The 72,089-nt window shown below is 36.4% G+C and overlaps 1 long non-coding RNA gene across 1 annotated transcript; it reads right to left on the reverse strand.

Annotated features, from left to right (window-relative positions):
- Window positions 1–17,962: 17,962 nt before the first annotated feature.
- LOC111768632 (uncharacterized) lies at window positions 17,963–27,144 on the reverse strand. Its single transcript, XR_011427891.1, has 3 exons — window positions 26,945–27,144; window positions 22,021–22,081; window positions 17,963–19,666 (listed from the first exon to the last, which is right to left on the reverse strand). It is a non-coding gene; the product is annotated as an uncharacterized lncRNA (long non-coding RNA).
- Window positions 27,145–72,089: the final 44,945 nt, after the last annotated feature.

Genomic DNA, 72,089 nt, shown 5'->3' on the forward strand with positions numbered 1-72,089 from the left:
CTCATTCTCCAAGAGGCTTGTGGGCCTGTGATTACTTGTACAAGGTGGCCAGCCCTCAGCATTGCCACCGGCTTGTCCAGAGAGATAAATAGAAGCTGGAATCAAGAAGCATCTTCTTTAACTTTCTGTGAGGTCCAAGATTATAACTGAAAGATACATAACAAATAAGAAAGAAGGCTGGCATCTCAGAAATCTCAATAAGAGAAAGAAATATCAGGTGAGATAGAGGAATGTAAAGTAAAACAGAATCATAAAGGGGTAAAGGAGAGAAGTAGGAAACCTGGGATTTGGGTCCACAATATCCCCCTTGATCGTGCTACTGAAAAGAAAGTAATAGTTTTGCATTCTGAAAGCAAGATTAAGTGAAATGAAATTAAAATGATAAATGATTACTGGGGGAAGACTCCTTACATGCATAAGTGGGATCCGAATGCCTCAATCCTCCCCACATTCTTCTGAATTGCTGAGAGGAATCCTGAGACTGATGTAATTCACTGCAATGAATGAAAAAAGTTTTGATTATCAGAGTAGAGAATGTAAGGGAATATGTTTTAGAAACATCCCCAGTTAGTTGTGATCATAAGAGGTAGCTGGAGACAATCACAGAGACATGTTGACGATCTTCTCAGGAAAGATGCCTCGTAAGACGCTTCATAACAGATGTCTCCAGTTAGGCTTAGAGAGGAGATGCAAAGGTAACAGTCACCTCCTGCCAGCTGCAGAAGTGTACTGAAAGTGTGCATGGTAAATATGAATGATAACAGTAAATAGGGAACAACAATACAGGGAGAAAAAAGCTTTGAGGTATAGGAATCAGGCCAACTTTCAGGAAATGAATCCTTCTTTTTCTTTGAACCTTCTGGACATCTCTCACTCCTGCTTTCTTCTCAATATGTCTGCACACTTGTTGATACTCAGCAAATCTAAGAGAATACCTATGGATGTGTAAAGTTCAGCCTCAGTAACCTATTATTACACTATCACTGAAATACAGCCCTGACGGAAGGGGCACCTGAGGATTTCTCTCAGCCCTCAGTTACCTCTGGGTCTCACGTGGACTGGCATTTTTGCCATTTCTTGGAAGTATGCTAACTCCTCTTAAGAATGAGGGAAAAACACCTGTTGAAAGAAACTCTTCACCCGCCACGGGTGCAACATGACTGAGAGTACAAGTCTGAGTAACGAATCACGGCCTCCTCGGCACAACTGAAAGACCCGGCAGGCGTGTAACTCAGGATTTCTTTGGGCATATGAAGTGGGTGAATCACTATTGATCTGTTAAGAATACCAAGAAGGACCTGACCCCAGGAGGACTTCAGAATTGTAGTCGGTGACAAATTTGAGGGAAACTCCATTTGTAGAAACCATGGTTCTCTATAGGTCAGTTTCTGTGTGTAAAACAAGACAGAACATTAGGACAAGCTACTCCGAACATGTTTATGCATGCATGTGAGCATCTGCATGCTCAATAAGAACAACAGAGGGAAATATGTCAAGAGATAATTGTGCTTTTTTGAACAAAATATCTAAAGGCTATTAAGTATTTATAAAACTTCACTATGAAAGTTAAACTTTTGACTGGTAGATTGGACAGTATAAAAAGATATTTTACAAAAAAGTACAAAACAAACACTGTAAATAACTTTAGAAAATAAAAAGAAAAGAATGCACCACTTGTCAGAATAATGTTGTTGGAATTCAATTTTTAATGATGAAAGAGGAATATGATAAAGTTATTTAAGTTATAAAAGGAAATCATTTCTCAAGCACGTGAAACTATTCCTCAAAGATAATATTGTCCTCATGAATGTTAGTCAGAAGATTAGTAACAACTAATGGTCAGTTTTATTCTCATTGTTCATTCAAAGTTGGTACAGATAATTGAAAATCAAATGCAGCAGCTTTGTGCTGTTGTGTTTAGGTAGGTAGAAACGGCAATTGTCCTCAATGGACACATCCTAATCACAAACTGGAGTTTACTTAGGTCTTCTGGACTTACACGACTCAGCTTTATAAATCTTTCCTCCATTTAACAATAAAATGCTGTGTGCACATCCAATTTTGTGGTTTGATGGATCATATAACACCAGCTCATAGTGGACAGTTAAGTTTCATAGTCATTTGGTTATATGTGCTATGGGGTCAGATGCTTAGCCTTAGGAACTACTTTTGAAATGGAGAATAGTTATCCACAGAAGAGGGCCAGTACAGTGATTCTCCTTCGGGGACTTTTCAGAGGCTCTAGAGAGCTTCCCTATCTGCCATTGACGCTTCTGGGTCATAAGACCCAAGAGGCAGGGCACTTTGTACCACATCCTGAAACTGCTGGAATGTTTTACTTGGTCCAGGCCCTCATATGCCAGCCAAACAGGTTTTGGTCAATGGGTCAGATCAGCATACCAAACATGCGTCTTTCTTTATAGTAGGAAATTCAAGGTACAGAAAATTCTCTCTCACAATTTTCTTAAATTTCCCGGATCATTGGACTTGTGGGAACCTCTCCAATTGGTCATGACTCTAGACTTACGTGGGATTTACATCTTCTGTCATACATTCTTGCTAAGCTTTGCTGCTTCCTACTCACCAGATCCAATTAGCACAGTATCATCAGTGTATGGAGAGTATGATGTTCTATGTGCTATTAAGATGATTGCTGTACTCAAAATCTACATTATTACAGAAAGTGACATTATCCTCATGTAAGAAAGGGTATTTAGATTGCTGTCAATGGCTCATGAGGCAAAATGATATGACTGCTTTTGCTGAAAGGACTTTAAAAGAAAGCATGGTGCTAGGTGAAAAGTTTCATGCCAGATGCCAGAGGCTGTCTTTATTTGATTCATAGAGATAACACACCTGCAATCAGAGCTGGAATTGGTATCACCACCCAATTAAATTTTTAATTATCCCTAGTCATTCTACAAGGCCCACAGGCACATCATGTTAGGAAATCCTCTGCACCCCTCACAGCTTTGATGACAGCACTAAGATTTTTTTGTGGTCTCAGTGGTGCAGTAATGCTTTCCATTTGCTATCCTGGGGGATGAGATATGAAATGAGACAGGTTCAGGGCTTCCGCCTGACCCTTCCTAACATAGCAACTCTACACAGATGTGGTAACCAATGGGGAGGTTATACATGTTACTAAGTATATCTGCCCTCACTATCCATTCTAAAATTGGGGCAATAACCACAGGATGGGTGTGTAGTTCAATTGGACCCCTATGAGACAGACTTGGACTAAGACACCATTTGCCACTTGACTTCCATAGGTTTCTACTCTGAGCAGTGCATCCTGGTGGAATCTCAGCAGATTAGTGTAAGAACAGAGACCGTATAAACTTGTAGACTCTGGATACTGACCTTTACTATTACAATCATTCAGGTAAATGGCTATGAGTATCTTTAGGGAAAGACTTGGAGGAAGATTCTCAGATACAGAAGTGGGCTGTGATGTGGATTTTCCTTCAAGTAACATTTCTTCCTATCAATCAACGGGCACCAGGTTTGTGCACTGACTTAGATTGGGAACTAAGCAAGACACCATCAATCTCCACTAATACAACTCAAGTTAATTTCAACCCAACACACTTTGAATTATCCAATTATCTATGTCAAACAAGACCTAAAGGGGCTACCTCTCCATGTCACTCCTAGGGATTTGTGATGAGTCAGTCACAACCACAGACACCTGAAGCTGAGGATGGTAACCAGGCATACCTTATCTGGTAGTGAACTGTTGCCATCTGGCCTCTACCACTGTGGAATCACTGCTATAAGAAGAAGTCTTATGCAGCCAAACAAAACTAACCTGAACTATAGGCAAACTAAACTAAAAACAACCTAGCCTCTCCCAACAAGAAAAAAAATGTATTAAAGAATTGATCACGAAGTTAATTAATTTTTTTAAAGTTATTTTCTTAGATTTTGTGATGTTAGTTTTATTTGACAACTTTTAAAGCATTCTATTTGCTGTGGTTGTTTTTATCATCCTAAATAAATATCACTTTTGCACTTTTTTGCATTCATAATATTGCACTTTTTACTTAAAGAAGGAATTCAAAATTATGTAAGCCACAAAATCCACAAAGCTTTGTTCAATCTCTGAGTCTAGTTTAACTGCAGCATCACAGAATGCCACTTATGTTCCTTAGAGGAGAGGCATTATTTCATTTGTTCAGGTCCTAGTGAAGGAAGCGTTGTCCAGTCTTGCCAGGGATGTGGCGGGGGAACGGGAAGGGTGGCTGAGCAGGTTATACTGTAATGCACCAGATAGCAAATGTTGTGGGTTTTTTGGACCATATGGTCTCTGATTCAACTATATAACTTTGTCATTTTTGTGCAAAAGCATCCACAGACCATGCATAATGTGGGCGTGGCTGTGTTCAAATAAAACTTGATTTATAGAAACAAGCTGTCTGGTCCAACCTGGCCCATGGGCTGACCTGAGATACAGAGAGGGCCCAGAAGCTCCAGCAATTAAACTCCTTTGATTGAGATGACTCAGACTTAATTAACTAACCTAGTAATCCATCAATGCCACTCCTAGCTGCTTAAGCTAATATATTAAATCCTTGCTTCCAGATGAGTGCATCTACATATCTTTTATCCTTCTTAGTCTATTGCCCTCAGAATCCATTCCAACGCATTCCCCAGTTTCCTGTTAATTCAGATTGAAGATCTTCTGCAAGCCTTCTGGTGTACAGAGTCTTTCTTCTAGAGGAGCCCCTCTCTGGTGCTTCTCTCTCTGGGCTTTGTTGGGATGTGACTTTCATTGTGGGCCTGGGAACCACGAGTGTGGTAGGAAGAGACACTCTGGTTGGACAGCTGCTCCAGGTGTGATCATTGTAAGAATTTCAGGATGTGGAAGGCTGGCCAGTCCCTTCATTCAATGGGGAGTAGTTGCTTTAGCAGAAAAGGTCCTTTTGGAGAGATTTAGCAGTGCAAAGCTCTTAGCTTTGATTCTGTCTGCTTGCATGTCCCATCCCACGTCCAGCAGTATGCCTCCTCCTCTAAGTTCTCCTGCTTTAGTAGAAGAATCCTGGAGGGTCACATCCATCAATGCTGCAGCTCTGTGACAATTGCACTTGGGGCCTGGGCTTAATTTTCAGCTTTATTTTCCATGTAGCTACAGAAGATGAAGGTCATCTTTATAGTTGTCTTGGTGAGCCTCTGAGCTTCCACATGTGCCCTGGGTTGGGCATACATTCGAGACGTTCAGTTGGTCCATTTCTCTGTGTATACTCTCTAAGGCTGTTAGAAACAGCCAGCCTATGCCTTGATGCCTTGTGTATAACACTTGTCACTATAGCTATAGTGACTCAGTCATAGCCGTTTGCTCTCAGAACAGCTTGCCCTCTACCTGCCCTCATGATGCCACCATATGCCATAGATCATCATGCCTCATTTCCCCGGCAGAGAAATGATCAGTGCACTCATCAAGTATGTGAGTAATCCAACACCAGAATTCCACTCTCATGTTCTGTTTCTTAAGGCCAATCAAAGTCCTAGAAGAAACTGCTGCACTGTCAGGATGGGAATTGAAGAGATCTAATAGAATTTAATGAAATGGCTAATTTATCACAGTGTTAGCCAGCTTGTGTTAGCAAACCATGTATAGTAAGAGCCCCAGTGTCAGTAAGCAGAAAAAGCATTACCAACCCAGGCTGAAAGAGCAAGGAGGGGAGCATTTTCTGGAACACAGAAACCAATAGTTGCAGGTACCAGTAGAAGGTTGACCAGCATAAGTTGTGCTTTTGGAAGAGGATTGCAGCCACAGCCAAAATGCAGACTAATGGAAGGAGTCAGGAGAATACACACGCTGGGCTCTCTCTCTTCCTGCCATCCATGACTGTGGCTGCCATCTGTTCATTGACACCACCCAGAAAAGAGAGGACAACAGAGCTGGGTTGATACCACCCACAGAGGTGGCTTCCTGGGGCAGAGTGCAGGCAGAGAAAGAGTGGAGAGTGGAACTGGTGGGGTGGAATTTGAATTCCAGCACAGAGGTCTTCATTACCTCGGCCAAGCTGCTTGTCTTCTAACAGTCTCGGTTTATTTATATGTAAAATAACTTCTGTTCTTTGCTCAAATAAGCAACCATAGATGAAGTTTGTGGTTCATATTAGTTATTTACTAATTTATAGTTGCTCAGATTATTACTTCAAGCTCCACAAAAATATTCAGAAAAATTGGATATTCCAGAAGTAATGTTATTTAATGCCTAAAATACTTTGAAGGCATGTGCAATATGTTTTACATATTATCTGAAAAACAAGTACAAGAAAATCTTTTTATCTGTATTAAAGAGCAACACTAGTTAAGGACTGGTAACAGAATAACGCTCAGTAAATGGTAGTTTCTCTTTTTATTACCTGGAACTCTACACAAAAGTTTTCAGATATCTCAATGCCAGGGGTAGTATTTTCTGAAAACTGAAATGCTTGTTTCACATATGCAACATATTATCAGTGGAGAATCATTGTTATTTATGAACAGTAGAACTTACCACATTAAGTAATTTGTAGAAGCTTACATAACTACCTAGTGCCAGAGAAGTCCCAAAAAAGGACATTTAGTTGTTAACCTTTGTATCAGATACTCTTGTCGCAAGGGAAACAATGTTTTAAACAGCCATGTGAAGATGAGTTAATAGTGATTAATGATATCAAGGAAATTCTACAAGGACTGTCTGAACTAAATGTTAAAAATTAGAATACAGGGACTATTACCTTAGAATTAACTGGTAGCTTTCCTATTGAAACTGCAACAGTTAGGACATGCCAGATTTCTGTTATCAGCTTTCTTTCCTTTTTGTTTCCTCTTACGTATATCACGGGCTATGTATTAGCAAAGTAGGACATCTGCCGATGCTCAGTCTCCCACATCTACTCTGGGATGTGTCTAGATATTCAATAGGTTTTAGGCATAGATATTCCTAGAGGGAAGGGAAAATCCTTTATAAGAAGAACAAAGTTTTACCCAATTATTAACTCTGCTACACAAGTGCTTCACACGATGGGTTTCTGGTTATCAGAGGCTGGTTACAGCTTCGGAAAATTAACCCAGTGGGAGGAAAATGTTATCAATTGATCTGAGTTGCTGTAGTTAATCCAAAGGAACATGCAAGACCTGCGCTACACTTTCAGCAGAGGTGGGAGAATTTAACATCAACTTAGAGCTGCTAAGCTACTCCTTTACTCTCGACAGAGGGTGGCTTATTGCCCAACAGAAGTTCCCAAAAGTGGAAGTACAGGAGGTCTTGATACCTCACCGATGTGGCTGAATTCATAAGCTGCCCTGTCACAATTGCTATTTTGGGTCTTGATCTATAAAGGATCAGGAGTTCTAAGTTCTGTTCTGCTCTTTGTAACCTGGTGTTCAATAAGCTAATGCTTGATGAGTATGTGCAGAGCAGTGCTCTCACTCCCCCGAGGAATCACGTGGTGCCCTCACATCCTTATGACCAGAAAAGGGCAGATCATTTCCTTTCCCCGGATAGGGCACACGGGGATGTGTCGAAACAGTGTAATCTGCTCCATCTAGTTTCAAACATGTCCATTTCTTTTTCTTTGCTTACTCAGGCTGTAGCTATTCACAAGGAAGGCATAGCTAAACTGAAATGCCATGGGTAAGTCATGGATGGAAAGGACCAGGGACCACATATAAGGCAAACTACAAGCCATCAGTGCCTTTCTCAGCAAAGAGGAAGTCAGGACAGCAGTGAGAAGAAGAGAGTGATTCAGGAAGTAAAACAACGTGATTCAGAGTGATATAAAGATGCTTCAGCTCAAGCCAGGAAGATGCAGGGAGCAAGTGGTTTTGAAATGAACTTAGGTCCTGAAAGATTGCCTTCTCTAGTTCTAGGTCCTGAAAATAACTTGGCAGGGGCTCTTTGTGGTTTTGCTTTGTCTTCTTTTAACCAAAACAGCTTGGAGGAATCAGAAACCTTCCACAGTCTTGATTCTAGCTGTGCCAGAGCTGGATGAACCCCCTGGTTTGTATTCTTGAAGGGCTGATAAGTGGGGTAGGGTGAGCAGAGAGGGACAAAGAAGCAAAGAGAAAAGGAAATAAATGAAAGGATAATGAATATTGGCTTAGTGAGAGTGATGAGGAGAATGATGCTTTCTATGTGGCAGGGGTTTACATGTAACAAAACTGACTATGACTTGATGATCGTGGAAGCTGAGAAATTGGAATATATTGCTTCATTTACTAGTCTATGTAGTTTGTATATAGTTGAAAGACTTCATAATATAAACTTTTTTAAAAAGCTGAGGTTATTGGTAGAAATGGAGTGGTGAGAATTTGTGTATATGTGTGTATGTGCTTGTGTATGCATGTGTGTGTGTATGCAAACACGTGCTTCTGTGGTTGGGAGACAGGGAACTGAGAGCATGAGCAAAAAGAAAAAAGAGATTAAAGATAATATCGGGCCACACTGAAGAGCTCTTATGAATGTGTTGATAGATGCGATGGCAGGAAACAAGTTAGAAATTCGTCCGAGTGGGCAGGCAAGAAAGTAGTATCTACATCATAGGGCAGGTCAGGGGATTGAGATACCGGCACAGACATGAGAAACACGGCAGAGATACATGCCACACAGCTAAGAAACCACATGTAAAAGAAAAGTGGGGAAGAAGGGAACAAAGACATTTTCAGGGGCCAGCTCCGCATCAGTGGCCCAGGGTTTTGCCAGTTCAGATCCTGGGTGCAGACATAGCACCGCTCATCAGGCCATGCTGAGGTGGTGTCCCACATGACACAAGGAGAGGCACTCACAGCTAGAATATACAACTACGTACTGCGGGCTTTGGGAAGGAAAAGAAAAAAAAGAAGATTGACAAGAGTTGAAAAAATACATAAAAAGAAATTTTCAAAATTTTGGAACTAGTGATGGGGGAAATTTTGCACCACTGCTACCACTAAGTGAGTCTAGGGAAGAAGCCTATTGTGATGCATGGGAGATGCGAGGAAAGGGAAAATTCTCATCACCATTCCCAGCTAATAACAAACTCCTCTCACGTGTTCCTTCTAATTATCTCCTATGCCCTTCCCTTCCTCTTTATTGCTACTGCCAGTTAACTACGAGGAACTCAATGTTCCTACTATTCCTTGTCCAAAATTCTAAACCTTTCCTTTGAGCAAATCAATCTCTCCCTTATTCAAAATTCTGTGATATTTCCCCACTGACTAGAAAATAAAGGTAAGGATTTTTAATGCTATATCTTTATTCTCTAACTCCTAGCTTCTTTTGTAGAGCTTTTTCCTATTAAACTCAACATGATATTAAATTGAAGTCAACCTAGTCTCCTAACTGAAGTGACTTCATTCATGATTCTCTCAATATTCTCTTTTTCATCCTTAAACATATTGTCTGTCCTAAAAGGCATGACTCTGCTCCCGCTTTCTCTATGTTTTCCCTGAAAACTAGACCATAATCCACTCCCTCCTTTTCTAAACAGCTCCAGTGTCACACTGAGACTACTGTGTAGCTCTGTCTTACACATGGCATATTTGCTTGGCGCATAGGCCATGTAATTAGACGGACCTGCATTTGCCTTATCTGGCTTTGTGGCCTTGGGAAAATATCTCAGCTTCTCGGAGTTTCAGTTTCTACATTCCCAGTGGCCTCCCATCTCACTTCTCATTAAATCTCATCAGCGTCTACAAGACCCTACGTGACTTAACTTCCCTCCAAATCTCCAACTTCTCCTCCTCCTAGCCCCTTGCTTGCTCAATTGGTTCCTTCCACAATGGCCTCCTTGCTGTTCCTTGACCACACTGAGCCTAATCCACCTCAGGGCAACCTTTTGTCTGCCTGCTGACTCTCCCACCAGTTGGCCACATGGCCCACTTTCGCCCTTCCATCAGTCTGCTCAATTGCCTCCTTATCAAAGAGGACTTCCCTCATCATTCTAATTAGTATATCTCTACCATCCCAACCTTTACACTCCCTGTTTCCTCCCCTTATTTTACTTTGTTTATTTTTTCCATAACATTCACACTACTTTCCATCTTATATGTATGTGATCACCTGGCTTCCCTCTCTGGAAACTGAGCTTTGGTAGGGAAGCTATATTGCTTTGCTGATTGATTTCTCCACCGTGTTAGAACAGATAGATAATGTCGGGCATTAGCTCGTATTAGGCTCTTTATAAATATTTTTAAAAATAAATACCGAACTCATGGTTGTGTGGAAATAAAGTGGGATAGCCCAATCACAGCTTTCAATAAATGGAAATTTTTAACATTATTTAGTTTAGATATTTTATTTGCAAAAGTATTATATACCCAGTGAACATGGATTATGTGTCAATAACTGCCTTCTTTACTAATGATTTGAACACAGATATGAGCTTTTAACATTTACTGTTTCTGAAATTTAGAAGGGAAAGAAGTGATGCCTACTTGCAAGCTTTGAATTGATAAGATCGAGGAGAAGAATAGAATATAATTTTTATTATTTATTCACTTTCCCTGTTTTAAGAATGGGATAACTCTATAAAACTCGTCTATCTTTCTTTCCTGTTTCAGTTTTTGGACAAACTTAAGAAGAAAAGGATTTTTTTTGTGGGTACAGTAAAAGGATTGTGAAAATTAAGAGAAAGAGTTCATCTGAAGAGAAAGGAGGGAATTTGGGTTATCAGACTTGTGATGCATCACCTTCTGGCCCCTGTACGTATGAGAGAACCTATTCAAAGAGGAAACAGGTGAACTCCATTTTTGGACCCCGAGTACATCTTAGAAAATACTTATTATACATTCTCAGCTTCAGTAAACAGTTCAATTTTTCTATAACTGTAATTATTCTCTTGTTGTTTTGACATAAAAAGTTTACAGATGTAGTATTGAAAAGTCATTTGGGGAAATATTTTTCCATAATTTAATATAGTGTTTCTCTATAATGTGATTTCAAAGCTAAGCCATTTGTTTAGCAAGACTGTCCCCATCTAATTTGGTGAGTAATTGTACTTAACTTATTTTCTAGGTGAGAGGAGGAGAGAGAAGGACTTTAAGGAAATAATGGTTTAAGGAAACAATAGTTAGTGACTGACTAAGTAGAGAACAGTAGCAAACTCAATCGGGTAGCTCTATCAGGTACACCTGCATAGAGGGAGTATATGAACAGGGGGCCACATACAATGACATTTTGTTTCCATTCTCGAAATTCTAGCAATATAATTTACAATGCTTCTTATTCTGCTATTTTACTCAGCTACAGATTACTCTCAGGATAGTTTCTCACATCATAGTTGTGTGATAACCCATTTTTTGGCATTTCGTTTCATTTTTTTAACCACTAAATCCTCCTTGCCTGTAGACATAATGTAAGTGAAAAATGATAAAATGTAAAAGATAGGAAACATAAAATTTGCTGGCTTTCAGCGCTTTGAAGAAGCAAATGATTAACTGGATGTTGATCTTAGCCAACGTAAATTTTAACTATCCTTGATTTAAAAATGTCTACACTGGAAATTGAAATAAACTACAAACTATTTTTATTTAAAAAACTTCCTTAAACAAATGACCTCTACAAATCCATACTGTCCTCCATTTATCTCGAACACTGTCTAGAGAGGAATCAGCTTCTCTCCTAAAATAGCTGTGTGGTTCATCCTGAAAATGCTATGCAAGGTCACTTTTTACTCTGAAAATTATAATCAGAGATATGCAAGAATACTTTGGTTATAAAATAGAAAAAAATTAGCATTAATGTCAACATGAGAAAATTATGTGAATGCTGATTCGAGTAATAAGTCTTGAAAGAATCTCCGTTCTCAGCTAAATACCTCCGAGTTTTGATATGTGTATGCTTTTGGTCCGTGTCTGTTTATCATACTACACTTTGGACTAAACTGTTATATTGTATTTAAGGATCAAAAATTCTTTCATTAAAAAAACTAAAATAGAATTAGTTTTAAATGTTTATTTTGTTACTTATTAGCTGTAAGACTATGAGCAATTCATTTTAACTTTGAGCTTATTTTTCCCTATTTCAAAAAATTGCTATGGTCAGTGAGGCCCATGTCAGGGACAGTCAGAAATACTCTGGTCAGGGATGGTCAGCAATGGCCATTGGTTGTGTCAATGATTGGTCAACAATCCACACTGATTTGTCATCTGAAACTTACTTTGAGGGAAGGAAATCTTCTAGACACTGGGTAAATTATCCCAAATTTCCTCTCCATGCAGGATGCACAAATAAACTCTGGATTCCCAAAGGCCTTTTTGCACAAAGCTTGCTCCAGTTTTGTTAACAGAAAGCCATTCCTGGGTCATCAGCCATCAAGATGACACCAAGTAAAAAAACAAAATCACATTTATGGTATGATGTAACAACTTCCGCCAAATGTGAAATAATCAGAAGTAGGTGCAAATGATAAATACAATAATACAGGCTATAAAATGCAATGCTATTTATTTTAAGTCATCACTTGCATTCATTGTTAAATAAAATCAATAAATTTTTTTAAAAAGAGCATCGTTTATTTTGACTGGTTCTCACTTTTTTAGCAGCCCTTTCTACCTCTCATATACCATTTTTTAAATAAAAGAAGGATAACATGTGCTTAAAAAAAGCATGTTGCTTTCTTTGCTTGATAATTTCAAGTTTTTGATTATTCAGAGAAGTAAAATTATAACAATAAAATATACTGATGTTCTTTAGGAAATAATATTGCATGGAGAGCTTTATATACAGTGTGGTTTGTCCTTAGAAATTATTTACTCACACTACAGATTTGAAACATAAAATTAATTAAGTATAATTGCTACAATATTAATAACACAGCCATACATTAATCATTTAATCACATAAAGAAGAAACTAATTTTCTTTGCTATATTAGCAGAAAAATGTCTCAATAATTTTCATTAATCCCCACAAAGGATGCTTTTTCTCAATTTTGGAATCTAGCATCCAGCGACATGAAGATGATTTCCCATATATATTTTTTGCTCCTTTTAGGCTATTAAACATTGTAATCTTCTTTTTAGGCTTGCTTCATTAAATATGTATGCTTTAAGCCATCTGATGCTCAATATGTATCACTACCGTTGTGCAGTAACGCACTTCTCTTCCCTCTAATGGGTCTGTAACAGTAATGCTACCAAGGAAAGGCTGGAACGAAGCACAGAATGCTAAAAATAGCCATGCACCAGACTCTGTGAAATGATAGTGCAATAATTTATATGTGGAAAAGCTACTAAGACTCTGGAATGTGACACCAGATTATGCAAGCAAGTGAAATATTGAAATTTATCTTCATTTGAACAACAGAAAAAGCAGCAAACCACAGCAAAGCAAGCTATTGGGTCACTGCAATGTCATAGCAAATGCAGCTAACACTCGTGTCCCACTGTCTAGCACTGTTAGATCTTGATGAGAAATCTTCCTCTGTGATCATATTATTCCTGAAGAGTCATAGCACCAGGTGCTCGCAGATTATGATATATATGTGTCTGTAAATATATATGAAACATATATTTTATATATTTGCATAAATTTATATTATATATAAATGCATGATGCATTTATAATACATATATATTAATAAATGTTTTCTTCTGACAGATCAACACCCTGTGGACTGGCAGAAAAGAAATATCTCCATTGTCCTGAATATATTTTCCCTGCATTTGATGAATCTATGTTGACAAGGATAATTATGTGCTACATACTGTTTTTGGTACCAAAATGTGTTGGTCAGGGAAAAACAAGTACCAGTTTTAGGGGGTTTTGTTGACTTTTTTCTCCTGTCTTTGTACTTAAATCATTGAACTTTTCCAAAGTGTCATGAGCTGCTAGCAGCTACCTGACATGTCAAGACTGATTTTGACAAAGCGCCTGCATCATCGCTCTAAGCACTGCTTGGTACACAACGAAGGCCTGCGTCATCAGAAAATGAAAACAAGTACATTTCTCTAGGATCATAGCAATTACCCACAATGCTGTGCAGTAGCTCATTGTGTCCAATAGAGACCAGCTAGAGTTACTTAAAAGTAATTTTTTTCTTTAAAAAAAACATAAGCATTGTTCAATAGATTATAGGCTAGAATTTCTCTTTTTTAAGAAGGGCATAGTTGATTTGTTGAAATGTATCCTTTACGTCCTTCCTCTGAAATCACCCCTCGCATTATAGAAAGTCTGGTTATTTCAGCCATTTTATTGCAAACCTCCTAACTTGTTAGTCATGAAATATTGTGAAAAGGGAACAAAATGCCAATCTTAGTTCTCCCATCAATAACACATGTGACTTTATAAAGACCATATAACTTTTCAGAACTTTAGATTCTTTTGTACAAAATGAGTGATTTTCAATTTACTCTCATTGTTAAATTGCATAATAAAGTTGCTTAAAAGGCTGTTACGGACATTCCAAACAATCCACGTTGTTTTGTACAAAGAAAGGGAAGAGAGATTCTTTATCAGGTTACATAATCTGTACTCCGAGTCCCTCTCTTGTGGGTTATGTGTGTTCAGATGGAGAACTGGATACTGCACTATATGAGCTTCAAGAGTTTTTGTCAGCTCTCCAATTTTGATTCTCAAATTTTTGCAAATATCCTTGGGCCTTTGTCAAAATGCAGAGCTGGTTAAAACATCTTCTGACAGAGTGATCTGGTACATGTAGGCCCAATTTATAAACTTTGATTATTCCTAAAATAAAGATTGAGTTAGCCCAAAATATCTGCAATATATAGAATAATTTCTTTTCAAAAGGAGCCCGTTTTCCCCAAATTTTTAAATAATTTACCATAGTGATCCATTTGAGGTGATGAATTATAAAATTGTCTGGATAATTTGATTAGATCAACCCAGGAAAATATGACCTGAAATTCTTTTTGTTTTTTTAGGGAATTTTTAATTATTGCTTCATATATTCTTAGATATTTGCATATATTATAAAGAGAGGACAAAATTAGTTAGGCTAGCATAAACCTCACATACTTCATTAGCCAAGATATAATTTCAGCAACAAGGGAATAGGGCGATTTTTTTTACCCCAAGTAAGACATCCAGTATGCATTACTTGTTTTATATTAATTGTCTCTGTTAAAAATGATAATAATCCTATCCATGAAAGCATTTTGGACTTTTTGCCATCATTTCCAACCTTAAACCTCATTTTTTGACTCTCCAAAAGTGGTATGATTCTCAAAATCGTAACGAGAGGGCTAGAATATATTTATTCAGATAATCATGGGCTATCTACCACATTCTGATGTTAGTTTTTTGGATCTGTAAAAAGAACTCACATTCACAAGTTTTGAAAGGTAAACACACTGCTTTATAGAAAAGTAAGTGGATAATAGCACATACAAAAGTAATAGCTGGAATAGATATTTCTTTTATCTTGGCCTTTCCTTACTCCCAAAAGCTTAATGTCATCTGCAGGCAAGGAAATTTCACTACGTGCCTTCCTTCTGGATCATTTATCAACCCATAAATAGTACCAGCCTTCACCATGGCCTCTGGACCACCAAATTGTTTGCAGTTTACACCAGATGAGTCTCCTATTGTCCCTCCTTGTAATTTAAAATCAAAAATTTACTCTATGAAAAATCGACACTCCATTAAGAAAGACCAAGATTTCTTTTGTTAATCAGAGGAATTGTGTTTATTGCTGAGAAGATATATGCTTTCATTGAGAGTATTCTTGCTCATTTTATTCATAGTTGAAGAGCAAGCAACTTGCTAAAAGAATTTTAAAAATAAAGCGAAACAAACACAGAAACAATTAAACTTTCTCAATAGAATTAAACTGACACATGTTTCACCTGGAAAGATTGACTCTTCAAAACAGAGCTGGTCCCTAGGTGAAACTAAAAAGCTGGCTGTTTTGGGGATTTAATTTTCCTAGATTCAGTCCACTTTTGTCAATTTTGGCCTTTCAAATAAATACAAAAGTGACGGATGTGTTTATGTTCTCACTCTTAGCTGCCACTTCTCCCTATTCCCACCCTCTTCACCTCAGTGGGTGGCTCCACATAGAGGATTTCACATATAGAACTCAAGCTAGTCTCGCACAATCTTAAAATCTTGTTATGTTAAATTAAAACCTCTCTGTGAATTCTCTTCTGAAGGATTCCATCCTTAAAGAACCAACTCTAAAGAAGCTAATTTTGACTTATCCTCTGAATGGTAATGATTTCTATCTGTTCCTATTGATTCATTTGTTATTCCATAGCATTCGCTGAGCATTCTCTGTATTCAACCACTGAGAGCAGTGATAATGCTGGGCCGGCGGACATACTTTGTCCTGTCCTTTCAGCTCCTGACATTGCCTTCCTATCTGTGCCTATTTTCTCTAACATCTCATCTATGTTCTTCTCTGGCTGCCTGTTTTTTGATCTGGCTACCCTGTCTCGCTCTTGACAAGTGGTAAATGAATTCATTCCGAACCGCCCATGGTCTGTTCCACGACCTTGTTGTGGGCTTGAGTAAATGAACGCATGTCTACAAAGAAGCACTTCCAGTTCCACAACTCCAACTTTTCTCAGAACTTGATGTTTCTCAAGGCTGGAGCCATCCCATAAATATCCTTCATCCAATAAATACCCTTTCCCTTGCCTCGTCTGAATGCTCAGAGCTCTACCTCTTTGCTCCAAAAGTAATGCACAAAGAAGCCTATCATCCAAATGCTGATAGCTTTAACGTGATTAATTAGGCAGGAATGCATTTAGAAAAATACGCAATATGTTTTAATGCAGTCATTAATGAGCATGTATTTATAGCTATTTGCCAGGCACTGTGCTATGTACTGGAAATAGGCATGTTGTGTAGAAGAGAAACAACTCTGTTTACACTGTTTCTCATATTTTACAGTTATGTGTGATTGGTCACGAGCAATGCTTGTCTAACATACACATTTTAAATGTTTTAAAGCCTGATAGCTTCAGCAGAATGCAGAGAATTAGATTTTGTCATCATCTGGTATCTGAGCTTTATGAAAATAGATCCAATGGATGAATAAATATTACATATTTTCTGTTGATTCTGCATCTCACTGGTAGAAAGGGAATGGTGGATAGAAAGATTCCATCTCTCCACTTGGCATCAGTCACTCTCATTTGGAGAGACTAACAGGGCATGCTGAAGAACCTATTTCAGCCAGGCGCATGATGAGCCAAAGGCTATGACAATTAGTAATAGTACCGTGCAAATAAGTAGTTTGGGGATCTTCTAATATTCTGTAACATAGATTAGCACATTTTTCCTAAAAATAATTCTGTGATATATGCAGAAACTTTCCTCTCCCCATTTCAAAACAAGGAAATTAAAGAATCAATTATCCTAATTTAAGAGACATTGTTGATATAAATTTTGTGCCTCTTGTGTCAAGGCAGAAAATCTAGTAGGTGGTAATAATGATTGGAGAAGAATTGGAGATAAAGCCAGACGGGGAGTAGGAGACTGGTCTTAAAATCTATCTGAATTGGAACTTTATTTGGTGAAAAATGAAAATCATCAAAGATTTTGAACACAGAAACGTTGTGATGAAACTTTCATTAAATGTAACCACTGTGAAGGATTTGCATTATCTCTTCTTTACAGGTGAGAACATGGAAGTTTAAGATTACATTATATAACTACAGTGGCACGGACAGGAACTAGCAGAGCCCGATTTCACACCTAGGTCTGTCTGACACATCTATTCCCCCTTGGCCAAAGCTGAAGATAAGGGAAACATAAAAGGCAAGGGATGGAGGGGGTCAGTGGATGGGAGAGACATTTTAAGGATAGAAATGAATAGATTTAGTCATTATTAACATACGGGCTCATAAGAAAAGAGGGAGAAACTAAAAGATAATTCCATATTTTGAAACCAGGAAAATATATTGTTGACATAGATTGGGAGGTAAATTAGAATTGCAGAAACAAAATCTGGCACGACAAACCAATCTTGTACAATGCTATTTTAAATTATTAAAAAGAACGATCCAAGGCATCATGTTGACTGAACATGTTTACTCTATTAAAAGTAACTAACATTTATTTATGGCATCTCTTTTTAATTTACAAAGTCCTTCAGATGAATTATTGTATTTCATTTCTCACAACTTTATGAAATATCTTCTGCTAGTACAAATGAAGAAATTAAGGCTTAGAGAGGATACGTAACTTGCTGGATGTCATACAGTGAATGCATGATGAAGTTGAGGCATGAATTTATGTTTTCTGATTCCAAATTCCAGATACCAGGAGGTTCTTAGGATGTGATAAATAGTCATAAGCACTTTTAACTTCCTTGAATCAAATGGAATACACATAAATCCCAAACTAAATAGAACTAGTTATCAATCTATTGAAGTGCAGCAAGGGAGATTTACATAGGCTCGAGGCATGATTTCTAGTTCTGCAAGGATATAAATACCTCACTAAAGTAGAGGTGAAATAGCCTTATCTTCCAAAATATGAATAAGGCAGATAACCCTCAGCCCTGGCAAAATTACCTGTGGCCTTTTTAAAGACGGTGAAGGTGGTCTGATGAACTTGGAGTTCTCATTTAATATTCTAAACATGTTACATAAAAAAGGAAATTTAATTACAGTTTTCAAATCATGCTTTCTTCATTTTTTAAACATTCTCTGATTCTGAATCACAAATAGACAAAATCTGAATCCAAAATAGACAAGAGGCTCTTTCCTGTGGTTTTTCACTTGATGTGGAATTTAGAGCTTTCCCTGACTCTATAGCTCCTTACTCTCATTTTGTTTCCTGTGCTTTTTCTTTAATTTTGAGAATCCCTAAACCCTTGTAAAGACTTTTCCTGTAGCACACCTGTAATAATTGGCTTCTATCACACATAGAAACACACGCATGTGTGTGCACATTCTTGTTATATCAGAAAGGACATGTCTTTAGAACAATGACCACTACTCCTATGAGAAAGACAGTTTCCTTGAGATCCCTGTAATTTGGTCTTCTGGCATAATAGCCGATAAATTAAAATCATTTAAGAAAGCAACAATAAAAACAGCAAACTTTTGCTTATCAATTATTATGTATAATAATTAGTAGTTATATATTAGGTGCTTTATTATTTTTTCATTTCCAATAAAATAGAGAAAACAAGTAATATATTTTGGTAGCCAAATTGATCAATCTTAATGGGAAAATAAATCTTTTCAATTCACTCTATACTTCACTGAGACGAATGGGATGAAAGAGGAGAAACACTAAAATTCCAAAGTCTTTATCAGTTCTTCCGGTTGCTAACTGTTGGAACAGATGACCACTTAGGACAGCAAATTACTGCACCACTACTCCAGCGCTACTCCAGCACGGCAGTCCCCCCCACCCTCGGTTTCGCTTTACACGGTTTCAGTTGCCTTCTGTCAACTGCAGGCTGAAAATATTTAAACAAAAAATTTCAGAAATAAACAATTCCTTAAGTTTGAACTTGCGAGCTGTTCTGAGTATCGTGATGAAATCTCGTGCCACCCAGCCCCAGATGAGATTTGGCCAGTGCATCCACACTGTGTATGTCACCGGCTGGTTAGTCACTTTGTAGCCGCCTCAGTTATCAGATGGACTGTCACGTATGCAGTGCTTGTGTTCAAGTCACCCTTATTTTACTTAATAATGGCCCCAAAGTTCAAGAGTGGTGATGCCCGCAATTCAGGTATGCCAAAGAGAGGCCACAAAGTCCTTCGATTAACTGAAAAGGAGAAAGTTCTCAACTCAATATGCAAAGAAACAAAATTGTAAGCTGAGGTTGCAAAGATCTACAGTAACTTCTATTGAAGTATATTGTTCTATTTTATTATTAATTATTGTTAATCTCTTATTGTGCCTAATTTACAAATTAAACTTTATCGTAAGTATGTTATGTATAGGAAAAAACAGAGTATATATAGGGTTTAGTACTCCGTGGTTTTAGGCATCCACTGGGGGGTCTTGAAACATAGCCCCTCTGGATAGGACATAATTTAAACATTCTTATTTGATGAAACAAATGCATTTTTTAAAAAAGAAAATAAAAAAATAAACCTCACCAGCTAGTTAATATATAAATATACACATAGTATTTTGTTATTAGACTATATGATATTTTTTTAACTTCATGTACACCTTTAATGCATACTTAATACCTAAGTAGTAATTTTTTAACATGGTTTTAAATAATAACCTGCAGAATCATTGGAAAAGGGTATAGAGCATCCCTTTTTATGTGCTATAACTTACTTAGTCAAAATTTCATAATTTAAAATGTAAATTGTTTTCAATACTTAAATATTTCAAACAATATATTGCATCTAAATTTTCCTTATAATAGACTACCAAAAATGGAATTTGGCATCAAGTTTAAACATTTTTAAAGCTTTTGGTACATGTTTCCAAGTTGCTCACCATTAAGAACCAACCTAAAGCCTAATGTAATAAATGAGAGAGTATTATTTACCCCCAACCTTGTCAATACTGAATAAAACATTTTAATTCTCCATTTTGTAGATAAAATGGCATTTGATCATAGCTTTAACTTTCACTTGATACTTACTTATTTCTCATATGCACATTGGCCATTTCCTTCCTACTTCTTCTCAGCACCAGTTAGATCCTTTGCCTATTTTTCTACTGATATAATCAATTAGTTAATATTAGAAGATACTTATATATTAACTATTAATATTTAGGTCATACACTGCAAATTATTTCTGTTGCCTGCCATTTTGCTTCTTTACCACACAGGAAATTCATACTGTGCAGCAAATCCGCTGCTCTTTTCCTCGCCTTCTCTGGCTGGCACGTGTGCTCCCACAGGCCTCCTTTATGCCAATAGCATATATCCACCTATGTTTCATTTCAGTACTTTTGTGGTTCTATTTTTTACATTTAAATGTTTAATTCATCTGGATTTTATTAGGGTACGTGTTGTGAGGTAGGGGTTTAACTTTATTTTCCTTTTCCACATGCTTAGCCAGTTGGCCCAATACCATATGTTAACTAATTTATCCTTTTCTCCCCTGAGGGAAAATGTCATCTTCTTCATGCTACCTTCAAGTACATGTATAACATATATTTGGCCTGCTTTTGGGCTCCTTTTCCGTGTCATTTATCTGTCTGTGGTGTCCTGCAAACAGGTCTGACATCTTAACCACGGGGCAGGTCGGAAGACATATGACACAGGAAGTTTCCTAGGAGTGGGGGCGCGGGCAGAGGAGGGGGGGACTGAAAATTGATGATGGGAAGTACTGCAGGGGGTTTGTCTGAAGAGTGATAAGAAGTGAAAATCTCAGAGTAAACCGAAAGCTCTCCTTTCCCTTGACACAAACGCCAACAGAAAAAAATCCACAGGAGGAAAGCCACATTGGAAAGAGAAAAAAAATGACGACAAGAACAAGAAATAAAGTTTATAGTTTCTGCTCTCTCTTCTCTTCCCACGCTCTCCCTAGCTGAGGAAGTATGCAGTGTCATTTTGAGCTTCAGAATAAGTGACTGAAGTCAGAACATAGCGAAGAGACTGCCAGGCTCTCCAGAGAGGCACAAAGAATAGTATCCAAAAACGGTCTCACAGATTTGGAGTAGCGTGTTCTTCAAAGTCAGGAGCAAGTTGTAGTAAATAGGAAATCTCTTCAATTCTTCAGTCATCCTGATGGCATGGGAAAAGATTTTCCTAATTCCCCATCATAGCCACTGAAAATGTGGCAGTATTTTTGCATGAACATGTCATGCACACATACACATTTTTAATTTAATATCAATATAAATTTTTGCCAAGAATGCTTGATGATATATGAAATGTGGAAGAAGCGAAGAAGTAGGGAGAGAATACTTTTCTTCTTTATAATAGAGATTCACATTTGCACCCTATATTAAATTACAGTGGACATAAAAATATTACCTGGGCCCTTTACGGCTGTGCTAGCAAGCACAAATGTTTCATGTGGATTTAAATGGACCTTTCCCCAGGTATGCAATGTATTCTGCATATCAAGAGCCTCACAAGACTTGGTTACCACAATGTTGATGTCTGTCCAGCTCCTGACATGCATTCCTTCAACAAATACTTACCCTAAAAGAAGACTTCTGTGGCTGGGTTTCTTGATGGGTTGGTGCCTTGGAACAATGCTGCCTGTGCAAACATAGAAACTCTAAGCGTAAGGAAGAAAGTGTAAATAATATACATTTTTAAATGAGTAGAATCAGGGTTAATGTCTGTCTGTATCATCTGTTGAGGTAAATTAAGAACAAATATTTCAACACCAGAAGGCCATGTCAACGAGCACAGCTCAGCAAGAAACCAAGTCGAATGCAGAGAGAATTCATAAAAATGCATGGAGGCCTCACAAAGCTCTCAAATCATCTTCACAAGCAGAGGGTGTTTTCTCTTGTGTGGTTTTCACCTGGGATGCAAAATGTCTGGCTTGGTGCCAAAGCCTTTTCGCAGTTACGCAGATAACAAGAGGGAAGAAGCCAGGCCACCGGGAGCAGGTGGCATGTTTAGCACCCTGGAAACTTACACCAGGTTTGTATAAGACTGGTCCCAGAGCTCCTTGCAGAGCACATCGTGAGGAGGAGCTCATCGCTGTGGAGTAATTACGTCTCCTCTCCAAGGGTGTACAGGCTTATCGCTGTCTCAGTGCTATTAGCCACGCCTTTGGAATCATTAAGGATTGATTTCCCTTTTCTTTCACTTAATCTCAAGCCATATTTTTAATTGTTTAAATAGGACTGGTTGCTCCTTTAGAAACCTTTTCTTTCTGTAATCAAAAAGATTTGCCTTTTCTTATCCTTTTCAGTTTTATTGAAGTTTAATTGATAAACAAAGTTGTAAGATATTTAAAGTGTACAATGTAATGATTTGATATACCTATACATTGTGAAAGGATTACCCCATCGAATCAATTAACACATCCATCACCTCACATATTTACCCTTTTTTGGTAGGAACATTTAAGTTCTACCCTCTTAGTAAATTTCAATTACACAATAAAGTGTTGTCAACTATTGTCACCATGTTATACATTAGATCCTCAGAACTTATTCATCTTATAACTGAAAGTTTGTACCCTTTTACCACTCCCTATTTCCCCAACCACAGCCCCTGGCAGCCACTTTTCTACTTTCTGTTCCTATGAGTTCAACTTGCTTTTTTTTTTACATTCTACAGATAACTGACACCAAACAGCATTTGTCTCTCTGTCTGACTTATTTCACTTAGCATAATGACCTCCATGTTCATCCATGTTGTTGTGAATGACAGAATTTCCTTCTTTTAAAAGGCTGAATAATAGTCGTTATGTATATATATCACATTTTCTTGATCCATGTATCCATTGACTTAGGCTGTTCCCATACCTTGGCTATTGTGCATAATGCTGCTATGAACACAAGAGTAGAGTACAGATACATCTTCCAGATAATGATTTCATTTTCCTTGGATATTCACACAAAGGTGGAATTGCTGGATCATATGGTAGTACTATTTTTAATTTCTTGAGGAAATTCCATACTATTTTCCATAGTGTTTGTACCAACACCCCCACCAACAGTGCACAAGGGTTCCCTTTTCTCCTCATCCTCACCAGCATTTGTTTTCTCTCGTTTTTCTGAGAACTGATATCCCAACAGGTGTGACATGATATCTCATTGTGGTTTTGATTTGCATTTCCCTGGTGATTAGTGATGTTGAGCATCTTTTCATGTACTTGTTGGCTATTTGTATGTCTTCTTTGGAAAATGTCCATTCAGAACCTTTGCCCATTTTTTAATTGTTATTTATTTTTTTGCTATTGAGTTGTATAAATTCCTTGTATATTTTCTATATATATTATGAAATTATAGTCATATATTTATGAATATTCTTATCCAAAATATTATAAAATATTCTTTGATTTAATATAATTAAAATTTTATGTATTATATATTGAGAATTCTACTACATTAAAAACATACTACAGACAAATAAATGATCTCATAAGATGTACTCATTGATGTGAGAAAAAAATTGTTGGCAAATGTGCCAATTATCCTAAGATGTTAGGAATGTTCTCCTCACATTTTATGGTATTGTAGTGGCTAACTTTATTGGAAAAAATCCGCATAAGAAATTTGTTCTTAAGGACAGATTTGACCTATTAAACATTATAAAGGGATATATGCATGTTGGTTTTCTTCAGTTTTTCAGCCCACTAGTTTAATGAAATAGCCATCTAATTATATTAGAATAAAGCAAGTTCAAACAACACATTTTTGCTATTTAATGAACAACTGCCTAGTAAGAAGGTGAAATCTACACGTTCTAGAATCTTGTTATTCAAAGTGTGGTCGGTGGAGCATCAGTATCAGCATTAATGGAAAACTCAGGGATACAGTTTGTGAGTTCTACCCTAAAGCAACAGATTTAAAACCTACATTTTAAGAGAATTTCCAGGTAAAGAGTTTAGATTTCTGAGGCAATCTGTGAAGAAGCATGAAGAAGAATTAGGGATGGGGAGGAAAATGTATAAGAAATCTGGAAGACGGTAGCTGTATGGACCTGTTAGGGCAGCAAGAATGTCACTGTGGTGTGTGTAAGGGGTTATTTTAACTCTTCTGCTGGGGACCCCAAATGTACTCACACAAACAGATCACTGGAACAAAATGGGATGTCCAGATATATATCTACACATTTATGGATAACTAATTCTCAACAAAAACACAAAGGCAACTGAGTAGAGAAAAGATCATCTTTAAATAAATGGTGCTTAAATAATTGGATATCCATTGGCCCAAAAATGAACTTTGATACATACCACACAATTTATAGACAAGTTAAGTGAAAATTGATTATAACTCTAAATATAAAACCTAAAATTATAAATCTTCTAGAAGAAAACACATGAGGAAAGCCTTTGTGACCTTGGGCTAGGCAATCATTTCTTAGATATCATGCCAAGGATAAGGTGAAAAAGAACAAAGTGGTGAATTGGGCTTTGTCAAAATTTAAAACTTCGGACTTCTAATGACACTGTAAAGAGGATGTAGAGGAAAGCTACAGACTAGGAGAACATATTTATAAATCACAAAACTGATAAAGGGCTTATAACCATAATATATAGAGAATTATTAAAACTCAATTTTAAGAACAAAACCGGATAAAAAATGGGCAAAATATTTGAAGAGATTCATCACCAACAAAGATATAGGGATGACAAACAACAGAATGAAAAGATGTTAACCATCATTAGTCACTTTTTCAAAATGCAAATTAAAATCATAATGTGATACCACTACATTTCTTTTAGAATGACTAAAATTTTTACAAATGACTATACCAAATGTTGGCAGAGATTTGGAGGAACTGGAACTCTCACATACTGGTAGGAGAAAAGAAAAATCATAGAAATACTTTGGAAAACAAGTTAACAGTTTGTGAAAAGTTTAACTACATATGATTTAGTTATTTCATTCCTTGGTATTTTTCTTAGAGAAATAAACAAAATATCTGTTTTTGTTCTTATAAAGACATACTTCTTATGCATAAAATTCTTCATAGCAATTTTATGTGAAACAGTAAAAAACTGGAAACAACTCAAAATCCATAAATTAACAAACTATGATATACTACTCAGTAGTAAAAAGAATAAACTACTGATACTTACAACACGGGTAGATCTCAAAATAATTACGCTGAATGAAAGAAACCAGATGCCTCGCTCTAAACAAAAAAGGATGGAGGAGAGAGGATCCAGAGAAATAAGGAAGGAGGGAGGAATTATAAAAAGGCATGAGGAACCTTTGGGGGTGGTGATGGATATGTTCATTATCTTAGTTAGGGTGGGGTTTCATGAATTTATACATACAAACACATACACACATATATATATAATTGTACACTTTAAATATGCAAAATTTATTGTATAACAATTATATCTCAACTGTTATACAAAGCGAAAAACTAAGTGCTCTACTTCTTTTTGCAAGAGGCAGTAACTTTTCTCTTGCTTCTAGTAAGGCACCCTGCTTCTCCCAGTGGGAGCCCATTTCTTCGTTCTCCATGTACTCATTACATGGTGTGCACACCAGAACACATCGAATCACCTTGTAATTATTTGCTCACATATGTCTCTGCCCATTAGGATACGACTCCTTAAATTCACAAACCAAATTCTGTGCTTGTCATGTAGATGTTCAATGGATGGTGAATGAATGGATAATCAGTGACCCCGGCATTGAAAACGGATGTTGTCCGTAGAAGAGATAAACAAAAAAGGGAAGATTGACTAGCATCCCCTCCATGCTGGTTGCAGAGTCTGAGACTAAATGATGTTTGACTTTGCTAACTGATGAGTAAAGAACAGGAAAAGTACTCCTGCAAATATTTAAATTCCATGTGCAAATACCAGTGGGCCAAAAGAACTCTCTAGGCCAGCATGAGGGAAGTTAACTAATGTAACAGGAGGTAATTAGGAAAGTAAACACTTTGGCAAAGTATAAAAAAATATTTTAGAAAGATGAACTTCTAAGGTCAAGTGCAGGAAATGTTGGCTTGTATATTTTAACCAATGTGAATAAAATAAAAAATTGTACTTTCTAAAGTAAACATTCCTATGTTAAGCAAATAACCTGAATCATCTAAAAAGCCTCTGCAAGTGTAAGAATGATAATTTTAATGAAAATTATGTCCACTTCTATACTTATATAAAAGAATTTGGGTTACTGTTGGGTCTATAGAAACACACACACACACACACACACACACAATTCTAGTCTTTATTTAATTTTCCAGATTAATTTCATATCAGTCTAATAACTTAAGCTTTTATAATTTTTTTATGTTTGTATCACTTTTTGGCATCTAATTACAGCATGTTACTTAAGAATTAATTTAACTTCGGTTTTATGCAATTGGATGCTACCAATATATTCAAAATAATTAAACAGTCCATAATCTGGACCAAACAAGATGACTCTCAGAGCTACTTAAAAAATCTATATTTTTTGAACTACCTACCACAAAGTAAAAGTCACACACTGGCATATCTTTAAAATAATAAGTCAACAAAATATTGCCAAGATAATTTGTTGAGAGTGTACTTTACGTTTCGTCTTCCTTGAACAGAGGGACTGATAAACCTGAAAAAGTACTGTGTTCTGGGATCTTGGTTCTGGGCATCTACACCCCAGATATGGAATACCTATTCCTAAAGCTTTCAGAATTTTTGTTTAACAGTTTTCCCTTTGTGTTCTGCATTATGACCTCACTTCTGGGGCGGGGAGGACTTCCGGTCCTTATAAAGTCAGTCTCCTTGATCAGGTGAAATTTGGATTCCATCTTTACTGCCAATGAATTTGAAGAAACCAATGTAGTTACATAATTATTTCTTATTTATCTCTCTCAGAATGCCTGTGCCCACTTGGACATCGGAAAACATTCTTCCTTCTTTGTAGTATTTTGTGAAGGCTGCCGTAACAAAGCATCACAGACTGGGTGGTTTAAACGACAGAAATTTATTTTCTCTCGGTTCTGTAGGCTAGAAATCTGAGATCAAGGTGTCGGCAGCACAGTTTCTTCTGAGGTCTCTCCCCTTGGCTTCTAGATGGCCGTCTTCTCTCTGTGTCTTCACATGGTCTTTCTCCTGTGCGTGTCTGTGTCTTCGTCTCCTCTTCAATAAGGATACCACTCAGACTGGATTAAGGCCTGCCCTCGTGACTTCATTTAACCTAAATTGCCTCTTTAAAGATCCTATTTCCAAATACAGTCACATTCTGACCTATTGGGGGCTAGGACTTCAAAGTATGTATTTTGGGGGACACAATTCAGCCCATAATATTTCTAACGGATCAGCTTCAAAGTTGACCTTATTTGAGTGCTTCTCATAGCTCCCTACATCTTTTGCAAATCTCTGTCCTCTATCCATTTTCCACTGTGAAATTATTCTTCAATGTTCTCTTTTAAGTCATGCTCCTTTGGGAATATCATTCAATAAATTTTGACTTTTCACTTCCACAAAGAGGATTAATCTTTTGTTTCATTCTGGGTCTTTGACTGCAGGAAACAGAATCCAGTGAAGCTAGTTTAAGCAGGAGGGGATTTATTAGGGGATATTAGAAAGCTCACAGAATCCTTAGAAGGAATGCAGAAACAGGTTGTATTATAACTTACAGAAATGACTCCAGGCCCTCACCACCAAACTAGACTGATGGGAGAACTGTGCACCTACTGACCCCCAAATTGTCTGAATCTGCTGCCACCTATCCCCCAAAATGGCTAAACCACACTCTATTTCTTTAAGTTGCTATTTACCAATGCATCTTGTGTGGGTATGTCCAAGGCGGGGCTACTGGGATACTATTGATATTCTGTTCCTGGATCTAGAAGCTGCATTCAGTTCATTAAATTCATCAAACTGTTTACTAGAGTGTGTGTGTGTGTGTGTGTGCATGTGTACATGCGCATTGTAGTAAAGACTATTTTCAAAAGTTTGAGGGCAACGATAAATGAGGATATCCAACCATACGTTTCTCACGTTAGCTTCACAATCATGATCACAAATTTTTCTCACAAAGTATTTCTACTAATATTATTTTAGTCCTTAGCTCTCACTACTTTGATGTCCAACGATTATGAAAAACAAAGTATAAAATCACTTCAATAGGCATCTCTCAATCCCTTTTTATATGGATATCATATTGTATGTTCATTCTAAAGAACTATCCCAACCCAATTAACCTAGTCAATGCAGTGAAAAATTGTATTGTCCAATAAGACTATGACCTTGTCACTCCTTCTCTAAAATCTTCCTTCACATGTGATGTGAAAACCGACCTTTACCGATCATTTCCTTTCAAGTTGTTTCATTAACCCCCTTGCTATTTTACTTTTTAATGTTCTACATTATAAGACCAAACAAGTGACAAAAAATTGAATTTATTCTTGCCAGTCTCTGTTCTGATAAATTCTTCTAATCTTCTTCTAAAGCATCTGATCTCTTCCTTAAAACATGCATCAGCCCAAATTAAATTTCCAGTAGTCTCCTTCTGAATTAATCCTACCCATCCACAAACTTAGACACTCCTTCCATTTCTAATGTTGAACACTGCAACATTCTAATCAAGCTGGTATCATGAGTTGGAAAATATTTTTAACAATATGGTTATGGTGTGTTGAGTGTGTGCTTAGATTTATTTTAATTCTAGGCATTCTATCATAGTGTCACCAACGTAACTTAAATTTCTTGCCATCAGAAGCATTTCTACTTTTGCAGTTTCCACAACAGCCTGACAAGATATTCAATTGTGTATAAAATAACATAAACATATTAACCATAAGAATATCAACTATTCGGCATCTAACATTAACTAGGCACTTGTTATCTCCATTTGATAAATAAGACACACCTTCTAAATGATAACAATCTTTCCATGAAATATTATTTAACTACCATGTATGTTCTAATTATTTTCTAGTCACCAAGGATCTAATAGTGAACAGAACAGACTATGTTCTTGGCATCGTGGGATTGATTGTTTAGTGGGAAGAGACAGATTTTAAACTAATTAATTAATTAAAATATATATATCCTGCCAAATGGTGTTAAGAGCTATGAAGGCCAATATAACAGGTTAGGGAGAGAGCGTTTGTGAGTGTGGGGGAGGCAGAGATGAGGAGAGGGGAGAAGTCACTAAGAAGGTGATGGGAAAGGAGCACTACAGCAGAAAGAGCAGCAAGTGCCCAGGCTCCAAGCTGGGCAGATGTCTGGGGTGTTGGAGGAACAGTGAGGGGGACAGAAAGTCCCAAGGAAAAGCAGTGGGACATGAGGCCAGTGAGGGAAAGGCCTGCGGAGGAGATTTGCAGGACATTGTCTCCGGACAAGCTGGGGAGCTTGGGCTCACTCAGATGCATTCCCTGAGATAAGAATATGAGGCTAAAGTGTTTATTTGGGAAAGATTCTGGGAAATACCAGTACTGAAACGGGAAAGTGAGCAAATAGAACCAGCATACACAAGCTGGTCACTGCTCAGGGCAACTGAAATTACAATCTGTTGGGTCCTCTGGGAGACTCTACATAGCATAGCTCAGACTGCTCTCACGTGAGGGCTCAGAATGCTGAAATATTTACCCACTACTTCCTTCTGGCATTGGATGAGGGTTGCTCCCAGGGTCATTAACCCTTTTCTGTGCTTCCACGCTGCTGTCTCATAGCCCATCATCAATTGTACAGTCAGAGTAAGTGTCCAGGAAAAGAGCCACAGGTTCTTGCAATAAGCAGTGGTCTTCAGGTCCTGGAATGGAGAGTGCTGGGCTGGTGGTGGGCAGGGTGTATATAGGAAGGGGCTAGTGACAACATCTTAACTTAGCTATTGGAGAGTTCTGAGCACAGGAGCGGTGTCTTAGTCCGTTTGGGCTGATGTAACAAAGTACTACAAACTGCATGCTTATAAACAACAGAAACTTACTTCTCAAAGTTCTAGAGGCTGGAAGTTTGAGATCAGGATGTAAGCATGGTCCTGTGAGGTCTCTCTTTTGGGTTGCAGGCATCTTGTATTTTCGAGTGTGGGAAGGAACTAGGGAGCTCCCTGGGGTCTCATTTATAAGAGCACTAATCCACTTCACAAGGGCCCCACCTTCATGATTTAAGCCCCTCCCAAAGGCCCCGCCTCCTACTGCCAACACATTGGGTTTTAGGATTTTGACATGTGAATTTTGGGGGAACACAAACATTCAAACCATAGCAAGTAGCATGAACTTATTTGCATTTTTATAGATCACTCTGGCTACTAGGTTGGAAACTGTGAGTGGGCAGTGTGGTGGTGAGGGCAGAAACAAGGGCTAGTTAGGAAGCTATTGCAATCATCCTCGCCAGCAAGGCACGGGCTTGAACTAATGCAGTAAAGATGGTGAGGAGTGGGAAGATTACGGAATTGGTATAAAAGGAGAGCTAACAAGATTTGTTGATGAATTATTTATGGAATAAAGGAAAAGGAGAACCGTTAAGATGTCTCCAAGGGTGTTAACACAAGGAAATGGAAGAATGGAGTCGTCATTTACTGAGATGGAAAAGATTGTAGGATGAGCTTTTTTTGAGAAAACAAATGTGGAAACAAGAATCTCAAGCCTTAAAATATCTTTTAAAAGGAGATATTATTATTCCCATCTCAAAGATGGGAAAGATATGCTCAGAAACACCAAAGTTAGCTGGGAGATCTTAAACAGTAGTGCTGTCATGGGAGGGCAATCATGTCCATTTATAGGACGGTGAAGACTAAAACTGGTAATTTGTGTTAAATGCCTAGTACACAGCAGCTGCCCAATAAATCACGGTAATCTTATTCTTAGCATTTTTCCAATATTTTATACTAGAATCCGTATTCAGAACTTATGTTCATTCTTTTTTTTTATGAGGAAGATTAGTCCTGAACTAACATCTGCTGCCAAGCCTCCTCTTTTTGCTAAGGAAGGCTGGCCCTGAGCTACCATCCAAGTCCATCTTCCTCTACTTTATATGTGGGACACCTCCCACAGCATGGCTTGCCAAGCGGTACCATGTCCACACTCAGGATCTGAACCCGTGAACCTCGGGGCTGCCAAAGTGGAACTTGCACACTTAATCCTTGCACCGCTGGGTCGGCCCCCTCCCTTATTCTTTTTATTCTTTTGTGTTTTTAAATACCATCTATAAGTTTATCACCTAAGACCTTTATTAGCTGAGGGCAGAGAAAACTACCTTGGAGCATCTGGCTAATTGTAACTGCTTTATTAAGGTAGGTATAGGGAATGGATTGATACTTAGGCTGGCCATAAGATTTTCAAACGTTACCTTGGAAATTATGGAAAATAAAGCCAACTACATTTTAACCCAAAAACCAGTGTTTTTGAACACCAGATACCTACGGTGAAAATTAATTATAAAGTATGCTGTATCTCAAATGCAAGTATAAGTACATCACACGAATCATGAAGAATGAATAATGATTTCTAGGAATCATAGATTTCCTTAAAAGCTAAAAATTCAGTAGAAAAAAATATTAAAAATCTGTACACTCAAGGAATTGAAAACTGATTAGATAGAAATAATACGGACATTTAACAGACATTCACACGCTAATACCCCTGGAGCAAAAAGTTGTAACAGCCACAATATATATTACAAACTGTTAACTATCTAGTTCATCGAGCACAGAGTAGGAACTTTACAAACTTCAGTTCACTTCCCATGCCTTATGCTACATCTCGTTTCATCTTCTCTCCTAGTTCCACTTGACATATATTTCTTAATAAAACAATTTCAGAAGTTACACATTTACAGAAAACTCAGGTGTATATTTTCCCTTTCACAACAGAATAAGAGAACTCAAAATATTGGCCACATACTTTAAAAGAATTATTCCTTCAAATAAATGCAATCTCTCCTTCTATACAATTAGTAGCATTATTTGTCATCAAAAATTTGGGGAAAAGTAACTTGAAAGGAATACCTATAGCGTAGGTACTATGGACACAATTTATTCCATTATGCCTGTAAAATTTTAAACAGAGTAATATATTTTGTATTTTCTATTAACCAAGGATAAAGTAATAGAAAAGAAGATATTAATCAATTATACTTTACTGTAATAATTTTCTTTCTTTTTTGGTTGTGCTAATTTTCTTGATTATTTATATTAGAGGATGATTGGATATTAATGTGACTTTTAAAAACAAAATAAGTATTATTTTACTTATTAATTATCAATGTAGTATCCAGTTTTTACTGGGACAAAAATTCTTTATTGTTCCTAAGCATTTCTATTTAGGAACTTAGTTTACAGACATTTACCATATTATAGTAAGTACATGTGACAAAATGGAAAATGCTGGTACAAATGCATCACTATTGGCCTGTGTATGCACATATGAGAGAGAGGGTGGAAGATGATGAAAGATACACAGCAAATTCAATAAATAGGCTGTTTATTTTAAATACTCTGCTTATTATCATAAAGTAAATTAAGAAACATTGAAATAACCTAGCTGTTCTAACATCCTGCTTATCTTAACATATTGTCTCAATATCACTTTCAAATAAAGATGTTTGAAATAGTGTCTGCAATCTACATTTTTGATCTGCCTAAATAGCTGCTGGCTTCAGCAGAACATTAATGCAAATCTAATGTACCTGCTGGTATGATTAGCTGAATCAAATGATGGCATTTAAGTAACACCTAAATAATCTTAATTAGGATCTTCAACTCATCTTAGCACTTAGAACTCTACAGATGGATAGTCTTAATTATCAGCCTTTTGATTAGGATAACAGCCCTAATCAAGATGATGTGGGCCTGATAGACAGGGTATCACTAAATTAATGACTGCTGTTAAGTGGGAACATAAGCAAAAAAATAGAGCTGCCTTCTATGAGAGGCAGGATGATGTCTATGCAAAGGCATTAATATTGTTAGGGGAAAAATCAGAGTAAAGAATCATGCAATAGGATTAATGTTATTATATCTAAATATATCTGAGCTCTTAAATACGATTTTATAAGTTTAGTGTTTACATAAAATGGACTTTAATGCAGGTTATTTTACAAATGTTTCTAAATTCTGTATAGGTTACTTGGTAAAACAATAAATTTTAGGGATGTGAATAAAAACTATTAGAAATGCCTTTCTTATGGCAGAAATTATGAGATGATAATGTGAGAAACAGGAAAATGCAAAATCTTTTTCCTTACTCCAGAAATCATTTCTTTTCTGAATTTTAACTTTCCAAATTATGAACTGCCTGATTAATTAGGCAGAAAGCAAAATGAGCAAGTGTTTTCTTATAGTTGGACACAGTCTCTTTCATTAAAAAGCTTCCTAGTATTTAATAAAGGAGAAAACAAAGCAAGTCTTGTATTTACATTCTTTTTATTGGACTGTGAATTGATGTAGAATTGATTAAAAAGGGGCCTTCAAGTATTTTCATTTTGCCCCTTACCACCCTAGATCTTCACAATGAAGGATACTATGCCCTTTTAGCTTTTACCCAGAAAGTTTTCTCAAGACTCTGTCCCTAGTCTTCAGTGTCTAGGCTCCAATCTAGGCTTCTCTTCAATGCCGCCCCCACAACCTGTCCTTCCTTTTAAGACCAAGCCTGGTACTTTCCTCTTCTGCTTTTCTCTTACACCATCTCCTCTGTCTAGCATGAATTCTGTTCAGAGACTAGTGAATTTTCAGGGGTAGCCTTGCCTCTCACTGAATGAACATTTAAGTTTAGTTTCGGAATTCACTATTTGGAACTGGGCAGTATCGGCAAATGTAACATCGAGAATTAGATATACTATCCATTCCTAGATAAAACACATGCGACTGTAGTTTGGGTATGTGTTAGTGAGGACAGCATGAATGTATTCTTGCCTGAGAGGAAGAGAGAAGCAACATATTTATTACCATTTGGCATTAAATATGTTAAAAATCCAATACATTGGTGGGACAATTAGGAATTCACCATATGTTTGCAAACTACATCAAATGATGCATGTTTCAAAGAGCATTATTCAATGTTTTGTGCTTAAATGCCTTATCCTTTGAATAATAATAATAATAACATACCATGATTATATGCTACTGCTTCCCTTTCACACACAATGAGACTTCTCCATGTAAAACCACAAGCACCTCACCTGCAAATCTGTTCGCTAATTTCTCCCAGCCCTTGAGAAAGGAGAGCTGGGGAACATCCCCTTACACTCATGTTATTGCACACTCCGAAGTCTCCTACTTCTTCAACCACCATGTCTTCTGTCTCATTAAGTAGCTTCTTATCGTGTGCCCAGCACCTGATTGTTTTTCAAAATTCTGTCCTGGTTTCCCACAATTAAAGTCTGCTTTCGTAATCTCAGCCACTCCTGATGGTCAACATTTATTTCTCTGTACATTAGTATCTTCAACCCTGATTCTTTCCAGTTTGCTCAACCCATATACTCAAATGCCTTGCAGATGTCCCCACCGGGGTGCAGCCTTGCAACTTTAGTAAAGTATGTCTGAATCTGAATGCATTATCTTCCTTCTCAACATTACGTCCACATGATTCAAATTCAGAACACTGTAGTATTATTTGCTCTCTTATCCTTACCTTCTGTCTGCAGTCAGTTACCAAGGGCTCCTAACTCTGCCTTATAAATGTTTGCGTCTGGTTCCTCTTTGTTATTCCCATTGCCGATTGTTCAAGCTCAGCCTTTTTCAAGTGTTCATCTCATCTCCAATAAGCTTTCCCACAGTCTTTTCTTCCCTGACCTATGCTTCATTCGGCACACAAGTTCAATTATTACAAGCTGAATCAACCATCCCTTAGAGAGTAGGATAGAAGCTCTTTACAACTGGAGCAAATAAAGAACAAGCATAACTTTGACTAAATCTAGTCCAACGCCATCTGGAAACATTCGTCCATCACTATCCATTTGGCTATTGGGAAAGCTTGCCTCCCACGTTCCCACTCTTATATTTCTCTAGCTCTTCCTTGTCTAAATTTTTTACCCATTTTCACTTCTGGAACTCACACCCAGACTTGGCCCCTACCTACAATACTCAACACTGCTGATGACTTGCTCTTTGAATTCCACTCCAGCCTCTACAGTGCCTCCAAGATTTTAGGTACATTTTTCACCATCTGCGTTAGCTGTTGGATTTCATTTGGTAGAGCTAAATTTGTTTCCAGGGTTTTTTCATTACTGTCTATTGTCTCTCTTTCAACTTGAGGCTGGAACATTCCATGACTATCTTCTCACTTAATTCTATTTTTTTTAAATAAACTTTTTATTTTAGAATAGTTTTCGATTCACAGATTATTCCCATATACCTCACACCCAGTTTTCCCAATTATTAACAGCTGCACTAGTATGGCACAACATATGCATTATGGGAGTCCCAGAAGGGGCCTAAAACTTAGTCTGCAGACTCAATTCTGACTGTACCTTGATCATTATGTCATCAGAGAAGTTATATCCAGTCATGACCTATATGCTAAGAAATTAAGTCCTCATTTTAGTAACTGACATAGTCCTTCACCATTTGGATTTATTTTCTACTCATGAGTTGTTTAACAATAAAATAAAATAAAATAATAAATGTTATGTTAAACACAGATTTCATAAATGAAATGTATTATTGCAAACTTAAGGGGAGTCTGTTACACAATTACTATTGGCAAAGGCAAGATTTCAACTTTTTTTGGATTTAGCTGGATGTCAGTGTCTCATGTTACACTTTCATTTCCTTGACATTACTCACTATTATCTATAATCCATCACACGTCCAGCCAATAAAAGGAAATTAGAGGCTACTGTTTTTACTTTTTTGGAAGGGGCATGGCATATAGATCTATATTTACTACCAGAGCCCCTCCAATATACTCATTGTGTAAATCCTTTTTCTACTTTCTGTTCTGTATTTCTTGAAGGTACCAGGTACCGCTAGATCACTCATTCCAAGGAAATGATGGAAATGCATCAAGGAGGGGGAGGTGAGCCTTACGACATGTTCTGGCTGCGTGGAAAGAGCAGACTGGCTACTACATTTGTCGATATCATAAAGGACGTAGCAGCATCAAGTAGATAACAAAATTTAGGAAAGAATAAGAGCCTAGTACTTTTTCTCAAATACGCTCAGAAGGAAACTGTTGGGGTCTGAAGAAAATAATAGATGAAACAATGTTCCCATGTTCATTTCTATTGTGGGATAAAAGTTTGGTTATGTTTTTCACAGGTAAATGAATGACATTTTAAGAATTGTTATGCTCTGTGGAGTTATACATGAGCTAGAAGCGCCACATCAGTCAGTTCATCTTGGCTAATACTTACTTTGTCTTGTCTTGTTGAATATTTCTTCAAATTTAAGTTGGATGTTATTGTTTAGGTTTCTTAAATTTGCATTTTGCTTATTATTATTTGTTGTTATGTCCTCCAAAATGTTTATATCCTTCAGAAGCCATTCATTAAAACATGAAATACTGATAAAAATAGTAATTTAAAAGTACTCCTCTGGGCCGGCCCGGTGGCGCAGCGGTTAAGTTCGCACGTTCCGCTTCTCGGCGGCCCGGGGTTCGCTGGTTCGGATCCCGGGTGCGGACATGGCACTGCTTGGCAGCCATGCTGTGGTAGGCGTCCCACGTATAAACTAGAGGAAGATGGGCACGGATGTTAGCTCAGAGCCAGACTTCCTCAGCAAAAAGAGGAGAACTGGCAGTAGTTAGCTGAGGGCTAATCTTCCTCCCAAAAAAACAAACAAACAAAAAAGTACTCCTCACTGTAAAGTAAAAGGAAGTAATGAACTAACTCCAGTGTGAATGGGGAATGTGAGTCTAAATAGGCTGGGATCAGCCGAGCAACTGAGTGTGATGATTCTGCGCAGATGTCTGGGAAATCAAAGCACAGATAAGAAGTGTATTGCACATATGTGAAAACTGGATTGTACTGGCTCAGTAATCCCCAGTACTATGTCCTTACAAAACTGTGTCAAATAGAAACAAGAATCCACTGAAGCATTCGTCTTCATAAAAATTAGTGAAATTAATAAATCAACTAAATTATCCAAGAAGTTAAAAAGTAATAATTCTCATACAAAGTTAATAAGGTAGAGGAGACAAGAAACCTACAAAGTTATCATTGACAGTCACATTCCTAATAGTTAACACAGGCAGAAACCACAATTTTTCTGTGAAGCTGATGATAAGTATATTCCACTTGAAAAAAGGGGGAAAAATAGCTCTTAGTAAAATTCTTTAATCAAATTACACTGTGAGAAATAATGTAAAATTAATTGTACACTATATGAAAAAAACTACTATACTCTTTCATGTTAGCATGTATTTTATTTTAAGCTAAAAAACAATAACATTCCTCATGCTGATATGACACTTAAAATACACTTCAGATGTTTTAGTTTATTATTTTTGAATCGTTTATTCCAATATTGATCCAACATACGTATGATTCACTAAAGGACAAATTTTAAGAAACACTGACAAATCCTCTTTAACTTTTACTGATGAGTTTTCTTCACATCTGTTTGTCTAAAAATCAGGTATATTTTTGTTTACAAAGAAAAGGGTGATAGATGTCACAAAAGCATTTAAAATGTCATATGTCAAAAATTTATGCCTCTCTATGATTTGTTTGCAAGACGTCTATGCAGCCCTTGGAAACTGCTGAATAATTGACACTGGTTTTAATTGTTAATCTGATCAGATCAAAATTCTTGTCATAAACCTTTCATGATTTTCCATTCGCTAATTAATTAAAGGAACTCAATCTGGCATTCATAATAAGGTTCTCAAGACTCTGCCCCAGACTTTCTTTTAAGCTTTCTCTGCATTTTTTTGCTCTGAATGTAGACTCCAATCTAGGTTTTATTTTGTTTTTAAGAATGTATGTGTCATTTTCTTCTTTCTCAGTCTTTCAATCATTTTCTCTATTTAGAATTTCTTCTCCCTTCTCAATTTTCATTTTTATACTCAGAATTTAGAATCCACATTGTTTTCTTCTTCTCATCAAAAAATATCATCTTCTTTGACTCTGAATCTCATTGGCATCTATTTGTATTTCCTTTGAATTGTTTTTGACCAATCCTGTGCTTGGTGTCTACCAAATGGGCATTTGCCCTAGAGAATAAGGATCATATTATATTTCTCTCTATATTCCTCTCGTTTTCCCAGCCATAGGACTTAACACGGTATCTTGATTATGGCAAATACTCTGTATATATGTAGGAAAAAATAATGAATAAACACTACAACATAAATGTGGAAAATGATCTTAATTTTCCAGTCTCCTGGGAGGTTTCTTGTAAGAGCTGTAAATGACAATTCCAAAAATTATGCTAGATTCAAGATCTCTCAAAAACTATTTTTATCTTAAGGAGAAAAAAATATATGTGTCCACAAATGGTGTTAGAAATGTGAAACATACGGAAAATACAAAAATTTCCTTATCTTGCACCATACATCTAAAGAATTCCAAAAGGATGGAAGATTTAATGAATAAACGCATAATAAAAATATTAAGAGACGTAGAAAAATTGTAACATACTTCACAATTTTAGCCATATAAAATAAAAATGTAGTTTCTATCAAAAGAGTCATAGTCACAAACAAAAGATGAAAAACAATTTCAGTTAAATTTAGTATATAAAAATTTAATACATAAAATAAATATAACAAACATTATATATCTAACAGAGAAATTCTTACAAAAGCAACCTAAAGAAAGGATGAATAGCCATTATAAAAGTGGGCAAAGGATATGAACAATATTACCCCAAAGAAAAGTAAAATTAGTGTCATATAAAAAGATATTTAAAGTTACTAACAGTCAAAGAACTAAGAAAAGTAATTTTTAAAAAATTAAAGATTAGTTTGCCTCTTAGATTAGTGAAGATTTAAATATCCAGAAAATGCAGTATTGGCAAGAATTTGAAGAAATTACTCTGAAACCTTCCACATTTGAAAAAAGAAATCATGTACTATTCAAGAGGTTATCAATTGCTCAAGATGTGGAGAGCACTTTTACCATATGACTCAAAATATAATTGAGCAAATCAATGGCCAACCAAATTCTACATCTAAGAATTTATCCTACTGAGATAATGGCACAAATGTGACAATATTCATGCCCAAAGATGTTCACCATAATGGTGTTCAAAAAATTAGTTAATTGTGAACACCCTAGAAATCCATTGACGCAGGATTGGTTAAAGAATGGTATAGCCAAACAGTGGCAAATAAAATTAATTTTAGAGTGTTAAATGTGAAGGAAATTTTCTGAAAAAATAAGGACAAGCAGTGTTGCTCATTCAAAATAAAGATTGTAAATATATTCAAGATTGGGAGAGAATTAAAAAGAGCAAATTGTTACGGAATATTTACTGAGTGCTAAAAGCTTTATTCTAACTCCTTTATTTAATCTTCATAGTCAAAGAGAGTCAGTTGTAGGGGACTCATAACTACCAAGCATCAGCACCAGGTTTTATGTTCAGTCTCTCAGGGACCGGCCCCGTGGCACAGTGGTTAAGTTTGCACGTTCTGCTTCTCAGTGGCTCAGGGCTCGGATCCCAGGTGCAGACATGGCACCACTTGGCACACTATGCTGTGGTAGGCATCCCACATATAAAGAAGAGAAGATGGGCACGAATGTTAGCTCAGGACCAGGCTTCCTCAGTGAAAAGAGGAGGACTGGCAGTAGTTAGCTCAGGGCTAATCTTCCTCAAAAAAAAAAAAAAAAAAAAACAAATTTGGTATCTCTGATTCCAAAGCACATGTTCTCTGTACTACCACTATGGAGTTCCAGTTTGATTTTGTTTTTGATATGCTCTTTTCTTTCTCTGTGACCCATGTATTTTATAGGTGAAGCTGATGACACTACAAGAAAGATAATTATGCTAATCTCTATAAAGTCGACTGCCTTTAACATACAACATATGCATGGAAATATAAATTCAGACCACTGTTACTGGAAATTTGTATATGTAGTCGGCCCTTCACACCCCAGGTTCTGCAGCTCAGGATTCAACCAACCTCAGAGAGAAAGGCCTCTGATGGTTGCATTTATCCTGAAAATGTGTCTCTACATAGCATTTACATTGTGTTAGGTATTACCAGTAATCTAGAGATGGTTTAAAGTATAGAGGAGAATGTGCAGAGGTTATATACAAATACTACATCATTTAAATAAGGGAGGGACTTGAGCGTGAGCGGATTTTGGTATTGAGTAGGGGTGGGATGGGGGGTCCTGGAAACACCCCCTGTGGATACTGAGGGATCACTGCACACTGTATTGCACTATTTTCTATTTTTTTAATCTCAGTTGCAACTTTTCTGAAACGGACTCTTAGCATGGATCTAAAATGCCTCTTCTTCCACTGGAGTACTTTAGGTAGAGTTTCTTCACCTAAAAGCAGTTGTTCAAGAACCATTTTCACATATACCTGTTTATCCTCCAACATGCTTTCTTTCCCTGGGACATGATGCATTAATAACTGTTTTTTAACAGGCCTGAAGAGAATAAGTTTCAGAATTAATAATACATCAATGAACTAATTTTGTTTTCCACTGGCATCACTCATGTTCTTGCATCATAAAAATGCATATATTCACAGGCACAAGCATGCATTTAAAATTCCGTACCATTCAAGTGAAAAGCACACACACACACAATTCTTCTTGCTACTGAAGTATTCGAAAATGTCAGAGTGGCTTTCATATAAAACCTTTCAAAGACAAGGTCATAAAAAGCACATATAAAATCAGTTATCTCAGTGTAAGGAAAACGCTCAGCAAAAGTTCCAAACTTGTGGCATCCTGTATAGAAATTATTGTTTTGTTTTTCAGCTTCCTTTCTGTAAATGTATTTATGATCTTTTGTTCTATTTGTGTCTAATGATGCCTAAGTATAGTTGACATCAAAAATAAAATCCAGGTCATGAACTTTAGAACATAATAGATCATTATCCCGGTAGCAAAAATAAGGGGAGAAAGCCACATTGCCAAATCCAAGATCCCACCTTTGTACAACATAGAAGATGTGAGAATAAGATGCAGAGTAGTTCGGACCCAATGCACTCAGAAGTCACCTACTGGACAAACAGCTATTATGTTCCTTTTATCTGCCATGTGCCAGTCACTGTGCTGAGCTCTGGGGAAGTGCGAGAAAGAAACAGGGGTGGAGGAGGGAGGGAGAGTAGAAAGGAGGAGGAGGGAGAGGAGGAGGAGGGAGAGGAGGAGGAGGGAGAGGAGGAGGAGGGAGAGGAGGAGGAGGAGAAGGAGGGTCTGCTTGGTGTGTTTCAGTAACTGATCAGGAGCTTTTGGAAGAATGTACCATTTCATTAGAAAGCGGCAACTCTCTGAGGGAGGTAATGTAGCAATTTCAGGGACATGTATTTTTAGCAAATTTGGATTTTTAGAGAATCTAGCAGATCATGGTATTTGGGGCAGTCTGTAACTTTATAAAAATAGCAACTACATCAACATGGCTGTCTAAATGTGCTTGATCTGGGGGATAAAAACAAAAAAGTTGAAAAGAAAAGAAAAAGCTTTGTTCTTTTCAACCCCATGATTAGAACTTAAAGGAAAAAAAATTAATATTGTTCCCAATCCTTCTACTCACCGTCTTACTGTAGCAGAGGTGGTTAAAAAACAGAGACAGAGCCTTAGCGAGGGAGGAAATGGAAGCCGTCTCAAAATAGAAGGCCCTTCTGTGTCCACTTTCCTGTTGCTCCACAGCTATGGTTCTCAAAGTGCGGTTTGGGATCCCTGGAGGATTCCCAAGAACCTTCCAAAGGATCCTTAAATTAAAATAATTTTCATAATAAAGCTAAGGCACCATTCGCCTTATTCACTGCATGGACATGTTTGAGGATGGCACCTCAACAGGAGTCAGGAAAGTGGCCCCCAACTGTACAAAACCACATTCTGTTCATCACCCCTCCCACTCCCAGGAAAAAACAAAGTGCCAGTTCACAGAAGAAAGCCCTGAGGAAGTAGCACAATTCCTAATGTTATTTTTTGAGCCTTATATGTGTCTTTTTAAGTTATGAACGAGAACGTGGGAATTGGAAATTATCTGAAAGCAGGTCCGCTGCTTAGGGGCACTTGATGCCTTTCTTGAGGAAAAGCACTCATGTGATTGCTGGAATTGTGAGTTGAAATATCTGTTTTCCTTTTTCTGCAATACCACTTTCACTTGAAAGAACAGCTGACAGAAACTAAAGTTATTCCCATTTGGGTATTTGGCAGACGTTCTAAAAACTGAGTGAGGTGAGTCTCCCTTTCAGGAAAACAACCGACAGTAGGGGTTGTCAATGGTAAAAGTCAAGTTTTCAAGGAATAATTAGAATTTTGAAAAATGTCTCCACCAGCATAAGATTTACAGCTTTCCAATGCTTAAGGGCTTTTTTGATAAGAAGGTGAGCTTGATTTTGTTTTATATTAAACAGTAAATTGTGTTGATCTTTAGAAACTCTGCATAAGTCAGTGAACCAAGGTTTTCCAGGTGACAAATGTAAGATGGTGCAAAATCATTGTTGGGTAAAAGATATATCCAAAGTGCGAGACAGACCAGTGTCTTTTCACGTAAAGAGTTCAAAATGTATTAGTATTGTTTCAGATTACAGATTGCAATGAAAATTTTTTTTTTTAAATTCCATTTGTCAAGATTTGGTGTGGTATCATAAAAAAGAATATAAACAATTTTCTGGAAAGAGTTTCCTACTACATATCTGTGTGACACCAGATTTTTTTTTTTTTTGTATACTTTAATACAGCAATTTGCTGAGTATCGAATGCAGAAGCAGATAGGAATCCAAATTTCTTAAATTAGGTCAGTCAGTAAAGAGATTTACAAAATGTAAAACAATACTCTTCTTCATATTCAATTTTTGGCCTTGGAAATACAGCTATTTTTAATGAAAATATATTACATTATGTAATTAATTTTGTATTTTTATTTTAGTGAAATAAAATATGTTTAAAGTTTTGTCTCACTTAATTTCTAATGTGGTAAATATTGGTAGCTGTAACTCAGAAAAGCAAAAAGCTGTTTGGAGTCGTAAATATTTTTTTTAGACTGTAAAGAAAAAATAGCTTGAAAACTGCAACTCTACAGCAACCCTACAAAGCATAAGACAAGGATGTGCTTTTTTCAATTTTTATAATGAAAATGTACGCGTGGGACTTTAAAATGCCATTTAAAAGACATTAGAGGGAGATGAGTAAATGTTGATACCCTTCCTCCCATTGTAGAGCGAACACTTAACTCCCAGGAAACTCACTCGAAGCCAGACTTCCTGCGTGCTCCTCCTGAACAAAGAGGCTAAGCCTTATTATCTTTTAAAATGTACAATTGGCTATGAGTGCTTTGATAATTCCCACAATAATTTATCCATGAAGACTTCCTAATAATTGTGATTTCTCCTTTTTGAATTCTCTCTGTGTTTAATGTTTATATTAAACAACTGACAACTTTCATCACATGTGGATCTCCATTGCTTGCTAGGTAACTTGGATTTTCTTTGCCTCTAACTGTTTTATGGACCTTGTTTCCAAAGCCAGATTAGAACGAACTTATTTAGGGAAGAGCTTGTAGTTTACTCTTCATTTGAAGCTCCTGTATACCCTTCACAACGTTCTGTTTAGATGAGATGCTAACCTACATTTGATCTTTCATTGTTAAGAGAAAAATGGCTGTGTCCCAAGTTATTGGGAATGTAGGCATAATTGACCTTTGGTTCTCTAAATATCCTTCATATTTCCCTAAATATGTCCCCCTTTTGCTTTCAAGAGCTGTTTTCATATTTTTATAAACTACTTGGGCAATGTAAAGTTGCTTCTTTTTATATAATAGTTATGCTGGTGACAAAATAGATCGTATATCTGCTTTCATCTATAATTTAATTTCAAATATTTCGGGATGCTTAGTTCCATACATTCATGTGTGGTTATTTGTAGCACTGTGCAAACTAAGGATGTTTGTTAATATTTGCACCCTACTTGGTAGACTACAATCAAAAGATTACGTCCCAGTAATCTCTTACTGTAAGAGCTTCAGCTTTGTTTAACTTCATCGACACTAGATGGTTTGCTGGTTGGTAACATGGATGATGAGATGAATTCAGCGGTCTTTCAGATTTACCAGTTGACTAGAAATATTTTCCGGGCACACGACTCTTCCATGAATTGTGTTGTCTACTGAGCCCAAAGCCTTGCACCACTTCAAGCGGACACTTGGCTTTAGGATTCTGAAACAGTCTCCTGTTAAACAACTCAACAGAGAATCTGACTCTTATTAGAAGGTTAGACGGATCCTGCTGCTAGAATATTGTTGCATGTGCCTCTTGTGAACCTGTCATGCAAGACACTTTCCTGGCATACGAAGGGCCAAAGGACTAGGACATGACTAGATTACACTGAAGGCAGAGTAACAGTTTTCCTGCCTGTGTGTAGAAAACCCTTGTACTTGTGGCAGAATTTTGTCTGTAATTAGCTTTTGTTTTAACTTGTTACCAATTACAAAGTTTATGTGATAGAAGACTTGTCACCTAGACAAGGTTACTGATAACTGACAGAAAGAACAAAATAATTATCAGTGATCAACCTAAGGTCAGTTTGCAACAATATTTATTCTGTTAGAATTCAAGGTTTCTTTAAATGTAAAAGAAAATGGAAAAGTTAAATAATGAGGAAAACTACAATTTAGAAAGACATTGAGCAAAAAAAGAACAAAATCAAGAAAAAGTAGTAATACAAAATGATATACAATGACTTACATTACCATATATTTATGGAAATTTATCCTTTAAAAGGTGTTATTCATATGCAATTTAATCTCATTTATTTATTTAACTTAATTTTAAATAGATAATATTTTGATTTTAAAACCCCAAGACATTGCTCTCGATATTCTCCGTGAACATGTTGCGTTGGACTGGGTAATCAAATCACAATTATATAACTGTGCATTTATAAGTAGTCTTTATGCACATTATAATTCCCACATATGGTACTGTGAGAATGAGTTAATTCAAAAGAGAAATAGATGGGCCAAATCGCTTACAACTTTTTAAGTATTATTGTAGAAATAGCATCTAATTAACTTTACATCATATTTAACCTGAAAAATGCTTTCCTTAGAAAGGTAGTGAATTGTTAGGTAATTATACATTTATAGTCTGTGAAATCAGTAATTAAATGGTAACTAAAATGTACTTACATGTTTACACACCATAAAATTACAGTATTTTTAACATACAGTAATTAATTTATATTTAACATACACTTGTGTATGCTTGATTAAATGTCAATTAGGTGCCTATTTGTGAAAAATTAACCATTACCAATTTATGGAAATATTAAGACAAAGCTAACCATTTTGTTCTCTTTTAAAAATTTTTATGTTGGTTTAAATGTCATCCTCCAATTCTTTTTTTTTATGTTTCTGAGCATTTTTTTTTAATCTATATAAATACTTTGAATCGAACAGATTATATAATTCAGAAGAGATGTTAACATCGTGTCTATATAAAACATAAAACAAACAACAAAAAGATTTCTAACCAACAGAGATAATTTTGTTGAGATGGATCAGTATAGACATTTTAAAAGAAAACACATTATTGGTTCTATTTCTTGTATCCGTCAAGATATTTTCACCCTTATTATTTTCTCTATATTTTATGACTTAATAATGATCAATGAGTTTGGCTATTTAGAAATTTATCTTAAATATACTTTGCACAAAGCCTAAATAAAATGCCATTTCATAAAGCTTCATAATTTTCTTATCACTATTTTTATAACATACATTGTTCTGAAAAATGAATGTTGCTTCCAGATAGGTAATTATGAATACACCTGGATTATTTAAGCTATTTTTAATGATATATACATCTCTAAATAATGGGATGTGTATGTGTGTGTATGACATTAAAAAATGTGTTAAAAAAAGGACAGAGGCATAAGGGAACCCTTGATGACATTTTGATTGTGAAATTGTTTCTCATTTCCCCTAGTACTAATTGGTCTCTAGCTAAGATTTTCCCATTAAAAATTATTTGCTTCTCCATAGTAGGTTATAGCTGTCAATTAACTATGACAATAACATTTTCATAGCAAAAGTCCAGCATCTCAAATGTTTGGAAAATTATACATTCCAAAATGGAAAATGGAGATCACAATTCTAAGAACTTTGGAGGACACACACACACACACACACACACGTAACACCCCACTGGGTAATATAATATGTTTTTAAAAATACTTCCGTGTCTGTATGAAGTTTATCAAGTACTACAATTGTATTTGACCCCTTGTATGGACATCAACCATGTCATTTTTTCCATACTATGTCAACATAAAATTGCCTATGGGTATAGAAAGATTGCCTGATTGGACGTTATTTGTTTTCAGGAAACTCCTCTATAATGATAGCTATGCAGATGTTCTAAAGTCTCTCATAGAGAGTGGTCATTGAAGTATCTAATGCTCAGTTGAATAATGATTAACATTTAATTTCACCAATTAAAGATTCTTACATTATTACAAGTTGTAATGTTCCACTTTTAGGACATTTTAGCCATGCCAATATGCTACTCATATTCACCAAAATCAGAAAAAAGTGGTCAAAGAAATCATACACGTCATATAGACAAACAACTACTAAGGTAATTTTAGTTTAATTTTTAACTGATTATTTTAGCTATAGTGGAGACATTGCTTGGATGTGTGCATTTGTTGCTAAAAGTCAAATATGAACAAGAGATTCAATCTACTATTGAGGGACCATTTCAACTGTCCAAAGAGTAAAGAAGTTCAAGGGTCCATCAGGAATGTTCTCTACGATGGTATGTTGTCTGAGGGACGAAAGTGAAGTGTGACTGCTGACTCATTACTGCCACTGATCCAAAAGACAGCAATACAGAGAACCATGTCCAATCTGGGCAACACCATTGTGTATCCTCACAATTAGTTCTCAAAGATCTGTTCATTGTTAACGTAATTAATCTGAAAGCATTTGACATGGAGCAACATCAGAAATACGATTTTACCCTTATTCTTTTACTCAGTTCTCTAATTCCTCCAAAGCATCCCATCACAGAATATACTCATCAATCTTTGTCTATTAAATTCTTTGAATGGCATAATAGGAAGCATTACAGAGAGGTGGATGTGAAAATAATTGTATTTTTCTCTTCAGAAGCCATTTTCCAGTAGTGCTGATAAATTAGCCCCAATTTATTTATACTTTTGATTTATTCCTAGTCTTTTACCAAATGTCTCCTCCTCCAATATATATAAATGCATGCATTTGAAAGAAGCCTTCTCAAAATTAAGATTCACACAGTGGTTATGGAAACAAGCCATCTACATATCTACATTCTAACACATTTATAATGAAGACTCTGTCTCAATACTTCATAGTAACAAAATATGTCAAAAAGTCACAGACTAAAATATTGTAGGTAATTGTCAGAAAATCCAAACCCATAGAGTCTGTGTTGGAATGTAAAATATTTAAGATATGACTTGTTACCCAATAGAAAACAATTCATTTTCTATTGAAAAGGTAATGTGAAGGAAATTGAGTACACTTTCTAGAAATCTTAATATAGCTTCAGTGCTTACTTACAGAGTATATCAGATTGATATTAAAACACCAATATATTTATATCAATATGCAGCCTGCCATGTATATATTGGTAAGCACTTCCCATATAGGAGGAACCTATGAGTAGATATTTTTGACCTCTGTTTAATCACTTATTTTAAGACATTTTAAGTTTCTAGTGGTAACAACCACTAGAACCTTAACATAATTATGTTAGAAACTTAACTTAATTCAACTGCTCTTAATTGACTTTCCCTATATTTTCATTGACATAGTCCTCATCTGCCCAGAAAAACACAGGTTCAAAATTATAACGCTACATAAAATTGAGAAAATCAGTACATGACAATGAAATGTTAGGGAGGAATTAATTTAGCTGTAGCAGAGCTATATTGGCAAGTGGTCAGTAGTCTTGGAAAGATATCGCTTTGCAGGAAGAAGCAAAGAAACATCCTACTCTTAATCTCAGTGCAAAGGAGCACTGGAGAGATGTGCAACTTTGTTCCCTCAACCTGGGACAGCACAAGAGGGACTTTCTGAGGCAGTTAGAGTCATCCCCTCTTCTTCTCCATCCTCATCCAGGCATGTTTTCTATATTTAGTGGACACTGTAACTTGAAGAAAAATAAGTAACAGGAATGAAAGGGATTAATGAAAATCAAGAATATCATTTCATTAAATAAGAGAAGAGATAGGAAAATTCTGGGTGTAGTAGTTTTAAAGACTTTGGCGTTCATGTTTTCGTAGATCAATGGATGAAGGCAAAGGAAAATGACAGATTATTTCAAATCCCCACAGTCATATGAAATTCTTTATAGTAACAAGAACAGAAAATGGGACCATCATTATTAACCTGTCTCTATTAATCAGAATGCGTTAACAGCAAACCCAAACTCTCACTTATTTCCCACTTACGCAGGGCTGCTGTGGGTCCTGGATCACTCTGCAGGGCAGCTGTCCTCTATGCTGTGACTCAATGGTCCAGATAGCTCTAATACTGTTTGCCCAAACCAATTCATCACAAGTCTATTTCCAAGATCATTGCAACAATGGAGGAGGAAGAAATTGGAGAAAACTCCATGGGTTTTTCACTGCCTCAGCCAATAACTGACACATTTCCACATTTCACTGATCAATTTCTACCCTAACAACAGGATAAGTGCAGACTTAGGTGCACTTAAAAGGAAAGGAGAAATAGAGATTGGTAAATACTAGTAATGTTTACCAAACAACTTGCTAAGTATCTGCCAGACGCATAGTAAATTTTGGGGTAAAACTTTGTATTAATTTACTTTGCAAATGAGTTTTTCTTAATCCTCTGATTAGCAATTAGGAAAGTATTGGTACATGCCATCTTGATAAAGTAATTTTTACTTGTATTTGATACATAAAAAAATGTAAATAATGTCTGAAATCTGCAAAGTAAACATCCTGGGAAAATCAACTATAAAATAAGAGTTCAAAGAGATTTCCTGAAGAAATGGGAAGATAAGTGAAAGAGAGAAAACACGAACTTAAAGAGCTCATAAAAGAAGAACAAGAAAAAATAACACTATCAAGACTATGACAGCTATGCTAAAAGCTCCATTTAGTAGGACAAAATGTAATTAAAGAAGGAAAAAAAGAAAAACTTGGGAAATGCAAAATAAATGGAAACAAAGAATTAGAAGGAAAAATGACATATTGATTGTTGCAGGAGACCAAAAAATGAAATCCAACTTACATGCCAATGTCCCTGGAAGAAAGAACTGAAGTGATGTAGGACAAAATATATTTAAACATACGAATCCCCATGAGAGGAAAGGTGGCCCCTCATTGATTGCCCCAGGTGAGATCTCAGCACACTAACAGCACCAATCAGCCAGGTCAGGGAGCCATCTTGAAAGTAGATTTGCTGCCCCTGTCAAGCTATCCAAGGAGACGCCTGGTGGAACAGAGATGAGCCAACCCTGCCAAGCCCTATGCAAAGCGCAGATTTAGGGCAGAGTAAATAAATATCATTTTAAGTCATCAAATTTTGAGTTGTTCTATTTTAAAGCAATAGATGACCATATCATTTTCATTACATATTAAAGCAGAAAAGGGAAACCTTTCTGTAAAATACTTTAAAAACTGATTATCCATAGATGCCCATTCCCTGGAAATCACTGCCTGTGGATATGGAATAAGGAGCCATCCTCAGTTCGCTGAGGCAGGAGATCTGTCTGGTTAATTTATGGTCACGATGACCTGGGAAATTCAGGTTGGATACAAGCATTGTTGAAATGAGTGTTTGATCCATTAGCATAGCTAAGTAGTAAAATAATTTTATTTCTTTTTAGACAGACTAATCTTGGTAATGAATGGAGCGTTTCAAACACAATAGGTCAAAATGAAGATGCCATAGAAATAGGAGAGGAGGGGTAAATGTCTATATGTTGAGAATGCCACTCGTGAGTGATTTAATTGTATGCTATACCAAAATATACTTAATTACTATATATTTTTCTCTGTAAATTTGGTTTATCAATTAAAATGTCTATTAGAAAATATTATAATGGAAGTATAACAATTAAAATAACATAAAGATTTTCCAACAAGAAATATTTATTGTTTTCCAGAAGAAAACATAAAAATATTTACAAGTTAAAACTACAAGCTAGCGGAAAAGTTTCATTTGAAAGAAAATTGTGAATTATCTCATGATTTTACATGCGTTTGACAGTTACACTAGGCAAAGTAATGATATGGTTCTCTTAAAAGTCAGAACTGTGTCAAAATCTATGTCCAGGGGAAATTATAGATTTAGTGGGTAATTCGTCTGCTTATATTTTCATATTGCTCAGTGATTTCTAAGATATCTTGCAAGTAATCATACCCAAGACTTTCTTAATATTTTAATGGATATAAATTATTGAATCTCAAAAATTAAATAAAGCAGAGTCATATATTTTACCTGACAGAGATAGAAATATTAGGAAATCTGATGTTTTATCTTTTATCATTTCTTTTAAGTATATTCCTTCCAAATCTTATTTTGTTTTTGTTCAGCTACTTGTAAAACATCTGCAGAAAGAGGGGTTTTCAAATTGTAAGAAAATAGCAATTTCCAGTTGTTCATACTGCTTTCCTGTAAGTGGAAAAAGAAAGCAATGGGCCTGAATGCAATTCACATGTAAATTGTGAATTACTCACATCAGGCAGGTACATTATCTTTTAAATATTGGACTTCCTGTATTAGTTACTCCAATGAACTGCTGCACTCTACAGAGTATGAAACTGCAGCAGGACATTGACACTTTTTGCTTTAATATTTTGCATTTTTATATAAAGTATTAACATTTTGTTAGATTATGCAACAGACATTTTGTAAGTTTATTAATGAAAAAGTGCCAGGTAAATTTTCAAAAAGCATTTTCACCATAATTTCTAATACTGCATACGTAGATTAGTTTAATGCCAAAGCAATCCAATTTGATCAACATTATTTCAAACTTCTGTGTTTACAACAAATTAAGGTCAAATTGCATAAAATTTTAGAGTTGGAAAGGACTTCAGAAAGCACTTAATTAAATTGCTAATTTCACTAATGAGGAGGTTGAGAAAAACTGAAGTGACTTGCCCCAAGTTACTAAGAGTTAATTGTATAGGTCCCACTTGAAACTAGTTTTCCCAATTTGTAGTCCATATAATTTGCACTAATGCAAAGTATATATCCATGGTCCCATGGAAACACCCTGAGTGCTTCTCAACATGAAAGTAGTGACAAACCAAATAAAAACACAGTCGAAATTCTAAAACTACCTTGTATATAATTTTCATGGAAGAAAATATGTTATCTCATGGAAGAAAAAACGTTATTGCCTCTAGTCTAAACATTTGCAAATGCATGCTTGTGTGTCTTTGGTAAATTTTTTGCAAGTGTGTATATGTACAGCCTTTAATTTTTGCTTTTATTATTATGTGTTGATATATGGTATCTGACACACACAAAAGCTAAATGTTACCTATTTTAAGTTCTAAAGAAAAATAATGTAGAAAGTACATGTAAACCTATCACTTCATCCAAGAAATTGAGCACACTAATACTTGCGCATACTTTTCAACTTCTGCCTTGGCCCATCCCCAGCCTTCCACTCATAAATAACCACTATCTTGAGCTTCGCAAGCTTTGTGTTTAGTTTCTCCTTATCTTGGTAAACAATTTTATCACATATGTACGCATGGCTAAGAAGTACATATTTTTTAGTTTTATTTGGTCTCAAGCTTTATAAAAATAGTCTTATACTGTATGCAGTCTTTTGGGAGTTTCTTTTTTTCCAAAATCAGGTATTTCATGTTTCTCTGTGGTGTTACATGTAGCTACAGTCCATTCATTTTTACTATTGTAAAATATTTGTTTACTAACATACAGAAAATATTTTATCCATTTCATAACAAAATAGTGTTCTGTGAAATATTTTATACATGACTCTTGAAGTAAATATACAGAAATTTCTCTGCCCAGTTGTATAGTGGTTAAGTTCACACACTCGGCTTCAGCTGCCTGGGGTTTAAAGGTCTGGATCCCAGGCGCGGACCTACACACTGCTCATCAAGCCATGCTGTGGTGGCATCCCATATGCAAACTAGAGGAAGATTGGCACAGATATTAGCTCAGTGGCCATCTTCCTCAGGCAAAAAGAGGAAAGTTGGCAACAGAGGTTAGCTCAGGGCCAATCTTCCTCACCAAAAAAAGAAGATAAGCAACAACAATAACAAAATGGTATCTCATTTTGGTTGTAAAGTGCATTTTCCTAATTGGCGATGAAGTTGGACATAAGTATTTTCTCTTCTGCAGTGTCTCTTCAGATCTTTTGACAAACGATCTGCTGGATAAGTGTCTTTGTCTTAGTTTATATATTTTGCATCCTAATGCTTGTCAGCTGTATATGTTGCAAATATTTTCTCCTAGATTTTGATTCATCTTTTCATTTTCTAAAATTTACTTTATTGAATCGAAGTCCTGAATTTGAAGATAGTCTAGAGTATGTCTTTTCTTTTAATTAGCACATTTTGTCTTTGTTAAGAAAATCCTTCCCTAAATTCAGAAGGCTATTGTCCTGTTTTCTAAAATACCTTTGTGTGTGTGTGCATGTAAGACGAGGTACGAGTCAAGTTTCCAAGTTTTATTTATGTGCCATACAAACAATATAAAACCTATCTCTTTTTACTTAATAGGATCTGCCGTGCCTTTTCTGTTATATATTAAAGCCCCATAGATGTTTGGGGGCCACTTTTCTTTTGCGCTTGTTGAATTGTGTATCTCCCTTAATTCCCATACTTTTATTTTAAATTTTGATACTTTTGTGGGCATATCCAATCCTCTGCTTTCCTCTTCTTTAGTTGCCGTGCTATTTTCACTTTTATTCACATTTTAGAATTAGCTGGACAAGACTCATGAAAAACCCTGGTGGTATTGTGTTGGACTCTCATAGATTCGACATCAACTTTAGGAGAATTGACATCTTTGGGACATTGATTCCTTCCAGCCTAGAACAGGGCATTTCTTCCATATATCTGGGTTCCTTTTAATGTGGAGTTTTCTCATTTTCTCTGTATAGGTTTTAATGATCTTTTATGGGACTTATTCTTAGGTGGCTTGTTGTTTATTTTGATAGGGTATATAGTGCTTTTTTTGTTTGCTTTTGTTTTGAAACAGCTTTTTTACAGTATAATTGATGTGATATATTTTTTAAATTTTAAAACTCTTTGTTTCAGTGCACAGACATGATAAAAATAGATTTTTGTACTGATCTTATAGCTGTATATTCTGCAACTTTCTTATTATTGTTAGTAATTTGTAGCATTTTCATATTTTAAGGTAGTTAATTAAATTACCTATATTTATTCCTTCCTGATCCTTATTCTTTTCATTATATTTTCTCCTGCACTGTTTGAATTTCTAGTAATTGGTTGAAGAGCAGCTAAGACAGTGGATATCCTTGTCTTGCTCTTGGTTTTAAAGTTGATAGATTCTAATGCTGCTTCATTAAAGGAGATATATATTTATTTTTATTTATTTGAAATGTATTGTGTTTCCATATCTATAGATTCATGTTTTTAATAAGATTTGAAATATTTTCAACTATTATATCTTCAAATATTACATCTCCTCTATTTTCTCTTGACTCTAATTGTTATATATAGTATGCCTTCTCATTTTGTCCTCAGTATATCTTTGTAATTCTTTCACATCCTCATGTTCTTATCTCTTAGTACTTCATTTTGTTATATTTCTTATTTTATTATATTTTCCAGTTTTCTGTTTCTCTCTTCAACTCTGTCTAACATGTTGCTGAACCTTTCTATTGACTTTCACTTTAAACAATTAGAAATATATATAATAAATGTAATACAATATAATATGCATCATGTACTATAATATATAATGTAAATGTCTATATATATTTATAATCTCTATATATGTACATATATATGGTCTAGAAGTTCATGTGTTATCAGATTATCTGTTTATTTCTGATAATGACTTATTGCTGATCAATCTTTGAAATTGCTTCATTTTTTATTAAATACTCATATGTAACTATTTGATATGTTATATCTGACAATTCCAGTATTTTCAGTCTTTTGAGACATTAAAACTTTTGTTTACTTATGTTCATTTATTTGTGCTCACTGCCTCTCAGTCGCGATGGCTCACCTCTCATGTATTTGTGTTCCTGGATTGGGAATTCATTATTTGACCTCATAGAACTTATAGGAGTTCTATGAGCCTAAATTAGGATACTCTACTCTAGAGAAGATTTGGTTCAATCAGTTACGGATGCCACCACCCCTAACTTGTCAAGCTCTGCCTCTCTTGAGGATTCAGTTCTGTCCTCAAGTTCTACTCACTTTCCCTATGCCTCTGATGATCCAAGTCTCTCAATTTCCATCACAGGATATTGAATTGATCACATCATTTATTGCAGCAAGGTCTATCTTCAGTTCTCCATCGTGCTTTGGCAATGGAGCCTGGATATATCGAAATATTGAGGTTGTAGACCACACCTTCACATAGAGAGTCTACTTTGGTAACTATTCACAATCAATAATGAAACGATATTTTTAAAACTACAGTTAAGCAGTTTATCAATGTACATAAAGGCAAAGAGATGTGATTAATTGGACATTTACAAACAGTAATGAAAAGTAGTATTTCTTAAATTTAACTTATTTATTCATATATCCTTTAAAATTACAAACAAAAGCATGTTGTTAGATAGACAGATATATAGATACAATAATGAGTGCAGAATTAAATATATGTCATGGTTAATGATCATATAGTTAGAAAATTTTAAAACTATATTACTGGTATTATTTTATATCCATGACCAATTAAATGTAATTTTTGCATTGGAATTTTCAATAAAGTTCAGGTAAAATATTGTTTTCATAATTTGCTGTTAACTAGAGAGAAAATAAATATTAAAATGTCTGTATATACTTTTTATTTTTGTTACCAATATAATGCTTCCTGCCCCCCCAGAAGTTAGATGTAATTATATCATTTAAGTAAACATCCTTTGTTTAGCTATCTTAGTATTTGTAGATAATTTGACCTGATAACATGTCTTTGGTGTATCCAGTCTGCACAGGTGGCTTTGAAGAAATGAGGTTGCCTCCTAATGGAGACTAACCTGGAGTTAAAAGCAATCATGTGAGATTCAGTGAGCAGCATGTAACTGATTGTCTGGAGAACTAGTCAGCTATTGATATCCCAGTCAACAAAATTTATCTGGTTTATTGCGCGATAATATGCACATTTTGCTATTACATGTATAAATCTCCCCTTAATGGATTTTACATAAATAATTCAGTGAAAATATATTTGTTTTTAGTAAAAACCTCTCATATTTTTGGAGGTAATTTCTTTTGTGATTAGATTACAACCTGACTAAAATAAGTTTATTTCTATACACTTAGTAAAGAGGAGTTTCTAATAATATATTTCTTAAAAATTTCTTAAAGATTTCTTAAAAACTACTCTTCTCTGAAGAAAAAAGTTCCCAATAATTTATTAAAATATGTTATTTCATCTTTTATGTACTGTGAGGAACTGAACCAAAAATCTGTATGAACTTTACATTCTCCTCCGTACTAATTTTAACCTAATATTGCAGAACTAATGACAGCCTTGAGAAATGCTATTATCAATTCCAGCTGTCTCTTGCATTGAGATACTCTGAATTACAGCAGCGTTTTAAGAAATGAAACTCTGAATAAAAACCATTACAGAACAACTTCTGTTTTAATACTTTTGCAGACACCTTATTTTGTGGTTATCTCCTTTCATCACAGGAAACAATTTATGACAGCCTAGTTATTTTACTTCTTTTTTTCATCACTTAGTTTAAGACTGTTTTTGTACTGAATCGTTGGTCTTCCTGAACAACTTACCTACAATCTCATGATTTGGACTGCCTCCAATTTGACATTGGTATATTTGCTAATTCACCCAAGGGCGCTTCCTGTTTCTACAGATGGTGTGGATCATCTCTTCTGGATTCTCTACTTTCTTAAATATGAAATTATAGCTCTCCTACATCAGATTTATCTAATCAATTTAGAGTTTCAATAAAGTCTTCCTCCATCTGTGTTACAAGTTCCTCCCAGATTCCTCAGATGAAAATGTACATCTATTGTCATGCATCTAATGTAACACTTAGCAACCAGTAATACTTGTACTTACAAATAAGTATGTCCCTTATCACATTTCAAATCCTAAACATAAGGTATCTGCTCATATGTACTTTGGTATGTCTCTTTTTCTATCAATAATCTGCGTAGAATGTAATTGAAGTTATAGAAACTTTGTTGTTTTGTCAGTATCATGGTGTGACGTTATTCCACAGGTTAACTGAATAATCTATTTTAAGAGCATCTCTAACTTTTTATTTAGTATTTATTGTGTACTAGCTATGTGAAAGCATTTTTGATTTGATTTGGCAATTCACAGAATGGTTTGTTTGAAATAAAAATGTAGTAAAAAATGTGAGATATGAAGTTAGCAAAATAGAAGCCAAAAAATTAGATATGAAATTGACTTCCAATGGTCCAAATCCACTAATTTTATGCTGTCTCACTAATTCTCTGCAGTTGTTGTTGGATACTTTAATCAATTTTCTTTACTTAAATACCCGCATGATTTTTATTTGCAAATTTTAAGAAATTGTCAGGTTATAAAAGAATACCCCTTTTTACTCTCAGACTTTCCTTTAGGGAGTAACACATATTTCTGAGACGAATTTTGATTGTGAAAAGCCTAAATCACAAATGTAACTTCAAGAGGTTCAAGAGCTCCCCAAGTAGAAATTCAGTGCTAGCTTCTGTCTATGTTTCAACTAACCCTTATGTTGCATACATGAAATTTTCTCCCACTTAACTCTCTTACATCCAGCTTGAGTTGGTTAAGGTGAGAAATAAAATTGACATACATAACAATAACAACACTGTTGACAAAATAGTGTAATACCAGGTGCAATAAGTAAAAAAAGATCATTTTATCTACTTTTCTATATGTTCAAAATATTTTATAATTAAATATTGTTGGTAAAATACTGTATTTTTAAAGTTCCATTTTGATTATGACATATATACCAATGAAATAAGAAGACACTTTGGAAACTATCTTTCTTATAACAGACCCTACATCCAAATAACGCTGTCCTCTGTGCCATTTAAGTAAATCAATCATTCCTCTTGAAAAGCTCCATTTCAAAATTCTCCTTTCCTTCACACATCCTTCTTACAAGCCTATGAAATTGGACATCTCTTTCCGTTGTCACAGTAAAATCACACATTTTTTCTTAATCTTGTAGCTTTTATCTGCTAGTTCATCTATTTCCTCTCCTTTATTTTAAATTTTTCATTTACTCACCTCTATTTCTTCCACAACTCATTACAGGTGGTTACTATAAGCGAATAGATGGATAAGTAACATCTTCTATACTTTGCTATTTTACTCACCTGTCATGTTAATTGTCTGTCTTCCATATTAAAACATAATTAGAACAGCAGGAATTTTGTCTATTTTGCTCACTGTTATATCCTCAACACCTAGAAGAGTACCTGATCTATAACAAGAGTTCAATTATGCTTGTTGAGTGAATGAATAGATAAGCGAATGAGTAGAGTCCACCCTTCACCCAGTCATTGCAGTCAGACATCTGGGAATCACTCATACCTATCCATAAATGTCATGAGCAACAAAGTCCTTCCTTTCTAAATTCTTAACCTACCTAAAATCTATCTACTCCTCTCTTCCCTGAATGCCATCACATATAACTATATTCTAAAGGGATCATTTCATTCATTGTCTTCTGAACTTAGTGTGATGTACCTGTTTGCTTTTTATTTGTCCATCACCAAATAATTGTTGAAATGTATCATTTACTGCTGCCCACACACATCCTCTTTAAATCTGTATTACAAACCCTGTAGTGGTTTAAAGTATTGTGCTCTTTAGACCTCTCAATCTCTCTCTGTCTTATAGAGATACACACTCACACCCACATCATTACACTGTTGATCAACCTATTCCTGAGTGCTACCCAGAACTCGTTCTTAGACCTTCTTCTCTTCTGTAAAAGTTTTAGGTGATCCCTGCCAATTCCAAGGCTATACATTTCTTCATTTGCTAGTGACTTCCAAATTTATAATTTCAGTCCCAATTTCTTTCCAAGTCCAAGACTTGTATATGAACTACCTGCTGAAAATCTCTGATTAAAAATCTAATACTAATTTCGTATTTCACAGTCCTAGAACATATCCCTTAATTTGCCTGTCCCTAACCATCTTGCCCGCATCCCTACTGGACACCACCGTTTATCCAATTGCTTCAACAAACAGCCTAGGCGTCATCTTTTGCTTCTCACTTTCCTCCCATGACTTGTATACAATTCCTGAGAAAGTTCCATTTACTGAGAACTCTTCCATGACCTCTTCTTGCCACTGTCATAGCTGTGATCCTAATCCCGGTGACTTGCACTTCTCAATCAGACTATGGCTTTAGCCTACCAACTGGTTTCACTCATTTCATGCTTGATCTCCTGAGACTAATTTTCTACAAAGCAGCCAAAGTAATGATTTAGAATATCTAAATCATACAAAATCACTCAATAGCCTTTCATTACATTCAAACTACAATCCCAGTTCCATATCACAGCCCACAGGGTCCTTAATGATATAAACCCTCCCTCCCTCTCAGATACTTCCTAGCACACCTGGTCTTGCTCACTGCACTGCAGCCATATCATTTTCTTTCTACACTGCAATCTCAACAACTTTCTTCCTGCCTTGGGGCTTTTATACATTTCTCAGACTGGAAAAATTTTTTACCAGATTTTTTAATTACTAATTTTTTTTTTTTTCTGCTCAAACATTACCTCTTCATGGAGGCAATCTTGTAAACTGCAGTGGATATTTCATTGAGTGAACCAGATTCTCCTTTTAGACCAAAGAACTCACTTCCCCAGTACCAGGAGCATGGCTTGATGTTAGTGCTTAGCTCAGTCCTTCCTAGGAAAGGGAGTTGCCTCAATCAAGCTTATACCCAAGCCCGGGGGCGAGCCAGTGGCTGGTGGCTGTGGGGGAAGAAGGGTGTGGCTCCCTTGCTTCAGTTAGAAAAGCCCTGGAATGGTAATCCCAGCCCTAGGGCTCCATGTGGAATCCATCGAGGCCTTTGCTGCTATTGCAGCGAGTTCGACCTCCCTTTCTGCCCTGTCCTGCTTCATTACAATCCTGCTTCACTTACTCCCTCAAAACCGGTGCTTGCCAGAGAGCTCCCCCGTAATTTTCCTGCGTGCAAATGCCCGTTCCAGAATTTGTTTCTTGTGAAGCCAACCTAAGGCATACGACAAATACCCATCTAATATAGCAATCCCTTGCTCCATAAGACTTTATCCAAATGACTTGAATCAAATTTTTTTCATAGCTCTTCTCACTGCCTGACATTAGATTAAATATTTAAAAATCATTCTGACTGTATACACAACAACACAAGTGGAATGAGATGCCCCATAGGGTAAGGGTTTTATGTATCTTGTTCCCTACTTTATTCCCAGCATCCAGGAACTGCCCAATACCTACATGCTATTATTGAAGGTGTTTCACAAATTGAGTGAGAGGTGAAAGAACCTCATTTTATAAAGACATTAAGCATTTGTTAGTATATTATTTAGCAATCCAATCATTGTAAAATGTTCATTAGGTACCTACTATGTTCTAAAGATATCTCTTTTGAAGATAATAGGAATAAAATATCTCTGAAATTTCAGTACTTACAGTGTCATCAAGAGAGATTATGGTGGACTAACCAGTAAGCAGACAAACATTTTTTCAGAGGTTTAAGTGTAGGTGTATATTTGCCACAAAGGAGAAAATGTGAATAATTCAGGATTATAAACAAAGTTCTCTAAATGTGCCAAGGCAGGGAGTTAAGAAGGATCCTGTTTTCCCTGAATAGATGTGAATAATTTGGAAAGCCTGTGGCTCAGGGAACAAAAAGACATATGTTCTGTGATGAAACTGGAAATTTGTTTTAAGAGTCAAATAGTAAAGGGGTTTTGGATAACATGCTACGATTGTTTGCTGGTGACAAGAAGCCATTGAAAAATGTTATGCAATGGAGTGGCACGAAGAGACTGTTTTATTTTGGAATGGTCATTCCAATGCAATGTGTTATATTAGTCAGATGTGAGTGAGAATGTAAGTAGAAGATCCCAGGTAGAATAGATAAGTTAGAGATGATTGATAATAATATTTACTGAGCATATGCAATATGGCAAAGATTATTCCAATCTCTTTAAATACATTAACCCACTTGATCATCCATTAGTTAGTTATTACCAACCACATTTTACTTATAAAGGAACTGAGGTATGAAAAGATTAAATAGCTTGCTTGTGGTTACAAAATTTCATATGTTAGAGCAGAAATCAAAGTCAGTATATTAAGAACTTCTTAATTTCCCTCTACCAACTTATTGCAGGTAAGCCTCTTACACTCCTTGCTTCTCTTAACTCATCCCTTCAGGCTCCTTCCCTAACTCGATAAACCGTTGAACGTGCTTCCATACATGAGTTAATTGATTTCTGTTCCTGTGAATTCACGTAGGCAATTGGCACATAGGCATCTAGACAATTCTCACTTCATCCTTTAGAATCTTTCACAACCCTGCTCAAAATTCTCACTTACATTCTACTTCTCCATGTGTTTAAGTATTTGAATTACATGGGTATACAATTTTCATCTGATTGAGTTGTCCCTACTTATTATTTTTTAATTGAATCTTTCTTAAAGCTTCTTAATAGTAAAGAATTTACACCAGGCTGTGAATTCTGCAATTCCTCATGGCCTTGAATACAGCAGTGGTTAATGAATCCTGTTTACTGACCTATCAACAACTTATGATTCAAAAAATATTCCTTAAGTGCTTCCTTTGCCAGAGACCTCGCCCGTTGTTAGAAATACTGAAGAAGGCACCCGATCCAGGAAGAGGACACAGGAGCCACACTTCACTGTGTCTTTTCCTCACAGAGCATGGGCGAGATGTAGGTCCCTCCTGTGTACCTGGAGGCTGTGAGGACAATGACTGGAGGGAAGGGGTTGGCAGGAAAAGGAATTCCCCCTGGCGGCTTGATGAAGCATGAGCACTAGTACCTAATAGTAAAAGCAGAGAAGAGAATTAAGAACTGGACAAAATGATTGAACAATGACCAAGAAAAATGAATTAGTACGTATGGTTCATGTGCAAAAAACTGGTGTGAAGAGAGCTGATGCCTTCTGTCGTTGAGAGAAAGGCACCCAGTTGGAACCACCTTTCTCTCTTTTGTGGGCTGTCTTCCTTCCTCCACTCCTAACTGCTCCTTCTCCATTCTCCTTCTCCCTCCCTTAAGGTCTCAATTTTATGTCTTCCTATTGGTTTACTTTGCATTCCCTTTTCTGAAAAAAAGAACTCTACCTGCCTGGAGCAGATCTGTCAAAGAACCTTCTTATCTTCAGTCCCTCAGCTTCTCACACTGATCTTCAAGATCTTCCAATTTAATCACTTTCTAACACAGAGCCTGGATACTCGTTTCCATTCTCACCTTTGATTGATTTCATTTCTCCTTTCCTCTGCCTTCACCTCTACCATACTAAACTTCACTCATCATTTATATTTCAGCTTGAATATTTCTTCCTTGGAGCTAAATAAAAAGCATAATTATATGTAACACAAAGGGCACTCACTTGGGGGCTGGCCCAGTGGCACAATGGTAAAGTTTGCACATTCTGCTTCAGTGGCCTGGGTTCCAGTTCGGATCCTGGGTGCAGACAATGGCACTGCTTGACAAACCATGCTGTGGTAGGCGTCCCACATATAAAGTAGAGGAAGATGGGTGCCCGGATGTTAGCTCAGGGCCAGTCTTCCTCAGCAAAAAGAGGAGGATTGGCAACAGTCAGCTCACGGCTAATCTTCCTCAAAAAAAAAAAAAAAGGCACTTGTATCAGGATCTGTTCTATAAGACAGATATTAAATATATATATTTATGTGTATATACACATATATTTTGTTTGTACATATATGTGTTTATAAATATATCTGCATTTAATATTAAATGAACATTTAATATTAAATGAATATGTTTAAATATATATATTTGTTTACTTCTTGAATATATATTCAGCTAACCTTCACCCCAAACTTACATAACAGTCATTTTTTTTTTTTTTTTTTGAGGAAGACTGGCCCTGAGCTAACATCTGTGCCCATCTTCCTCTACTTTATATGTGGGACATCTGCCACAGCATGGCCTTTGCCAAGCAGTGCCATGTCCGCACCTGGGATGCAGACCAACAAACCCTGGGCCACCCAAGTGGAACGTGTGCACTTAACCACTGCGCCACCGGGCCGGCCCCAACAGTCATTTTTATAATCATCATTTTGCAGAAGAAGAAACTAAGGACGTAAATGTTAAGTAGCTTGCCCTTGGTCACAGGTCTAGCAAGAGGTGGAGCTGAGTTTTGAAATCTGCCCAGCTCTGAGTAGAATGCAGATGGCTGCCCTGAGTCCCTGAGGCTAAGTTAGATCTCCCTGGTAAATGACACACAGGACCCTACACATTTTCTCTGCAGTTTTCTTTCCATGGATATTTATTCAAGTAATGATGTGAATGATGTATTCAGTGCTTATCTTTTCTGCTGGGCTCCAGGCTTCGTGAGGGCAGGCATGGCGTCTGTTTGGGTTCCACTGCATCCCACGCACTGGTACAGGTCCTGGCGCACAGTGAGCATCAGTAAATGCTCATGCACAGACTGGTAAGAGAGCAGCTAAATAAACCAATTCACAGCAAGAAGAATGCCAACTGCTAAAGGTGCCTGACTGTAAAAGACCTACTTGGCTGAATTTTATGTAGGATGACATATAAAACTTTGTCATAAATGACTAAATAAAAACGGATATTTCTCAAAATTATCCCACAGAAAAGAAAGTCACCTTGTATTCGAGCCCTAACAAAGTATCTCATATTACAGGGCACTTTTCTGACAATTTTATTTTGAACTACAAAGTTCTGTTTTGGGGCAGACATGTGGCCTGAAAGAGCCTCAATCAATACTGGCTCAGGCTGCTTACAGAGGTCACTTGAAGTTACAGGCAAAAACGAGACAAAGAAATTGAATACACATTTGTGAATATTTTCCTCAGAATGAGCTCATAATTGCAAGTGTTGAATGTCATTATATACAAGTATTTTAATATAGGTTGAAAAGTAATATAGTAAATATTTTAGTCACATCATGGAGCACGTGAATTTGCATTTCTAGAAAAAATAAAAATGGCAATAGTTTTAGTGTTATGTAAATCAGCATTTGCAGCTTGAGATAAACTCTCTAGCAACAGCATCATATGTCAATCCCAAAAGGTACTGCATCTCATATAACTGGGAGGGAAGTGAAAAAGACGCTCTGAGAAGGGCAGTGGGTAGGTGACTCATGGAAAGGACATGGTGATGACTAACTCACTGATATCCAGGATCTGAGGGCAGAGTTTAAATTAAATTCCTTAATTTAATATGCTGGTTTGAAAAGTCCATAGCTCTATATTGATAATTTATGACGCAAAGGTAAAATTTGCTTTTATAGACGTATATAATCAAATAATTAAATACCCAATTAATTATATAAATATTACTATAACTATATAATTCATCACATATAATCATAATATAACTGAGAATATATGATCTGTTATATAACTACATATAATATACATACATAATGACCAATATATAATTATATATAAATACTACATTTGGTTATATGTATGCATACAAGTGTAAAACTAAATTTAATATTCATATATTCCTGTTGGTCAAACACTTTTTGGATCTTTTCATTGGAAAATCAGAGGAGTATTGTTGTACTCATGTTCACCTGACATTTCCCCAAATGTGCAATTTCTTGTTCTCCGTCCTCCTGCCTTTCTTCTATCCCAGCAAAGTTAAATAGACTAACTTAGCCGCTCAGAGAGGTGGCACCTTGATCAAAATGAAGTTGGCTCAAGCCCCAGTGTTGTCCTGCCTGGGTGTGGGTCCAAGTGACGGGTAAGAAGGAGACAAGCCAATTCAAGAGGAGCAGAGGACCAGTGTGCTCTTTCTACTTTTCTCTCTCTCTCTTCTCTTTCTCTTCATTCCATCTGAACTTTGAAATACTAAACTTGCACTATAAAAATATGACAAATTATATTTATCAAGTAAATTTATCCATGTCTAAATGAACAAGCATCCTTCTTTTGAACAGTAACAATTTTTCATAAACTACATTAGTGTCAGGTTAAATTTGTTATATGTTTTGTGGAATTACATCACTAAAATCTCTTCATGTACCTTCCATTTTCTCAGTTCTTCAGGCCCCGTGATGATACACTCATAAATGGGAGAAAAAAATCTAAAATGTAAAAGAGAACATAGCCTCTGACAGTCATGGGAATTTAGATCTATACAGGTAAATATACAAATAATTTTAAATGTACTGTTGTTTCAGTTAAGGAGCACATTCTCATTTTTCTATTTTCTGTCTAATGATATACTCCTTGTGGTGTACTCAGTTATGCTTATAAGAAACAAAATATTGCATAACATCTGCTGTGTAGGTGTATTCCAGAGGTTCTATCTATAATTGCCAAAACTATGAATACATCATACTTATATGGGATTTTTTACATAGAACATTTTCTTCTTAATCTTCATGCTTAGCTTAGGAAAAAAGTGTTTTCAAGAGCTTGTTAAATTCATACATATTTTATTGTGAATAAAAACACAATTTGAAAGATCTTCTATCCAAGAAATTAGTTTAAATAAAATATTGTATTATAAGCCTTCATATTGTATACAGGAATATCTGTAGAATATGTATTCAGTACTGAGACAGCTGTATTTTGAATCTAAAGATTTTTTGCAAGGAGAATGGATAAGGGAATGCCCACATGTTGTGCGTTGGTTTCTTGCTGGGCACCATGTAAAATGCATCCCCAGCAAAAATTTCATCTCTCATGTGTTTTAAATTGAATCTGTCTTTCTTGATGCCTATGTAAGAAAGCAACATGCAATATGTGGCTATGTGTTTCAGATTTCAGCATCAGCCTTGATTCGTTTCCTTGGAAATGGTGAGCATCAAGGAGAGTAGACTAATGTAGTCTGTTATAAGTTCACAGAGTCATAATTCTTGCCAGCTGGGAAATCCATTGTGCTCACTATAATATTTTGGGGGACTTGAGCTTCTTTCTCTCTTTCAATAACTATTGAAAGTTCCTTGTGATATTAACTATCATAATTACTAACCAACCAGGTTCTAGTTCCCACCTAATTTCTGGGAATGTGATTTACCTATATTTACAAGAGACTTCCATGACCACACGGGCAGCCCAGCCAACTGGATGAAAGCTGGACCTGGAGCCTGGCTGCCTGGGTTTGAGGCTCATCTCTCCCATTTGTTATTCATGGCCTTAGACAAACTGTTTCATATGTCTGTCTCAGCTTCTGCAGATGCAAAATGAGAATACTAAGAGTTACTACCCTTAGAGGGTTACTTAGAGAACGTAATGAGTTAATATATGATTATTTAGAACAATTCCTGGCACATAATGAGTGCTATATAGGCTGGCTTAAAAATTCTTATAGGAACTATTTAAAATGAAAAGCATATACTTGCCTCTGTTTTCAGGGAAGGTACTGTGCAGTAGCTAACACTGCCCATTCTCCTTTGGGCTTCAGTGAAATACATTCCATGTGCCAGAATTTCCATTCATCGCTTCATCGAATGCTTACTGAACACACTCTGCGTCAGACCCCGTGTTAGTGACAAGAACCAAGTCTGAGTAAGGCGGCATCTCTGTGCTTTAGGAGCTGGCAGGAGAGGGGAGAATCTCACATATACAGGAAGCTAAAAGGTGATAAATGCGTTAAGTAAGCATCTTTGCAAGGTGAAAGGACATGGAGAGTTCTAATTAAGGCCATCCTGAGGTGACCACAGCTAGAACACTGGAATCAGCACGCCTTAGTTTAAGTGCTAGACCTGCTCACGACAAAACTTATGAGCAAAAATAAACTCCCTCACCTGTAAGTCTCCATTTCCTTTCTGCAAAATATAGGAGATAAAGCACTTAGCTCACAAGGTTGACATGGTAATATTATTTTTTACAATAATAGCTCATATTGATAGAACATTATGAGTCAGGCATTAGGCTGATGGCTTTAGATGGGTCCCCAAGAACTGTACAGAAAGTACTTAGACTAATGCCTAACACGTTAGGAGACATTTGAAAACAGCCATTAACATTTGTTTTATTTCCTTTAACATCACATGAATCTGCATCTGAGTTGAAGGATAGCCATTTCCAGTAGTGAGTTCTTCCACGGTAGACTCGAGTTTCCTATCTACTTTCTAAAGAGTCTGTCTGTGTGTACTATTGGATAAAGACAGAACACTGGCAGAAGTCATCTTCTTAGGGGGTTTATGGATATGTGGCTCTGCCTGGAGTGATTCTGTGTTTTACTGAATGAAGATAAATCATTAATTCTGAAAGGTCATAGTAACATCCAAAGGAGCCTAACATAATCTGAACACCTAGTAGGGTAAGGGTGGGTAGTGCAACTGAACACAGGCTATTTTAGTCTCCTCAGCCTACGACAAATGAGGACATGATGGTTTCTGTATCTAGTGATAGTATAACCCCCAGACGAGTCATGAGTCAGGCTGTTCCCAACCCATGTTCATTGGTAATTATCTAGCTTTAGAAAATCCAGCTATACAATAATTTGGCTTGATAGATTAATTTCACTGTTGTGTTCAGAAGGCACACAAGAGAATGGTATGAGACAAAGTCAGAGCATGTAGCAGGTAGTAAGCAAGAAGAAGGAATTTTAATTTTTTCCGAGACTGATGGTAAGCCAGCTATAGGTTTTAAGCATGTGAATGTCATGGGTATATTTTACATGGTTCTCACAGTTCACTTGGCTGCTAGACCGAGAGCACATAGAAGGGATAAGAGCTGGGCAGAAGACAGATAAGAGTCTACATTGATAGCCCTGGCAAGAAATAGAAAGCACCTTGGATGAGGGAGTGATAATAAAAATGGAAATGATGTGATGGGATATATGTTAGTGAGATAGTTGACACTATTTTTTTTCCATCCCAACGTTCCTAACCTGAGAATGTATAGCATCAGGGACTAAGCAAAAGAGATGAAGCAATGAAAAAGAATCTTGATTTTTATCTTGAACAACTGTTGGTTCCACATACATAAATGTGGAACTCTGAGGAGGGAAATGATTTTGGAAGTATGAGAAATAAAGAGTTATTTTTACCAAGTTAAAATTGAAATACATGTTAGATATTTGCATCAACATATAAGCAGGTAGCTGGATGTATGATTCTGGAGTTTGTGTATGGAAATATTAGTTAGACATCTATTTGAAAATCTTGAGTTGGGTATAGAATCTAGTCCAAGAGAAAAGTTGGGGTTAGATATGGAAGTGAATGGAAACACTGAACAACAGAAAATATTTAGAGGAGGGACGAGAACGCAGAATAAAACTTTACTAAATGTCATCACTGAGAGATGAAGATGTAAGAGGCGTCAACAAGGAAGAATGAAAGAGAACTACATGAGAGGTAGAATGAAAGGCAAGAAAGGCAGTGTTCTGGAGGGAAAGGAAAGAAAGGACGGTGCAGCTATTTTCTGATGAATGTTGCTGAGGTATTACTGAGGAAGATCTCAGAGGCTGATGAATTTGGCAGTGTGGACACCTTTGGAGACCTCCATGAGAGCAGTCTCAGTGACGCGATGTGGCCAAAGTCTGTTTTCAGTGATAGAAGAGCTGGGAGAGTGACTATGGAGGGCAATTTCAACATGTTTTATTGAGGAAAGGCTTACAGAATTGGATTGGGAATTGGAAAATAATGTGAGGTGAAGGTTTTTTAAAATTTTATATAACTTTTTAAAGATTGGGGATATTGGGTCTTGTTTGTGGGATGATGAGAAGAATTTAATGGAGAAAAAGAAATTAGAGATGCAGAAGAGAAATTGCATAACTGCAGAGAAAATGAGAAGTCAATATGGGACAGGATCTATAGAATAAGAGAAGTAATTGGTCTCTGGTAGAAGTAGGGACATTTCATCCTTAGTAGTAGGACTGAGGGTAAATATTATAATTTCAGAAGCAGATAGATTGGCAGATAGGTGGTGGGGTGATGAGCATATTTTTTAACAGGTGCTTTTAAAAAACTGTCTTTCCTATTTAAATGACTCTATAGAGAAATGCAGAATTTTTCTGTGCATGACCCCAGGAGGCAGCTCTAGGTTATCCCTACAAAGCTGAGTTCTGGGCCTCCCTTTTCCAGCAGGCTTGGTGTCCTATCCAAGTTCAATTTCCCAGCAATTGAGTGTCCAGATGCTGAGGAGCTGGCATTTGCTAGCACTCTCCCAAATAGAAAGCTTAAGATGAATCTGCCTGTTCCCCACTGACAGTTGCACCCTCAGACAGCAACAAGGTGGTGAAGTTCCTCTCCTGGAACCTATACTCACAGTGCCTCTAGAACTCTCCACAGAATGCCAGAACATGGGAACAGTATACCTGGGTAAACCTTCCCCAAGAGTTCCTGAGCCAAGTGCTGCTCAGGACTGCTGTCCTTGTCCATGGCAGAGGGCTTAGTCTGGGTCACCCCAAGGGCTGGAGACATCCCCTAGAGGTGAGATAAGTTATAAGAATGGACAATAACCAAGTGACCACATTGTTTGTCTGTGGGCCCAAATTGCCTTAAGATAATGGGAGCAAACATCCCCTGGAAGGTGAAGGTGAGTCACTGTGGATACCAGGTGGCTCAGAGGTGGGTGAGTCACCTACTTTCCAGGTGTTCACTGGATCCATAGGGAGCTAAAGCCTGTGATAAGGCAGGTTCCATGGGAGGCAGGTGACGGGGTGAGTGCATTGTTGCCACAACACTCCCGAGTGGGCAGATCACTTAGAAATCCTAAAGTTCAAGGGACACCTGGAGTGAGAAGGCTGCCAACAATTCCATCATTTGGCTCCTTCTCACAAATGTGTAAGTCCTTCTGAGCCCTACAAAGAAGAATGAGAGGGTAAAAACAGTCCATTTGGAATCTTTGAGAAGAGAGCTGGGCTGCCTCCCATGGGAGTACCCGAGCGGAAGAGAAATTTCTTGATGGAATGGGCACATTCATGCAGTTGAGAAGAACCCGGAGTTGGAGACAAGCAGTTAATTTAAAACCCTGATTGCAGATTTAATTGTCTGAATTCAACAAACGGGAGGAGAGATTCATACCTACTTTATTCCTGAATTGGTTGCTGGTGATTTCAGATGCACAGCAAACACAGCTTTCTGAGGAGCTTCCCAACAAACTTGTTGAGATCTTAAATACCAATAGAACCCCTTTACTGAAGCTGCTCAGAAACAGTGTGTTATGGTACCATGGTTATACAAAACTGCAGGTTACATACACAATGTCAAGAAATGGAGTTGTCTGTACCCAGGTCTCTGGGTCTCCACTCAAAGGAATACAAGAGACAGGAAAACAGGGGATGGAGAGAGGAGCAAGAGAAGGCAGGCTGGTGGGCCAATTGTACATAGGCTGCTTCTTGCAACAGAAGTTGGCAGTGCCTGCGGACCCAGACTTGTGGTGTGCCAGAATATGACTTTCCACAAGAGGCCAAGAGAATCAGGGCCCCCTGGATCAGTCAAGATTCTGCCCACGAGTTCCAGCACAAAGTGACTCTTGCTGAGGATCCCCCCGAGCACTTGCACAACAAATTGACTAAAACACCTCTACTATATTTTCATTGTACATATGACTGCATATATCAAATATATTCTCATTGTATATTCTTATTGTAACTTGTAATCAATCAATACTTTCATACATTTCTCATTAATAGTACTGATAATATATAGTAACATTAGTTCTCTACAAAGAAAACGGCTGAAAGAATCATAGTGTTTGACAAGAGATCTAGACCAGCAATCGGAGATCCACGAATCTACTTTCAATGATCCACCACTGAAGTGTTCAGACGTGGACAAGTCATTGAGCTTTGGGCCCAGTTAGCAGAGCTGCCAGTCCCAGACTCCGTCCCTCCTGGAGGGAACACACAAGTGATGGATACACCGTTGTCATCAACCTCAGCATTCCTCAACAGTGAGCTGTGCTGTTAGCTTTTGTTCTAATTCATTTTGAGTTTATGTAATCATGTTTTACCAATAGACTGCCATCAGTTTATATTATTTTTCATCAGTGAAGTGCTCAGGATCCCTGTCTTTGGAAATAAGTTACAAACATGTCACATCATGTTACTGCTTTTCTCTGTGAAAGTGAGTGAAATGATTCTTTCCACTTTAGTCCCAATGGTAAAGGTAGATTCCATTTTAGTCTAAAGGAAGAGAAAACTACTAATAGAGAGAGAGAGAGAGATTGAGAGAGTAATGAGAGAAATGGTCAATGGAATATACTTTTATTTCACTGGCTTTGAGTAACTAAATGAACAATGTTAATTCTTCATTTAGGAGTATACTCATGTTTATACTTTAATACTAAAATACAGTCATGATAATAAATGCTTAACAATGAATAAGCAACATGACTTTAGAGCCTATTTAATTTCAATTATGACATAATGCATGTCTAATATCAGATTTTATTGACATACTTTTTTTAAAAAGAGATTAGAGGTTTTTTTTTCCTCTTTATGGTACCAATGCATTATTTGTGATGCATTATAATAAAAATGTGTTGAAATCAAATAATATTTCAGTTGATATAAAGATAATGTTTTATTAGAAATGATATTTGGCACTTAGACTAAAATTTTCTAAAATTTGATATTGTTTCAATTTTTATTTCTCTGAGCATCATCTTCTACATCAGTAGCATGAAATAATTGTGCTATGATTTCTACAATCGTTTTCTCCTTTGGTGCACTATAATTATACGTACACGTTTCTCATCTGTCTCCTCAATCTCTCTCTCTCTCCATATTCACATTCAGACATATTTCTAGCCAAATTCATATATATGCTAATTATTTCAAAAGAAAAATAAAAAGTAATCCAAATATAAACATATTTCTATTAATTAGAAATAAGAAGAACACACAGAGACAAATATCTTTATTTTTAGAATACTTTGAACCAATGGAAAAATATATTTTTTTTAAAGCTTGACACCTGAGCTAACAACTGCTGCCAATCCTTTTTTTTTATTTTAAAGATTGGCACCTGAGCTAACAATGGTTGCCAATCTTCTTTTTTCTTTTCCCTGCTTTTCCTCCCCCAATCCCCCCAGTACATAGATGTATATTTTTAGTTGTGGGTCCTTCTAGTTGTGGCATGTGGGACGCCGCCTCAACATGGCCTGATGAGCAGCGCCATGGCTGTGCCCAGGATCGGAACTGGCGAAACCCTGGGCCACTGAAGACAGAGTGTGTGAACTTAACCACTTGGCCACCGGGCAGCCCAGAAAAAC

Source organism: Equus caballus, chromosome 17 (assembly GCF_041296265.1).
Source record: "Equus caballus isolate H_3958 breed thoroughbred chromosome 17, TB-T2T, whole genome shotgun sequence".
In the NCBI taxonomy this organism is placed as follows: domain Eukaryota; kingdom Metazoa; phylum Chordata; class Mammalia; order Perissodactyla; family Equidae; genus Equus; species Equus caballus.